Source organism: Salvelinus alpinus, chromosome 2 (genome assembly GCF_045679555.1).
Source record: "Salvelinus alpinus chromosome 2, SLU_Salpinus.1, whole genome shotgun sequence".
NCBI classification, from domain to species: domain Eukaryota; kingdom Metazoa; phylum Chordata; class Actinopteri; order Salmoniformes; family Salmonidae; genus Salvelinus; species Salvelinus alpinus.
This window is the reverse complement of record NC_092087.1, coordinates 77,894,255-77,949,631: the sequence shown is the minus strand read 5'-3', so window position 1 is coordinate 77,949,631 and position 55,377 is coordinate 77,894,255. Positions and strand designations below refer to the sequence as shown.

Here is a 55,377-nt window from a genome sequence, read left to right as displayed (position 1 = left end):
GAGAGAAAAATATAGAAATGGAGACAGTCCTGGTTGTTTCTGTGATTACATCATCACACCTGTGGTACTGCACTGCATGGTGGCCAATACTATCATCTCAGTAATTTTCCTCAAGACCCTGCTTCCTCTCTCTCTCTTTCTCTCTCTCAAGGTCAATTCCTCTTTTTTTATTGTCTCCGTCATTTCCTACCCAGACAGTCTGAAAGACAAACATTGCAAAGGCCCCAGAGAATGATGACCATTCGGGACCTGTGATGGCATAGGCTAAGTATCACTGTAGGTTTACATATTAAACCAATCATCATGAGTTTAGCTCCTATGAGTTTAGCTCCTATGAGTATATCTCCTATGAGTTTAGCTACTATGGGTTTAGCTCGTATGAGTATATCTCCTATGAGTTTAGCTACTATGGGTATAGCTCCTATGAGTTTAGCTACTATGAGTTTAGCTACTATGAGTATATCTCCTATGAGTATATCTCCTATGAGTTTAGCTACTATGGGTTTAGCTCCTATGAGTATATCTCCTATGAGTATATCTCCTATGAGTTTAGCTCCTATGAGTTTAGCTACTATGAGTTTAGCTACTATGGGTATAGCTCCTATGAGTTTAGCTACTATGAGTTTAGCTACTATGAGTATATCTCCTATGAGTATATCTCCTATGAGTTTAGCTCCTATGAGTTTAGCTACTATGAGTTTAGCTACTATGGGTATAGCTCCTATGAGTTTATCTACTATGAGTTTAGCTACTATGGGTATAGCTCCTATGAGTTTATCTACTATGGGCATAGCTCCTATGAGTTTAGCTACTATGAGTTTAGCTCCTATGAGTTTAGCTACTATGAGTATATCTCCTATGAGTTTAGCTACTATGAGTTTAGCTACTATGAGTTTAGCTCCTATGAGTTTAGCTACTATGAGTTTAGCTACTATGAGTTTAGCTCCTATGAGTTTAGCTACTATGAGTTTAGCTACTATGAGTTTAGCTACTATGAGTATATCTCCTATGAGTTTAGCTACTATGAATTTAGCTACTATGAGTTTAGCTCCTAGGAGTTTAGCTCCTATGAGTTTAGCTACTATGAGTTTAGCTACTATGAGTTTAGCTACTATGAGATTAGCTACTATGAGTTTAGCTACTATGGGTATAGCTACTATGAGTTTAGCTACTATGAGTTTAGCTACTATGAGTTTAGCTACTATGAGTTTAGCTCCTATGAGTTTAGCTACTATGAGTTTAGCTACTATGAGTTTAGCTACTATGAGTTTAGTTACTATGAGTTTAGCTACTATGAGTTTAGCTCCTATGAGTTTAGCTACTATGAGTTTAGCTCCTATGAGTTTAGCTACTATGAGTTTAGCTCCTATGAGTTTAGCTACTATGGGTATAGCTACTATGAGTTTAGCTACTATGAGTTTAGCTACTATGAGTTTAGCTCCTATGAGTTTAGCTCCTATGAGTATATCTCCTATGAGTTTAGCTACTATGAGCTTAGCTCCTATGAGTTTAGCTACTATGAGTTTAGCTACTATGAGATTAGCTACTATGGGCATAGCTCCTATGAGTTTAGCTACTATGAGTTTAGCTACTATGAGATTAGCTACTATGGGCATAGCTCCTATGAGCTTAGCTCCTATGAGTTTAGCTACTATGAGTTTAGCTACTATGAGCTTAGCTACTATGAGTTTAGCTCCTATGGGTATAGCTACTATGGGTATAGCTCCTATGAGTTTAGCTACTATGGGTTTAGCTACTATGGGTTTAGCTACTATGGGCATAGCTCCTATGAGATTAGCTACTATGGGCATAGCTCCTATGAGATTAGCTACTATGGGCATAGCTCCTATGAGTTTAGCTACTATGAGTTTAGCTACTATGGGTTTAGCTACTATGGGCATAGCTCCTATGAGATTAGCTACTATGGGCATAGCTCCTATGAGATTAGCTACTATGGGCATAGCTCCTATGAGATTAGCTACTATGGGCATAGCTCCTATGAGATTAGCTACTATGAGTTTAGCTACTATGAGATTAGCTACTATGAGTATATCTCCTATGAGTTTAGCTACTATGAGTTTAGCTCCTATGAGTTTAGATACTATGGGTATAGCTCCTATGAGTTAAGCACCTGCAGTTTCAGTTGAAAGCACTCAAATAATTATAACTACAACTAATATTGTAGCAAGGCTGTATCTATCTGGGTGGATTTGCGTGTAACGTATAAAAAGCAACATGCGGTCTGAAGACAATTCCCCCGAGTCGGGCTTTTTGCCTGCTACCAGATATATATTCTGTTCCATGACCCGTGAGTCCCCAGGCAATAACTTAACCTTGTGCTTCTGCATTCAATTGGTAGAAATATACTTAGATGAAGTATTAAACAAAATGTACATTACACATATAGTACAATATACATGTAAGAGAGCGTGAGCTGAAGGTAGACCCTTCAGAGCAGAGGAAAGTGTTTAACAAACTTCATGACAAATACATGTACATATGATCATTTATATTGCTCTGACTGTTAAGTCTTTATCCGTTCTAAAAGCTTGCACGGCAGCCCAGTCCAGTTGAACACAAAACATCCCCAGTCAGATTGGGCCTGCCCCTTCAAAGACTGACCTCAAAGTTCACAGACAATCAACTCCTTTATGCTCTCTCACCCGTGACAAAAAGAGAGAAGAAACTAGACAAATTGTTGACATTTTCATTTGGGCTCCTGCGGTACTGTGTGAAACCCAAACTGTAGATCAGGAATAATAATAGCAACAAAACCCTAACAGACCACTTCCGCGTCACCCCTGACTGAGGAAGAAAGCAGAGAGGATTGTTTTAATGTTAGACCGACAACGTTCTCTCATGCAAAACACTAAACAATCAGCTCAATAAAAATGTCCTGAGGAAGAAATCAGAGTTGTTTCGGCGTAGTTTTAATGTTAGATTGTTTTAATGTCAGAGCGACAACGTTCTCTCACGTTCTCTCAACGTTCTTCTTTATAAAAATGTCCTGAGACATTGTGAGGAGCCTTTATAGTGTAATTACAGCTCCGGTCGATAGGGAAGATTTGCAGGTAACTGGTGTGTGTGTGTGTGTGTGTGTGTGTGTGTGTGTGTGTGTGTGTGTGTGTGTGTGTGTGTGTGTGTGTGTGTGTGTGTGTGTGTGTGTGTGTGTGTGTGTGTGTGTGTGTGTGTGTGTGTGTGTGTGTGTGTGTGTGTGTGTGTGTATGCATGTGTTTGTTTGTGCGTGTGCAGTGGTGTAAAGTTTTTTTTAAAGTCATCCCTGATCATCCCTATTGCCTCTGATCTGACAGACTCACTAAACACAAATGCTTTGTTTGTAAATGATGTCTGAGTGTTGAACTGTGGTTCTGGCTATCCATAAATTAAACAAACAAGAAAATTGTGCCGTCTGGTTTTCTTAATATAAGGATTTTAAAATGATTTATATGTTTACTTTTGATACGTAAGTATATTTGAGCAATTACATTTACTTTTAATACAAATAGCATTTTACTTTCATTTTCTATTAAGGTGTCTTTACTTTTACTAAAGTATGACAATTGGATACTTTTTCCACCACTGTGTGTGTGTGTGTCACTGTAACAATATTGATCACAGCTGGTTTGTACAACATGTCCTAACGATGAGTGAAGAGCAAGGTGAAATGGAAAAAGTCATCACTGTACAGGACCACCAAAGTCATCACTGTACAGGACCACCAAAGTCATCACTGTACAGGATCACCAAAGTCATCACTGTACAGGACCACCAAAGTCATCACTGTACAGGACCACCAAAGTAATCACTGTACAGGACCACCAAAGTCATCACTGTACAGGACCACCAAAGTAATCACTGTACAGGACCACCAAAGTCATCACTGTACAGGACCACCAAAGTAATCACTGTACAGGACCACCAAAGTCATCACTGTACAGGACCACCAAAGTAATCACTGTACAGGACCACCAAAGTCATCACTGTACAGGACCACCAAAGTCATCACTGTACAGGACCACCAAAGTAATCACTGTACAGGACCACCAAAGTCATCACTGTACAGGACCACCAAAGTCATCACTGTACAGGACCACCAAAGTAATCACTGTACAGGACCACCAAAGTCATCACTGTACAGGACCACCAAAGTCATCACTGTACAGGACCACCAAAGTAATCACTGTACAGGACCACCAAAGTCATCACTGTACAGGACCACCAAAGTAATCACTGTACAGGACCACCAAAGTCATCACTGTACAGGATCACCACAGTCATCACTGTACAGGACCACCAAAGTCATCACTGTACAGGACCACCAAAGTAATCACTGTACAGGACCACCAAAGTCATCACTGTACAGGACCACCAAAGTAATCACTGTACAGGACCACCAAAGTAATCACTGTACAGGACCACCAAAGTCATCACTGTACAGGATCACCACAGTCATCACTGTACAGGACCACCAAAGTCATCACTGTACAGGATCACCAAAGTCATCACTGTACAGGACCACCAAAGTCATCACTGTACAGGATCACCACAGTCATCACTGTACAGGATCACCAAAGTCATCACTGTACAGGACCACCAAAGTCATCACTGTACAGGACCACCAAAGTCATCACTGTACAGGACCACCACAGTCATCACTGTACAGGATCACCAAATACCAATGACAGAGTACTCATGATGTACAGATATTCATCTATATGTCTGTACATCTTAACTCCATTAAGTCCACATCATTTAACAAATGACTACATGCTTCATAACATATACACACACACACACACACATGAGCACCCAAGCACACACACACACATAAGCATTCATGCGCACACACAGATGGGCTCCATGGCCACGTTTCCTCAGCCTCATGTAAACACTATTGTGTGTCTGGTGATAGGAATCAGTACGGCCTAATTGTTTGAGGCAATACTCGCAGTACTATAGATGGGGAAAGTGACAAACAATACAGTGCAGCGTGTGTGTGTGTGTGTGTGTGTGTGTGTGTGTGTGTGTGTGTGTGTGTGTGTGTGTGTGTGTGTGTGTGTGTGTGTGTGTGTGTGTGTGTGTGTGTGTGTGTGTGTGTGTGTGTGTGTGTGTGTGTGTGTGTGAGAGAGAGAGGGAGAGACGGCCAGTGGGACAGACGACAGACACGTCTAAGCTCATAACCACAGATGCATTTGGGTGTTATTTTTCCTGGTTGTCTCGGAGTCTGGCTGTTCTTCTTCAAACAGAACAAAATGCAGTAGTTATGATGGGGTGAACTCCCATTAGGTGAGAGTCCATTTAGCACTGGAATAGGCCAATATATAGAAAGACTAAGGCAATTTGAGAGCTGGGTGAATGTGCCAAATGCTATGATTTTGAGTAGATAGGACTTTTATAGGAGATGGAGCCCAGAACAATTACTCATACAGGTAGACTGTAGTGTTAATCATTGTATTTCTATCTGCTTCCTGTAATCGTCAGGGAGAATCTAAACGAACATTGCACTTACTAAATGTTGGTTAGCATTATCAATAGAATTGCAGTATAGGGAAATATGTCAAGCTACACAATTATGTCTCTCCACTCAGTCATAATAGTGATTTGGCTGGGCTGTAACGACGCCATAGAAGAGCTGAACGTCAGTCGATGTCTCCACTCAGTCATAATAGTGATTTGGCTGGGTTCTAACGACGCCATAGAAGAGCTGAACGTCAGTCGATGTCTCCACTCAGTCATAATAGTGATTTGGCTGGGCTGTAACGACGCCATAGAAGAGCTGAACGTCAGTCGATGTCGACGGTCACACATGACTTCTTTCCCAGGATGCACCTGGCCGGAAGGGGGTCGAACGGACGCAGGGGACAGCTGTTTCCTGTGCACACTTCCTGGCAGCAGAGGGGAGATGGTGTGTGTGTGTGTGTGTGTGTGTGGGGGGGTCGTAAGGGCATTGGTGAGGCCTTCGGTCCTTTCCAAACAGGATATATCTGCCACAGCCACAGGTGTGAAAGCAGCGGACCACCAACGCCCATCACTCACACACACCACGCATGCAGCGGAATCTCACTGCACTGAGAACCCATGTTTCTGACTGGCTGGGAAGGGCAGCGGGGGAGGGGGGAGAGTTAGAGAGGGTAAAGTACTATAGCAACTCAGTTATGGACAGAGGCTTGACCCGTTGGGAAAGAGTGGGAGAATGGCTGTTGGAATGATACAAGATGATCGCTTCCTTTAACAGCAGATACCACGGTTAACACAAAGTTCAAGTTCACAGCCACAAAGCAAAAGCGGTAACTTCCATTTCTGGATATTTTAAATCTGTCCCCACAGTTAAAGCATTAACTACTGTGTAATGCATTATCAACCCACCAATTGGTAAGTGGTACATGGGACCTATCCTCACAGCCACGGTCTCTGCTACAATCAACTTCCCTATATGACCCTTGACCCCCGGCAAGTCCTCATCCTCATTCTATCACGTGCTCATCCCACTTCCCCTTTTGGCAAAGCCACCACAGATACTTCCAAAAGGAGAAACTAGAATGGCTGAGTGGGTTAGGGGTTGTGTGTGTGTGTGCGTACATGCGTCCGTGCTTGTCAGTGTGTGAATGTGTGTGTGTGTCTGTATTCTTGCGAGCAAGTTTTCCGTCTGCTTATCTGCGTGCACGCGTGTTAGTGTGTGTGCAAGCCCGTCTGTGTGTGTGCGCGTACATGTGTGTGTGTATGTATCCGTGTGAGTGTGTAATCCCCCAGGGTCATGATGACACTGTGTACTACAACAGAGTATCTTCTTCCTCTCTCCACTCATATTCCCCATCAACAGCACGGACACCGTCCAGATTCCACCCGAAATGGGTTCCGGCGTTCCGGGTTCATTCAGTGTGACCGACGATGAAGCCGCGGGCGGTGAGCCATGTTTGTCGAAACCTCTGTCCGTCCTGCAAAATAGGAAATACCGCCACATCACTTTTCCACTTTCACTCACACAATTTTCCCAAATAACTTGTTCCCATGTGATGGTTAACCTACACTACTCAACTCGTGTTCAGTCTCTGTACACGTCCCGAATACAACCTCTAGGTGGAGACAAAGGCCTGCGGTAGCCTACAGACAAAGCTGGCACCACTACAGTTCAAGTCCTCCTGGAAATTCCCTGTGCAGTTCTCCAAGTTCACCACATGGTGGTGCTGTTCTGGTATTCCCCCAGCCTCTGCTCTGCCTCTCTGCTGGTGGGCTGCTGGCTCAGTTCTATAGTGCTGTGAGAGAGTGGGTGGTCCAGGCCAGGTGGAAGAGAGAAGGATTATCACCATGCCTGCCTGCACTCACAAAAAGAGAGGGAGGGAGGGAAAAGAGAGAGAGAGAGAGAGAGAGAGAGAGAGAGAGAGAGAGAGAGAGAGAGAGAGAGAGAGAGAGAGAGAGAGAGAGAGAGAGAGAGAGAGAGAGAGAGAGAGAGAGAGAGAGAGAGCAACAGAGGGAGGAATGAAGGAGGGAGAGAGAACTAATATGTTCTGCCTGAGATAGACATCTGCCATCCAGATGTGAACTTCATGGAATGAAATGAAAAGTAAAAAGGATGAGAGAGAGAGAGAGTGGGGTGGGGGGGTGTTGGCCATGATGTTGAAGAACTGGAGTTCAGTCTTTCTCTCTCTCTCTCTCTCTCTCTCTCTCGCCTTCCCTTCTTCCACCCACCTCCCAAGGGTTCATAGATCTACTTGAATGTGATGAATAAGGAAGACCACCTGTCTAAACATGGAGATGGTGATGACAAGGGAGAATGTACAGTATGTACCATGGGGATAGATGTGATGGTGATGAAGAGGGAGAATGTACAGTATGTACCATGGGGATAGATGTGATGGTGATGAAGAGGGAGAATGTACAGTATGTACCATGGGGATAGATGTGATGTGATGAAGAGGGAGAATGTACAGTATGTACCATGGGGATAGACATGATGGTGATGAAGAGGGAGAATGTACAGTATGTACCATGGGGATAGATGTGATGGTGATGAAGAGGGGGAATGTACAGTATGTACCATGGGGATAGATGTGATGGTGATGAAGAGGGAGAATGTACAGTATGTACCATGGGGATAGATGTGATGGTGATGAAGAGGGAGAATGTACAGTATGTACCATGGGGATAGATGTGATGGTGATGAAGAGGGAGAATGTACAGTATGTACCATGGGGATAGATGTGATGGTGATGAAGAGGGAGAATGTACAGTATGTACCATGGGGATAGATGTGATGGTGATGACGAGGGAGAATGTATGTACCATGGGGATAGACATGATGGTGATGATGAGGGGGAATGTACAGTATGTACCATGGGGATAGACATGATGGTGATGAAGAGGGAGAATGTACAGTATGTACCATGGGGATAGACATGATGGTGATGAAGAGGGAGAATGTACAGTATGTACCATGGGGATAGACATGATGGTGATGAAGAGGGAGAATGTACAGTATGTACCATGGGGATAGACATGATGGTGATGAAGAGGGAGAATGTACAGTATGTACCATGGGGATAGATGTGATGGTGATGAAGAGGGAGAATGTACAGTATGTACCATGGGGATAGATGTGATGGTGATGAAGAGGGAGAATGTACAGTATGTACCATGGGGATAGATGTGATGGTGATGAAGAGGGGGAATGTACAGTATGTACCATGGGGATAGATGTGATGGTGATGAAGAGGGAGAATGTACAGTATGTACCATGGGGATAGATGTGATGGTGATGACGAGGGAGAATGTACAGTATGTACCATGGGGATAGATGTGATGGTGATGAAGAGGGAGAATGTACAGTATGTACCATGGGGATCGATGTGATGGTGATGAAGAGGGAGAATGTACAGTATGTACCATGGGGATAGACATGATGGTGATGGTGAGGGAGAATGTACAGTATGTACCATGGGGATAGACGTGATGGTGATGAAGAGGGGGAATGTATGTACCATGGGGATAGACGTGATGGTGATGAAGAGGGGGAATGTATGTACCATGGGGATAGATGTGATGGTGATGAAGAAGGGGTATGTATGTACCATGGGGATAGATGTGATGGTGATGAAGAGGGGGAATGTATGTACAATGGGGATAGATGTCATACACTGTAGAAGAACAGGGCTATCGATACTGTAATCATCAAGGTCGACCACAATTTTCACTCTGTCCTGCCCAGTCTCCACACATACCCATGTGTCTGCATTCTGCTGTCTAGCTGTTGACGTATCTTACAGTGGGTGAGCCCTGTGTTTAACATGCTCTACATGGGTGGTTCAGGGCTCTTAGCCTTGTAAACCCAGGATGAAAGCTGCAGCCAAATTAATCAAATAAAGCCTAACAGGGAAAAGAAGTGGCCTGTAACACAGCATTAGATTGTAATTGCACTTTTCAATGATAAAAAACAATCTCTGTTTTGGTGGTCCTGGCTATCGTGCAATTTATAAAACAAATCGGTCAGTGTGTGTGTGTATGTGCAGGGCAGCAGCCCATACAAGGCTCTGGCATGCATTGAGACAAAGGTTAATAACTTTATTTATAAAACATTTTTGATTTCCACATGTTTCTCATAGTTGGCTGAAACGACCCAATAAATAACTTGTACTCATAATGAGAGATTTAGTTCAACCTGTATGCAGAGAAAATAAAACATCCTGGATTACCCTCTAACCCCATACACTATCCCTATTCATATCTCTACATGTACACACACACACACACACACACACACACACACACACACACACACACACACACACACACACACACACACACACACACACACACACACACACACACACACACACACACACACACACACACACACACACACACACACACACACACGCGCACACACACAGCCAGGAAGGTGTGTGTGTTACCTGTAACTATTAAAGGTTATATGTGGTAACGTTCTTGGTTATAGGGTGTTATTAGTTTTATTCACGTTGGCCTCGTAATGGGGTGTTGTTTTTGCTCCGGCTGTATAAAAGGGCTGTAAAACAACACCTTTCCATCCCCTTTTTGAGTGATTAACCAGGGAAGAGAACAGACCTCCACAAAGCAGAGTTGAATGCGTTAGATGAATGGTGGCTAGGAAATACTAGGGACTTTTTCATAGCCACCGTGCTTCTACATCTGCATTGCTTGCTGATTGGGGTTTAAGGCTGGGTTTCTGTATAGCACTTTGTGACATCTGCTGATGTAAAAAGGGCTTTATAAATACATTTGATTGTTAAAAAGCCCATGTTCAGTTGTTATTAACTTTTGTAGTTGTCTAATTACAAGTCATTCACTCATTGACTCAGTTTGGCTTAAAGCCATATTCCATTATTAACCTTGTATTTTTGCAATTTCATTGACTTGATCTCACTTCAACGTGGCAGGATCTTTTCATCAGTATGAAATACCAGAGAAAGTCACAATCAGATACAAATAAAACGTATGGAGTCTGTGATACATTATATAAATGACAGCCCACTTCATAAACGATTGAATATGAGTCTTGAGTCATCTGTACAGGCTCAATACAGGCCTCTGAGCCTTAGTCCTGCCCTGCTTTACTCAAGCACAGCAAAAACTCAGCTAAGTAGACCACTGTCAGTCAGCAACCAGACAGAGCTGGGATGCACTTCACACACTAGGAAATACAAGAAAAGGGGGAAACCAGAGAGAGAGAAAAGCCTGACTCTTTCACAAAACACAAAACATGAGCCGAGTTGAAAGACATAAGAGCCTGAATGGATTTGTATTGAATGACCATATGGAGACCAGACTTGTAGCAGGGTTATAATCACATGAGTCAAATTACAATGTGGTGCAAGTGGTTTCATTTCAGGGTTGTGTGTGTGTGTGTGTGTGAGTGTGTAAGATTCCTAGTCATGACTTTTGATTGACAGATGGATTGGCGGTGCGTGGGGCAGTTCTGCGTGACTTATAATGTAGCAACACTTCCTATAATGTAGCAACCATTAAAATGCAGCAACCCTTCTTATAATGTAGCAACACTTCTTATAATGTAGCAACACTTCTTATAATGTAGTAACACTTCTCATAATGTAACAACACTTCTTATAATGTAACAACACTTCTTATAATGTAACAACCCTTCTTATAATGTAGCAACCCTTATAATGTAGCAACACTTCTTATAATGTAGCAACCCTTCTTATACTGTAGCAACCCTTCTTATAATGTAGCAACACTTCTTATAATGTAGCAACCCTTCTTATAATGTAGCAACCCTTCTTATAATGTAGTAACACTTCTTATAATGGAGCAACCCTTCTTATAATGTAGCAACCCTTCTTATAATGTAGCAACACTTCTTATAATGTAGTAACACTTCTTATAATGTAGCAACCCTTCTTATAATGTAGCAACCCTTCTTATAATGTAGCAACCCTTCTTATAATGTAGTAACACTTCTTATAATGGAGCAACACTTCTTATAATGTAGCAACCCTTCTTATAATGTAGCAACACTTCTTACAATGTAGCAACACTTCTAATAATGTAGCAACACTTCTTATAATGTAGCAACCCTTCTTATGATGTAGCAACACTTCTTATAATGTAGCAACCCTTCTTATAATGTAGCAACACTTCTTATAATGTAGCAACACTTCTTATAATGTAGCAACACTTCTTATAATGTAGCAACCCTTCTTATAATGTAGCAACCCTTCTTACAATGTAGCAACCCTTCAAAGAATGTAGCAACCCTTCTTATAATGTAGCAACACTTCTTATAATGTAGCAACACTTCTTATAATGTAGCAACCCTTCTTATAATGTAGCAACCCTTCTTATACTGTAGCAACCCTTCTTATAATGTAGCAACCCTTCTTACAATGTAGCAACACTTCCTATAATGTAGCAACACTTCTTATACTGTAGCAACCCTTCTTATTATGTAGCAACCCTTCTTATTATGTAGCAACCCTTCTTATAATGTAGCAACCCTTCTTATAATGTAGCAACCCTTCTTACAATGTAGCAACACTTCCTATAATGTAACAACACTTCTTATACTTCTTATAATGTAGCAACACTTCTTATAATGTAGCAACACTTCTTATAATGTAGCAACACTTCTTATAATGTAGCAACCCTTCTTATAATGTAGCAACCCTTCTTATGATGTAGCAACACTTCTTATACTGTAGCAACCCTTCTTATAATGTAGCAACCCTTCTTATAATGGAGCAACACTTCTTATAATGTAGCAACACTTCTTAAAATGTAGCAACCCTTCTTATAATGTAGCAACCCTTCTTATGATGTAGCAACACTTCTTATACTGTAGCAACCCTTCTTATAATGTAGCAACCCTTCTTATAATGGAGCAACACTTCTTATAATGTAGCAACACTTCTTAAAATGTAGCAACACTTCTTATAATCTGAGGCCCATCTGTCAACTCTCATGTTTTAAATATCTGCCCTTTATGACAACTTTGTGTTTGTTGAAATGTGCTGCAAAGTTGCTTTATGGTCTAAGTTACACACATGCTGTACATACAGGTCCATTAAATTACCACGCTGTACATACAGGTCCAGTTTATTACCACACTGTACATACTGGTCCAGTATATTACCACGCTGTACATACAGGTCCAGTATACTACCACGCTGTACATACAGGTTCAGTATATTACCACGCTGTACATACAGGTTCAGTATATTACCACACTGTACATACAGGTCCAGTATATTACCACGCTGTACATACAGGTCCAGTATATTACCACGCTGTACATACAGGTCCAGTTTATTACCACGCTGTACATACAGGTCCAGTATATTACCACGCTGTACATACAGGTCCAGTTTATTACCACGCTGTACATACAGGTTCAGTATATTACCACGCTATACATACAGGTCCAGTTTATTACCACACTATACATACAGGTTCAGTATATTACCACACTGTACATACAGGTTCAGTATATTACCACACTGTACATACAGGTCCAGTATATTACCACGCTGTACATGCAGGTCCAGTTTATTACCACGCTGTACATACAGGTCCAGTATATTACCACGCTGTACATACAGGTCAAGTATATTACCACACTGTACATACAGGTCCAGTTTATTACCACGCTATACATACAGGTTCAGTATATTACCACACTGTACATACAGGTCCAGTTTATTACCACGCTATACATACAGGTTCAGTATATTACCACGCTGTACATACAGGTTCAGTATATTACCACACTGTACACACAGGTCCAGTATATTACCACGCTGTACACACAGGTCCAGTTTATTACCACGCTGTACACACAGGTCCAGTATATTACCACGCTGTACATCCAGGTCCAGTTTATTACCACGCTGTACATACAGGTCCAGTTTATTACCACGCTGTACATACAGGTTCAGTATATTACCACGCTATACATACAGGTCCAGTTTATTACCACACTATACATACAGGTTCAGTATATTACCACACTGTACATACAGGTCCAGTATATTACCACGCTGTACATACAGGTTCAGTATATTACCACGCTGTACATACAGGTCAAGTATATTACCACACTGTACATACAGGTCCAGTTTATTACCACGCTGTATATGCAGGTCCAGTTTATTACCACACTATACATACAGGTTCAGTATATTACCACACTGTACATACAGGTTCAGTATATTACCACACTGTACATACAGGTCCAGTATATTACCACGCTGTACATGCAGGTCCAGTTTATTACCACGCTGTACACACAGGTCCAGTATATTACCACACTGTACATACAGGTCCAGTATATTACCACGCTGTACATGCAGGTCCAGTTTATTACCACGCTGTATATGCAGGTCCAGTTTATTACCACGCTGTACATACAGGTCCATTATATTACCACTGTGAAGGGACTGTGAAGCAACAGAAACATAGGCACAGACACATGTATACACACACATGATAACATACGCACTATACACATGGATTTAGTACTGTAGATATGTGGTAGTGGTGGAACAGGGGTCTTAGGGTACACAGTGTGTTGTGAAATCTCTGAATGTATTGTAATGTTTTTAAAATTGTATAAACTGCCTTAATTTTGCTGGACCCCAGGAAGAGTAATGGGGATCCATAATAAATACAAATTGTCACGCCTGCCCCCGATCTCCCTCCCTGGCACTCGAAGGCGCCAGGCTCCCCAGCATTACGCACTCCTGCCACCATCATTACCCACACCTGCCTTCCCCCCGTCACTCGCATCAGCGATTATTGGACTCACCTGGACTCAATCACCTCTGTCATTACCTCCCCTATATCTGTCTGGTTCCCCGCTCGGTTCCCTACTTCAACATGAATTGTCGTTGTTTACCCGTGTGCTGACGCTGTTCCTGTTTTATTACGTGTCTGTACCTGAGTAAATGTTGACTCCCCGTACCTGCTTCTCATCTCCAGCGTCGGCCCTTACAGAATACTGAAGCCATCATACAAAGCATCGGGGAGTGCTGGCGTTCCGGTTGGTGGTGACGTCGGGTCCGGGGCCCGCCACCGATGGAACCGGGGGTGCCTAAGCCAGCTCTTCAGGCTGTCACGCCCTAGCTGGCTCGAGAGGTTCTTCCCCCGGTTGGCTCAGAAGGTGCCCATCCCACGTCGGGCCTCAGCTGGATCATCAGGTTTTTACGCCCAGTTGGCTTGCCAGGCTGCTATGCCTCCCCAGCATTACGGGGGGATTGCAGGAGTGCCGTCTATCACGCCCTAGCCGGATCGTCGGGCTCTTATGCCTCAGCCGCCTCGCCAGGCTCCCAGTCCAGCGCCCGTGCCTTGGCCGGCCCGTCAGGCTCGCCCGGGGGAGTACTGTCACGCCTGCTCCTGCTCCCCCTCCCTGGCGCTCGAAGGCGCCATGCTCCCCAGCATTACGCACTCCTGCCACCATCATTACACACACCTGCCTTCCCCCCCATCACGCGCATCAGCGATTATTGAACTCACCTGGACTCAATCACCTCTATCATTACCTGTCTGGTTACCCACTCTGTTCTCTACTTCAGCATTAATCGTCGTTGTTTACCCGTGTGCTGACGCTGTTCCTGTTTTGTTACGTGTCTGTTCCTGAATAAATGTTGACTCCCCGTACCTGCTTCTCATCTCCAGCGTCGGTCATTACACAAATACAAATTCCAGCAATGCATCCTGTATTCCAAAAATGATGCTACTAATTAGGCCTACTGTAGCTAATGATGCTAGGCCTACTGTAGCTAATGATGCTAGGCCTACTGTAGCTAATGATGCTAGGCCTACTGTAGCTAATGATGCTAGGCCTACTGTAGCTAATGATGCTCGGCCTACTGTAGCTAATGATGCTAGGCCTACTGTAGCTAATGATGCTAGGCCTACTGTAGCTAATGATGCTCGGCCTACTGTAGCTAATGATGCTAGGCCTACTGTAGCTAATGATGCTAGGCCTACTGTAGCTAATGATGCTCGGCCTACTGTAGCTAATGATGCTAGGCCTACTGTAGCTAATGATGCTAGGCCTACTGTAGCTAAATGAGTGGTGTGACAGCTGTGAAACCAGGCGAACTATCAGTGAATAAAATATGAACATTGGAAAGGAGAGAGAGAGAGAATCTCTTCATGCACGTTTACTAGACCAAATAATAATTCCACCAGGGTGGTCCGGCAGTGCGGTATGTGGGATCGTCAATACGACCCCGGAAAACATCCTAGCAATCCCCCCGCTCCCATCTGTGTAACTGGCTGGACCCACAAGGCTGGGGAAGGGGGGAAGGAGGAGAGGGTGGGAGTAACAAGTCCTCCTCTAAAATAACAAAGCTACCATTGACACTGTCATTCCCTCCCCCACTGGTCTGGCTGACTCGCCCTTTCTCCCCCTACCTCTCCCCCTCTCTGGGTTGAGGAAATGTGGTTCAGGTATTGAGGCATGTTGGCTTCAGGTCTAAGTTTCCCTGTGCTGTAAATGCTAGTCTTAGGTCAGTCTAGTCTTAGGTCAGGTTAGGACTTGGGGAGTGAAGCTGATTCTAGATCTGTAGCACTGTGTTGCCCTGTCTGAACGCACCCTCCACTGTAGCGTCTACAATTAAGACACTGTAAAAGCACTCCTTCTCCTTCTCTCTCTCCCTCCCTCAGTCCTGCTTTGGGTCTCCAGCACCTGTCAGCTCTGGTTTTATGAGCACTGGAGGCAGAGCTGGACACAGAGCAGGGAGAGGAGAAAGAGAGAGGTAGTGATGGCAGGGGTATATTTATGATTTTATGGGCTGTAGGACGGCACACAGCACAGCGCAGTCTGTCCAGCCCCCAAACGCTCCGGAACATACTGTGAGAAACTCTTTATTTAGATTTTCATCCTCCCCTCTCTCTCTCTCTCTCTCTCTCCCTCCCTCGTTCTAACCCATAACCCTAGGCATAGGAGACCACCACTAGCCTGCTTCAATCTCGGTAACACTTTATTTGGATAGTCCATCTGTAGATGCTCTACAAACTATCAGTTACATTTCAACTATCTATCTATCTACTAACCCTAAGCCTAGCTCTAACCTTAACCCTTATCCTAACCCTAAACTTAATCCTTATTCTAAACCTAACCTTAGCAAGCAGTTGCTTATCAATGGATAGTTTGTTGATAGTATGACAATCTCTAGAGCATCTACAGAGGGACTATCTGAACTATCCAAATAAAGTGTGGACTCAATCTCATACTTCAACAGGTTCCACCCAGACAGATCACAACAACCCTAAGTGTCTGAGAACCTAATGAATTGTTCTGTACTATTCCAGATCTGGAGCGAGAGTCCTTCAGGCCACGAAGGAAGAAAAGACAACTGGAGATCCAGCAGCTTTTTCTAATTAAAAGCCTGGCTATGCTGCCCTAGCCAAAAGCCACAAATAACAACCCTCCAGCAGCAGAGAATTAGGAACCATTTTGTGTTTGCTATATAAAAAAAAAGGAACAGGAGAGGAGGAGGATGCAGCCTACACCAGGGACCACCAACACAGTGAGCTAGCTAGCGCTGGGCTGGATGAACAGCATATTCACTACACAGCCGGCTGGGTGGCATGGACCTATAATACAGATATGAACTACAGCAGAGGGCAGACTGGCAGAGGGGAGAGGGAGAGGGAGAGGGAGAGGGAGAGGGAGAGAGAGAGAGAGAGTGGGGGCTGAGCAAAGACAAGGAGGTGAGAGTTTGGATAGAAAGATAAGCAAGAGAGAAGAGAGAAGAAGGAAGTGAGGAGCAGTAGGAAAGAGAAGCAGAGACACAACACACACATACACACTAGTCCACCCTGCCTCGTACACCAAGGTGGCACAAGGAGAGCAGCATAGTTGTGTGTGTGTGTTTCTAACATCAAGGTCAACAGTTTTTTCCATCAAAAGAGGCTGATCCGAACCAAATACCCCTCCATCTACAAATCACACAAGACCTGGGTAGTATCTGGGTAGTATCTGGGTAGAATCAAACCCCATAGTACGTGGTCCGATATGCAGAGCTACTTTTCTTTCCGACAGTTCTGTCAATCTGTCTTTCCTCTAAGAAGTAAATGGCTGGTGCTGTTTGTTGACCTGGAAACTGGGGTTTGTGACTGATGTGTGGTAGAGATGGGTATGTGCGCGCACACACATGTAACCGATGTGAAATGGCTAGCTAGTTAGCGGTGGTGCGCGCTAATAGCGTTTCAATCGGTGACGTCACTCGCTTTGAGTTACACACACTGTCACACACACACACACACACACACACTGTATACACACACATAGATTGATGTGTTGGATCGGTTAAGGGGTGAGTGAGGGTGAAGTCATGACATCTGGCTGTCTTCTGTGACATCACGTAGCGAGGCTAAACATAGCAGAGCAAATAGGGCTATTTGGACTTTAATTTTTTCCTGCTTTTGTTGTGGTCCTATTTCTAGCTATGAGATAATTGGAAACATTCGGTGCAACACATCTCTAAAAGTAATAGAAGAGAATCTGGGACCATATTCGTAAAATGTCTCTGAGTGCTGATGTAGGATCAGTTTTGCCGTTGCAACACACATTTTATATCATAATGAATAAGATTATATGGACAAGGGGGACCTGATCCTAGATCAGCACTTCTATTCTGAGATACTTTTTGAATACAGGTCCTGGGTAAGAACATTGCGGTCAAAGTTATTTCAACAGAATAGGATGGAAGGATTTTACTTGACAGTCCCTATTTACACTTATGTGGTAAGAATGGAATTTTTGCACTTACTTCAAAGAGTTCTAAACTACCTGGTACTTAACGGCACATAGGAGTGGTTGTTTCAGCAAAACACAAAGATCCAAATGTAATTATAGGTAATTATGATGTAATTTCTCAATAACCGGGTAAATACCTGACTGTAAAATCAAAGCCACTCTTTGTCACCACCATCACCATTGTTAAACTCTCTTTCTCTCGGTTACTCTTCAGATGTTCCCTTTTTCAAACACATCTCCCTGTCCTCTACTAAACTCCTTTCTGGCACCATCATCTGTGTCCTTGTTCTCCTGAAACTCTGAAGCTCCACACAAACACTTGTGCCCGTGCACCCATGTGCACACACACTTTCTCTCTCTCTCTCTCCATCTATCCCTTCCTCCCTTCATCTCTCTGGTTCTCTGTGGATGCATGGCTGAAGTGTGAGCTCATAGGCCTTCTGGGTGGCACTCCTGCTATATGTCACTGTCATCTGCTGCCACGAGGGGGGTCCCCTTTTCCAAATACACACTCCTTCATATCGCCCGCCATGCGCACACAGGGGCCTTTAAAACACAGTGCAGAGTTGAGTTTTAATGGGGCGCAAGGGACGTGCACACACACACACACAGAGGCAGGGGAACGGGGGAAGGAGAAAAAGGTATAATTGATTAAAAGCCCAATATGATGGTGTGTGCCAGGAAAAGCAAACAGCTCAATGAGATGACCAATGATGGAAAGTGGAGAGGTTTTGTGTGTTCCGATGCTCAGCAATCCAATAACACTAGGATTTATAACAGGAGATCAAATGCTCCGAAACACATGCCCATCCATCCACAAATGTATGTATTAATAGTATCCCCATGCTGTATCCACTGATGGTTTCAACTGAAGTGAGTAATATGAGTGTGTTAAAGCTGTGTAGTAATGCTGACATGGGTCTTTCTGCAACGGAGAGGCAGGCATATGGTAAACACTACAGCCCAAGTCCAAGACAAAACGAACTATGCAGCACACAGAATCTATAGACACAGACAAATATAGGCTACATTGAAGTAAACAATTGCACATTACACTCAATATAGCAATGTGATGTTTAATGTAGGCTGGATCTCTCTAGATGCGTCTGATTAATCGTGTAACAACATTACAGAACAAGCAGATGTTTCATAACTTATTTAGCGTGCCGGATTTGGAACTGTAGGCCTTTATAATACGAAGGCGTTCGTTTTGACAGTGGAATGCCTTCTTTCTAACACATGTAGGGGTGCAGGCCACGCACAGATTCACACACACACACGCATACAGAGAAACTCGAGCGAGAGATGAAGAATGGGCAGATGTGTGTGTGCACTGTGAGATCTTGCATATATATTACAGCTTTAAAAAAAAAAAAAATTGCTGTGGAAATCAATCACACGTTGACACGAATAATAAAATAAAATAAACTCAATGTCGTCACATTTAAACGGTTTCCACTCGCGTGCCCAAGCAGGTGAAGCTCGTATTTTCTGCCACGCAGGCATGGCCAAATATAGCAGAAAGTAAGCTACTGAATGAAACATTTTCAAATGGTAATTTGTAAAATTAAAACGCCAGTCAATCAAACCAAATATTGTCAATTTAAACAAAAATAAGACCAGCACCTTTCAAAATAAAAGGCTATTGAAAACTTGTGTTTTTATGTTTCAGGGCTCCACATAGTTTGCGCTCCAAATATTTGGTGTGTTATTGATTGTAGTGTAGGAAAACACACTTCGCCTTAAAGATAGATAAGGCAAAATATAACATTTTCAAAGTATAGAGATTAAATTTGCCACTGGCAAGATTGGCGTATATGCTAGATTAGGCTAATTCTGAGAGGTTCTGCGTCAGTGAATCAAGACGAGTTGCATAATAAATCTGACATGTTCAATTACAAAATGTTTTTTGCCATGATTTGATTTTTTAAATTCAGTTGTTTTCAACATTGCAATTAATGATAAGTTGCCAAATGTCGTTATAAATCAAATGAAAACATATCATTATAAAGTGCTTATTTACACAAAATATAGGCCTCAAACATTTATATTGCAAAACATTTTTGGGGTTGGCCACTAACATTGTTAGAAATTTTGACTCAATTGACACCTTCAAAACATATATATTTTTTCATTTGAAGCATTTATTAAATTGAATAGATACAAATCTATGAAAGTTGGTTTTCCCTGATGAATCCACGTCAATACAGAAAACACTATTGATTAAGCTATTTGTCACCAAGTTGCTGCAAGAGTTCATTTGCTATACGGCTGGAGTTGGGGAGAGAGCGCAGTTTGTGGTACTCGGGATGAAAGCTCCAGAGATGCGGAGCGCCCATCGAATGGAGCGAGGCCGGGGACAGGAATGAAGATCCGGGGACCAATGCTTGGGCCACTGTGGAGGCTGAGTGGTGCGTCGTTTCGAAATTCTCAAAGCTAAGAGACGGAGGTGTAAGAAACGTCTTTTGGACAATGTTCGAATTCCTTGATAAAAGTGAGGAGAGCGCGGGCAAGATGCTGCTCACTGGTGGGATGCTTTGGTTAGAAACAGAATGATGTTCGATGCCCAAGTGATGGTACAATTCCAAACCGGGTACCTGAAAATGACACGGCCCTATTCCGTTCGCCCCGTAGAAGGAAAATCCAGGGAGCACGCTGCTGCGCGCGAGGGGGCACCGGGTGTCCATCATCCCAAATCGGTAATTCTGCCGTTTGAAACGTTTCCTCCGCCGTAGGAAGCTCCCGTTCTCGAACATATGAGACGACATAGGGTCTAACGTCCAGTAGTTCCCCTTCCCGGGGTTACCGGGCTCCCTGGGCATTTTGACGAAGCAGTCGTTGAGGGACAAGTTGTGACGGATGGAGTTCTGCCACGCGGGGAACTTCTCCCGGTAATACGTGAAGCGCTGGCTGATGAAGTCACATATCTCCGAGAGAGTCAGTCTTTTCTTCGGGCTCTGGAGGATTGCCATGGTGATAAGAGCGATGTAGGAGTACGGAGGTTTCACTGAGGCAGCGATTCTCTCTGTGCACTTTGGCGTAAAGTCACCCTCATCCTCCGTATCCTTCGCTGGCTGTTTTGGAGACAGGGACGCAGCGCGTTGCTGCTCCAAATCGGCCCCGTCTTCTTTGGTCAAAGATACATACCCCTGGTTCCGTGTAGCTTTGTTCCCTTTTCCCTCCACGTCGATATCTGCCCTCTCCATGAGCTCGAGCTCTCCTTCCAGGGTCATAATCCTCTCGCGGGTCCGGTGCCACCTGCATGCGCCAACAGGCGAGATGAGAAGCTTCGGGTCGGACACCAGCCAGAGCCGACACACGCGACGGGCCTGCCTCCTGCCTTTTCGCTTTTCATTAACAAAAAAAAACAAAAAAAAACAGCTGCACCAAAATACTTTTCACCCCCCTCCTCCTGCTGCTCTTTCTCTTCAGTCCTGAAAATAATTACGACAAAGACTTACTAAAGTAAACATCCATCACAAGCAGTCACAACAATCATTAGGCCTACAAACGTGTTTTTGATCTTGGGGAGAACTAACGTATGGAATAAAGCAGAGGCCATTAGACAACTTTATGTCCAACACACAATGGCACATTAGGACATAGGCTACACTTAGTCTGAGGCTTGTTGTCATCCACTCAATAAAAATGCACTTTGTTGTACTCAAATCAGAAGCCTGATTGTAAATCATTTGATGGGGGAACTATTGTCAGTTTTCTTCGATGCATTTAACAGATAACAGGACTCTAGAATATATCCCGTTTTCCCATTTGTAAAACCATTATTGAATACCTACAGCCCTTTATTTTAATAGAATCTGTCTCCCACAACAAATGCCAATCCTACCCAGTTCTCGATCCATAGCATCCTTTTATGATGGCTTTTATTTCACTCGAGAGTCAAATATGGTTCAAAATGTATTGTTTTCTAAAAAGGAAAAATGAATGAAGCTGGAGAGCTAGGACAAAATTACTTCGGTGCCAGTGCTGCGCTTTTACGTGTGGTCTCTTTGCAGTAATGCATAAACATTGTAAGGGCGTTAAAGACACTAGCTAACTCGATATCGTATAATCAATTAAAATGCATCATGTATTAGCCATTCTTTCCATTTTGTTTATGGCCAGCTATAACGAATAATATATTATTTAACTAAATGTTATGATTAGGATAGGCTACTTATCTACTATACATGTGAAAGACAAGCTAGCAGTCGCCAGATTTTAATTTAAAACTGGTCTACACTAAATACTTAATGAGAATTCCAATATTTCCAGCAGATCCCCAAATCAGCAGATAACGCAAGTGGGTGGCCAAGCACATGGCAAATACTGTGTGGTTATTATTTCTGAATGGATTATGTACTTATCTGATTTGAAAAAAAGACCTCGGCAAAAGAAAAGAGCCGTTTCACTACAGGCACAAAATAATGCACAGGCCAGGTCACGTATTCAATCCTGCTGCAGCAGTTTCTGATATTAAACTTGCCTCTTTCTTATTTTGATACATTTTAAAGTCCCACTAATTGCATTTAATTTAAGCATAGAAACATCCCTGAAGTAATTCTCACAAATCAGTTTGAATATGGTTCCGCATCAATTCATATTCCTCATTCTAGACCAAGTCGTAGGCACACACATTCAGAGGGTTGAGAGATAAAATGAAAACAAACCGGAAAAGATATGTTAACAAGAATTTTATGCACACCAAACCCAAAAGTGCACACCAAACACACACGTTTATTTTGTTTACAGGAAACAGTCAAGATAAGGAATTGCTTCATCTCTAATCCAGCCAGTTAATGCTAAGGGCTGTCCAGAAACAACCAAATAGAAAAACAAATTTAAAAAACAAATCAACTAAACAAGAACAAAAGATAATATATCACTCAACTTAATTGAACTTAATGTAACATACAAACTGGATAGCACCAAGGTCAGGCCTGGTAAACAAGGGGAGTAAACAGTCCTAAATGGCTACCTACTCCCAGTAAAGCAGGGCACTGTCTTTGGCCAGAGCCATGGGTCCTTTGGCCAGAGCCATGGGTCCTTTGGCCAGAGCCATGGGTCCTTTGGCCAGAGCCATGGGTCCTTAGTCCCTATAGTGCACTACCTTTGGCCAGAGACTCCCAATTTCCTGTATAGTGCACTACTTTTGTCAGAGTCGTTTCAGACACAGACAGTCTATTGTCAACAGACGCAGCCTCCAAGCAGGAGACTGTTCTTCTATTGAACTCTTTCTTCCTGAAGTGACTAGCACACGCTACAGTGCTAAAAGCAGCCAGACCCGTCAGACTGACTCACCACGGCTCAGCCAACACCGTGACCCGCCATGACAGTATGTGATGTAATAAATGATCAAATAACTCCAAGAGTCAAAGTCAGGAGGTGTGGCCAATTACCATGTACCTGGAGGGGGACTGTCTGTGGTATCAGTGTCTAGGACCTCATGCCAAGGCCTAAGTGTGTTCCCTTCCCCTACAAGGCAGAGTGCTTGCGGTGGGACGTAGCCAGCCGTGATGAGTTTCCACATTTGAAGCAGCGCGAGTTGGAGTTGCCCTCCTTCCTAGGGATGTGCCAACACTGCAGACAGCGCACCTTGTACTTCTTATACCTGAGGAGTAAGTAGACATGGAGGAGAATAACAGGGGATATACATTTGAAGTCGGAAGTTTACATACACCTAAGCCAAATACATTTAAACTCAGTTTCACAATTACTGACATTTAATCCTAGTAAAAATTCCCTGTCTTAGGTCAGTTAGGATCACCACTTTATTTTAAGAATGTGAAATGTCAGAATAATAGTAGAGAGAATGATTTATTTCAGCTTCTATTTCTTTCATCACATTCCCAGTGGGTCAGAAGTTTACATACACTCAATTCGTATTTGCGAGCATTGCGTTTCAATTGTTTAACTTGTGTCAAACATTTCGGGTAGCCTTCCACAAGCTTCCCACAATAAGTTGGGTGAATGTTGGCCCATTCCTCCTGACAGAGCTGGTGTAACCGAGTCAGATTGGTATGCCTCCTTGCTCACACACACTTTTTCAGTTCTGCCCACACATTTTCTATAGGATTGAGGTCAGGGCTCTGTGATGGCCACTCCAATACCTTGACTTTGTTGTCCTTAAGCCATTTTGCCACAACTTTGGAAGTATGCTTGGGGTCATTGTCCATTTGGAAGACCCATTTGCGACCAAGCTTTAACTTACGACTGATGTCTTGAGATGTTGCTTCAATATATCCACATAATTTCCCTTCCTCATGATGACATCTATTTTGTGAAGTGCACCAGTCCCTCCTGCAGCAAAGCACCCCCACAACATGATGCTGCCACCCCCATGCTTCACGGATGGGATGGTGTTCTTCAGCCTCCCCCTTTATCCTCCAAACATAACGATGGTCATTATGACCAAACAGTTCTATTTTTGTTTCATCAGACCAGAGGACATTTCTCCAAAAAGTACAATCTTTGTCCCCATGTGCAGTTGCAAACTGTAGTCTGGATTTTTTTATGGCAGTTTTGGAGCAGTGGCTCTTCCTTGCTGAGCGGCCTTTCAGGTTATGTCGATATAGGATTCGTTTTACTGTGGATATAGATACTTTTGTACCGGTTTCCTCCAGCATCTTCACAAGGTCCTTTGCTGTTGTTCTGGGATTGATTTGCAGTTCTCGCACCAAAGTACGTTAATCTCTAGGAGACAGAACGCGTCTCCTTCCTGAGCGGTATGACGGCTGTGTGGTCCCATGGTGTTTATACTTGTGTACTATCGTTTGTACAGATGAATGTTGTACCTTCAGATGAATGTTGTACCTTCCGGAAGTATCTATAGATACTTCCGGGTTGGAGCGAGCGGTCGCATTTGCGCTTTGGTCCGCAGGTAGTATAACTTTTCATTACATTTCATTACATTCAATTATAGTACAACGGTTTGATTTGTCTAATCTTAGCAATTTCTTCTTAGCTAGCTACATAGCCGTCTTTGTATCAAAAATAATTGCGTAATTATCGTATTACGTCGTCCTAACGCAGTCTACACTGCTATCTGCCCAGCAGCTAGCCAGCTAGCAAACGTCCACCGTCTACCGAATAGCAGCACTGTAGCAACTATTACACTCAACTGAACGACTTGATTAGTGTAGTGTTAGCTAGCTACATAGTTGTCTTTGCTGTCTTCGTATCCAAGATAATTGTGTAGTTTAGAGTGTGTAGTTTTAGAGTGATTATCTTAATTTACCGAGGTTAGCTAGCCAGCTATTTGTCGTCCTTAACATAGGAGACACTGCTAGCTAGCCAACAGCTAGCCAACGTCTACCGAATAGAACTTCCGCACTCAACAACCCGGTCGCATTCCGCTTCGCTCCACAGGTAGTATCACATTTTCATTTCATTTCATTACAGTACAACGGTTGGATTTGTTTGATCGTAGCTAGCTACACAGCTAGCTACATAGCCGTCTTTGTATCAAAGATAATTGTGTAGTCTAGAGCGATTTTCTAGGTTAGCTAGCCAGCTACTGTCGTTCTTTTAACGCAACTTAACGTAATCAACACTGCTAGCTAGCCAGCTAGCCCCCGAATAGCAGCACTGTAGAAACTATTACACTCAACGGAACGACTTGATTAGTGTAGTGTCAACAACGCAGCCACTGCCAGCTAGCCTACAAAGTCAACAACGCAGCCACTGCCAGCTAGCCTACTTCAGCAGTACTGTATCATCTTAATCATCTTAATCATTCTTAATCATTCTAGTCAATAAGATTCTTGCTACGTAAGCTTAACTTTCTGAACATTCGAGACGCGTAGTCCACTTGTCATTCCAATCTCCTTTGCATTAGCTTAGTCTCTTCTGTAGCCTGTCAACTATGTGTCTGTCTATCCCTGTTCTCTCCTCTCTGCACAGACCATACAAACGCTCCACACCGCGTGGCCGCGGCCACCCTAATCTGGTGGTCCCAGCACGCACGACCCACGTGGAGTTCCAGGTCTCCGGTAGCCTCTGGAACTGCCGATCTGCGGCCAACAAGGCAGAGTTCATCTCAGCCTATGCCTCCCTCCAGTCCCTCGACTTCTTGGCACTGACGGAAACATGGATCACCACAGATAACACTGCTACTCCTACTGCTCTCTCTTCGTCCGCCCACGTGTTCTCGCACACCCCGAGAGCTTCTGGTCAGCGGGGTGGTGGCACCGGGATCCTCATCTCTCCCAAGTGGTCATTCTCTCTTTCTCCCCTTACCCATCTGTCTATCGCCTCCTTTGAATTCCATGCTGTCACAGTTACCAGCCCTTTCAAGCTTAACATCCTTATCATTTATCGCCCTCCAGGTTCCCTCGGAGAGTTCATCAATGAGCTTGATGCCTTGATAAGCTCCTTTCCTGAGGACGGCTCACCTCTCACAGTTCTGGGCGACTTTAACCTCCCCACGTCTACCTTTGACTCATTCCTCTCTGCCTCTTTCTTTCCACTCCTCTCCTCTTTTGACCTCACCCTCTCACCTTCCCCCCCTACTCACAAGGCAGGCAATACGCTCGACCTCATCTTTACTAGATGCTGTTCTTCCACTAACCTCATTGCAACTCCCCTCCAAGTCTCCGACCACTACCTTGTATCCTTTTCCCTCTCGCTCTCATCCAACACTTCCCACACTGCCCCTACTCGGATGGTATCGCGCCGTCCCAACCTTCGCTCTCTCTCCCCCGCTACCCTCTCCTCTTCCATCCTATCATCTCTTCCCTCTGCTCAAACCTTCTCCAACCTATCTCCTGATTCTGCCTCCTCAACCCTCCTCTCCTCCCTTTCTGCATCCTTTGATTCTCTATGTCCCCTATCCTCCAGGCCGGCTCGGTCCTCCCCTCCCGCTCCGTGGCTCGACGACTCATTGCGAGCTCACAGAACAGGGCTCCGGGCAGCCGAGCGGAAATGGAGGAAAACTCGCCTCCCTGCGGACTTGGCATCCTTTCACTCCCTCCTCTCTACATTTTCCTCTTCTGTCTCTGCTGCTAAAGCCACTTTCTACCACTCTAAATTCCAAGCATCTGCCTCTAACCCTAGGAAGCTCTTTGCCACCTTCTCCTCCCTCCTGAATCCTCCTCCCCCTCCCCCCCCCTCCTCCCTCTCTGCAGATGACTTCGTCAACCATTTTGAAAAGAAGGTCGACGACATCCGATCCTCGTTTGCTAAGTCAAACGACACCGCTGGTTCTGCTCACACTGCCCTACCCTGTGCTCTGACCTCTTTCTCCCCTCTCTCTCCAGATGAAATCTCGCGTCTTGTGACGGCCGGCCGCCCAACAACCTGCCCGCTTGACCCTATCCCCTCCTCTCTTCTCCAGACCATTTCCGGAGACCTTCTCCCTTACCTCACCTCGCTCATCAACTCATCCCTGACCGCTGGCTACGTCCCTTCCGTCTTCAAGAGAGCGAGAGTTGCACCCCTTCTGAAAAAACCTACACTCGATCCCTCCGATGTCAACAACTACAGACCAGTATCCCTTCTTTCTTTTCTCTCCAAAACTCTTGAACGTGCCGTCCTTGGCCAGCTCTCCCGCTATCTCTCTCAGAATGACCTTCTTGATCCAAATCAGTCAGGTTTCAAGACTAGTCATTCAACTGAGACTGCTCTTCTCTGTATCACGGAGGCGCTCCGCACTGCTAAAGCTAACTCTCTCTCCTCTGCTCTCATCCTTCTAGACCTATCGGCTGCCTTCGATACTGTGAACCATCAGATCCTCCTCTCCACCCTCTCCGAGTTGGGCATCTCCGGCGCGGCCCACGCTTGGATTGCGTCCTACCTGACAGGTCGCTCCTACCAGGTGGCGTGGCGAGAATCTGTCTCCTCACCACGTGCTCTCACCACTGGTGTCCCCCAGGGCTCTGTTCTAGGCCCTCTCCTATTCTCGCTATACACCAAGTCACTTGGCTCTGTCATAACCTCACATGGTCTCTCCTATCATTGCTATGCAGACGACACACAACTAATCTTCTCCTTTCCCCCTTCTGATGACCAGGTGGCGAATCGCATCTCTGCATGTCTGGCAGACATATCAGTGTGGATGACGGATCACCACCTCAAGCTGAACCTCGGCAAGACGGAGCTGCTCTTCCTCCCGGGGAAGGACTGCCCGTTCCATGATCTCGCCATCACGGTTGACAACTCCATTGTGTCCTCCTCCCAGAGCGCTAAGAACCTTGGCGTGATCCTGGACAACACCCTGTCGTTCTCAACTAACATCAAGGCGGTGGCCCGTTCCTGTAGGTTCATGCTCTACAACATCCGCAGAGTACGACCCTGCCTCACACAGGAAGCGGCGCAGGTCCTAATCCAGGCACTTGTCATCTCCCGTCTGGATTACTGCAACTCGCTGTTGGCTGGGCTCCCTGCCTGTGCCATTAAACCCCTACAACTCATCCAGAACGCCGCAGCCCGTCTGGTGTTCAACCTTCCCTAGTTCTCTCACGTCACCCCGCTCCTCCGCTCTCTCCACTGGCTTCCAGTTGAAGCTCGCATCCGCTACAAGACCATGGTGCTTGCCTACGGAGCTGTGAGGGGAACGGCACCTCAGTACCTCCAGGCTCTGATCAGGCCCTACACCCAAACAAGGGCACTGCGTTCATCCACCTCTGGCCTGCTCGCCTCCCTACCACTGAGGAAGTACAGTTCCCGCTCAGCCCAGTCAAAACTGTTCGCTGCTCTGGCCCCCCAATGGTGGAACAAACTCCCTCACGACGCCAGGACAGCGGAGTCAATCACCACCTTCCGGAGACACCTGAAACCCCACCTCTTTAAGGAATACCTAGGATAGGATAAAGTAATCCTTCTCACCCCCCCCCCCCCCCCCCCTTAAAAGATTTAGATGCACTATTGTAAAGTGGCTGTTCCACTGGATGTCATAAGGTGTAATTTGTAAGTCGCTCTGGATAAGAGCGTCTGCTAAATGACTTAAATGTAAATGTAAATGTTTGGAAATTGCTCTCAAGGATGAACCAGACTTGGAGCTCGACAATTTTTTTCTGAGGTCTTGGCTGATTTCTTTTGATTTTCCCATGATGTCAAGCAAAGAGGCACTGAGTTTGAAGGTAGGCCTTGAAATACATCCACAGGTACACCTCCAATTGACTCAAATGATGTCAATGAGCCTATCAGAAGCTTCTAAAGCCATGACATAATTTTCTGGAATTTTCCAATCTTTTAAAAGGCACAGTCAACTAAGTGTTTGTAAACTTCTGACCCACTGGAATTGTGATACAGTGAAATAATCTGTCTGTAAACAATTGTTGAAAAAATTACTTGTGTCATGCACAAAGTAGATGTCCTAACCGACTTGCCAAACTATAGTTTGTTAACAAGACATTTGTGGAGTGGTTGAAAAACGAGTTTTAATGACCCCAACCTAAGTGTATGTAAACTTCCGACTTCAACTGTAGGTCACACTGATTGATGGCCTTACGTGTCCTTCAAGTCCTAATTCTGCTCACATATAGGGTTATGCGATATTGTGGTCATCAAACCATCTACGTCACTGTCACCATTTACTATAACCACAGGGTCAGAGTTCATGGCCACGTGACCTGACCAGGAGAAACTCTGGGCCGTGACGATGTGCTTGATAATGCACTGTATTTAATGCGACTCACCTTATTCCACAGGCGTTACACAGCGGGGTGCCGTCCTCAGCATCTCGCCACAGAGGAGTCTTCGAGGTGCAGCACGAGGCACAGATCTTATTCTCTGATGGGGAGAAAGGAGTGGCTATCAGTACAAACAAATAGGCCTTGTGCCATAATCCTGCTAAATATGTTGTAGAATAATGAAATGACGTGTTTCAATGACTCAGTATGCGGCTTCTCTTTCATTCTGTTTTCTTTCTAGGTGCACGGTGAGTGGGAGTGCCAAAGCACAACCTGATCCTGCAACCCTGCCCTCAACACTGTACCCTACGTTACTCATTAAAGTCTTAGGATGTTTACACAGCAGTTTCCCAAAATACCTCCATTAAAACTCCCGCTCATCAAATGTATTCCACCTGTCTATGGTTCTAGTTAAAGTGTTTGGATTTGTGTTGTAATGGTACCCCCTCCTGGATTACTGGAGTAGAAATAGTTCTACACAGAACATCCAGTCGCAGCAAATAACCTCTCATGAACCCTTTTTTCTCAGAGTGTAGTGTTCTGCCTATTTCTACAGCGCTGGTATTGTTTTGTGCAGTAGTGGCGCCCCCTCCTGGTGAAAGGTGGTAGAGATTGGTAGTCACTGGAGGAGGGGTCGCTCTCTTCAGAGCTGCTGGTCCTCATGGAACTCTGGGATGAACGGGACCTGCCTGCTCTCAGTGACCTCCTGGTCAGACCACTAGAGAGCTCTTCACTCGGACACCTTTATAAAGCAGTTTGTTTGTAGAGAACATATTTTACAACAATATACTGCATAGGGAAATTTGTGACATACAAATTGAATTTCATATAATACTTTTTATTACCTAAGGCAGCTCTAAAACAATATAATAGGTGTATTTGAGTTATGGGGAGAAAGAGCAAAGCATACTCTGACATCACCCATACCTGTACTTCTTGGAGGTGATGAGAAGGCGACACTGCTCTCTGCTGTCGTCCAGCTCCGTCTGCATCCGGAACGTCACTCCCTGGAAGTCTGGGTCTCCAACATCCACACTCCGGCTGGGATGGAGCTGCTTCCTGGGGGCCTTGGTGGACCTGCACATGGGGTTAGATGGAGAGGGACACTTCGGGGCTGCGGGGATAGTGGCCATGTCATCCTCCATGTCCATACACCTTTGGGTGAGGTCCATTGGAGAGTCTGTAATAACACTGGTATCTTGTACTGTGTCTGTGTTCTCTTCCATGGAGTTTTCGTGGAGCTCTGCTTTGACGCCTGGAAAACGGGCATCTTGTACTGACTTTGCGTTCACAATCACAGACCCTGCTTCACTGTTCAATATGAGCAACATAGTATTATGAGGGGAGTTCGGGGCTGGTGGCATGTCTTCCTTGGGGTCAAAGGTGAAACATATGTTTGAGTTGAAGTCCAGGGTCATGTTAAGGTTCAGCTGTTCTGGGCCTGGATGTATGCATGTCATGGTGTCTATGGAGGGAGGTGACAGACTTGCCGCATCCTTAATTGTAGCTACCTTGTGGACAAGCTGTTGCCCAAACAGGTTTATATATGACACAGACGGATGTTTAACTGACAGCCCGTCTTTTGCCTCAGGACGGGCCTCCTTCACTGTGTTGTCTTCTTGGACTAAGGCACAGGGGACCTTTCTGCTTTCTTCACTCACAGACAATCCATCACCGTTAAGACAAAACGTGACTCCTGTTTCTTTGTTCGTCGCAACTTCAGAGTCTGAAGCTCCCACACCAGGTTTAGTTTTGTAGCTGCCATTGACACCCGGTGATGTCTGAGAACTGGTACGTGGACTTGTGGGTGAGCAATAACCACCTCCACCCAACTCACCCATCTCTCCCCTGGACCTGACATGAGGATGGGGAGAATCCACTCTGGTACTGACTAGAGTGGGGCAGACAGGGACAGTGTTCTTACTGCACCCCACACCTTCAGGAGGATGATCGTCAGAGTCTATAGGAACCAACAGAGCACTAGCTGAGGTTCCCTCCTCTTGGTCGTCTGACTGGAGGAGTCTCTCACACTGCATGTTGATCAGGCTCATCAACTCCCACGGACTGCTGCTACTATGACGACTGGGCAGGACTGAGTTTGTATGTCTCCTACATTGTTCTAAGTCATCTTTTGGCTGGTTATGAAGGCTCGTGAGAGAGGAATTGTGCTGAGGAGGATAAGGTCTATGATCAGACACTTGATCCTTTTTAGACCTTTCATTTGATACAGGTGAAGTCTTAGGCTTTGAGTCTATGGAGCGGTTGTGGACAGGGGTGGGAGTTGCTAGCTTGGTGGTTTCTTGGATGAGGTAGAGGATGGTGGACTGTGTCACCTGAAGAAGAATAAAAGAAAGAAGACTCAACCACACACTGAGATAATATTGACCCACCTCACGCACAGCACACACACCTGCAGGCCCTCCTGGGTGTCCGGATCTTCCATGGTCCCTTGGTTGCCTGGTCTGTAGGTGGCTCCTGTGCTCATGTCGTTGTGCCCATCTTGTGGAAAGGAAACAATTGAAAAGTGTTTACTATACTATTAAATGACAATATAGGTTTGAATGTAAATACAGTATGTTTTATTGTTAAAGTTATCAGCTGAATACAGTACCAGTCAAAGTACCCAGAGTTACCGCTGCTGCAGAGGATAAGTTCATTAGTTAACTGCACCTCAGATTGCAGCCCAAATAAATGCTTCACAGCGTTCAAGTAACAGACACATCTCAACATCAACTGTTCAGAGGAGACTGCGTGAATCAGGTCTTCGTGGTCGATTTCCTGCCAAGAAACCACTACTAAAGGACACCAATAAGAAGAAGAGACTTGCTTGGGCCAAGAAACACGAGCAATGGACATTAGACCAGTGGAAATCTGTCCTTTGGTCTGATGGAACCAAAAAACTCAAATTTGGACTCAACTGCCGTGTCTTTGTGAGACGCAGAGTAGGTGAATGGATGATCTCCGCTTGTGTGGTTCCCACCGTGAAGCATAGGGGGTCTATCGTTTGTTTAACAGAACAATGACCCAAAACCCACCACCAGGGTGTTTAAGGGCTATTTGACCAAGAAGGAGAGTGATGGAGTGCTGCATCACCCGACCTCAACCAAATTGAGACGGTTTGGGATGAGTCGGACCGCAGAGTGAAGGAAAAGCAGCCAACAAGTGCTCAGCAAATATGGTTACTCCTTCAAGACTGTTGGAAAAGCATTCCAGGTGAAGCTGGTTGAGAGAATGCCAAGAGTGTGCAAAGCTGTCATCAAGGGAAAGAGTGGCTATTTGAAGAATCTCAAATATAAAATATATTTTGATTTGTGTAACACTTTTTGGGTTACTACATGATTCCATGTGTCATTTCATAGTTGATGTCTTCACTTTATTCTACAATGTAGAAAATAGTAAAACATAAAGAATAACACCTGAATGAGTAAATGTTTAAAACTTTTGACCGGAGAGAGAGATATACACACATACATACATACACACTTCCTAAATAAAAATAAATACTTACCAATTACAATCAATTATTACACATGATAGTTGATTTCATTATACTATAATAATTCAAGATTGTAAAGTAGCCTATTAGTAGCCTACTACTGTCAAATTAGTAGCCTACTACAGTCTGAATTAGCTGTCAAAATCAAATTAGCTTCGTGAGCAGAGCTAGAATTAATGGCCCAACAAACCTTTGAAAGTCTTTAGCAAATAATGAGTAAGCCTACAATGACATTCTATACACACTTACTTGGTCAAATTGTATTAATTTCTCCTCAAAACGTAACCATCTGCATTCTACTATTTGATAGACGTTCTGAATGAGGATGACACGTCTTGCTCGAGCTCACTGCTCAGTCTGAGGGCACGCTGAGGCCGTGCGTTTGAATAAGAACTTTTCTGCCACACAATATCTCCACATCCTACCTTAGAAAATATCAAGTATTTAAATAAAAAAATCGAATTATATGAGATCCCTTTGATCGATCGGATTAAATAGTTATTGAAACTATCGAGTTCAATCGCTTGATTGTGTAATGCCCTGATCACGTTGGTGATCACGGTACAGTCTCTTACCAAGGCGATCAGGGCCAACATGCAGACTCACCCTTGGTTTTCTCACTGAATCTGTCTTGAGAGAGATGACAATAGTTATCTCCCCCAATTTGATCACTAGCTTCAGGAAATTGATAGTCACGTTGCCGCAATGCACTTGTTGTTAGGCCTACAGGATGCCACAGATGTCTGTGATCGAAGTTGATTGGCCTGCATAAACACATAAAAGTGTGGGTTGAGTGACTTGCGTTCTGGATTTTCCCGAATTGTCGGCCTTGTGGCGCCTCGGTTTCTTCTGTATATATAAAACGTTTTTATATACAGGTAGATAGGCTACTAATGCTTTGTAAGAATAGTCATCCATTACAAAACACGTGAAGTGAGGTTCTTGGTACAAATTGTAGGCCTACTGTTGAGTTTGACTTACGATGTTTTATCTTGAACCATTTAAAATGATCTCCCTCACAAAACAAATACAATGTATCAGTATTTAGCAGTGACACATTGGCTGTTTAGACAGGCAGCTCAATTCTGATGATTCTTCACTAATTGGTGTTTTGACCCATCAGATCAGCTAGGGGAAAGATCTGTGATGGGTCAAAAGACCAATATCTGAATCGGGCTGCCTAAACGCAGCCATTTTAGCAGTGGTATTCAAAGTCAGTCCTCAAACCGCCAGTGGTGGTTTTCTTGACCCTTGTATGATATTGCTAATTGGTCGATTATGCAATTGGTTTCCATTTCCTGGGTTTTGAGGATTTAAACTGCTCTCAAGGACTGGTGTTGAATACTGCACTTGTGGTGTTCAATTGCCTTCAGTGTGGTTTTTTAAAAGCATAGGGCTTAAGACAGACTAGTACAAACTTTTGGTATTTTTATTGCACAAATCTAAAATAGACTTGCAAATTTGAGATATACCATATATACATAATACACCTACATGTTTTGTGCGTATGATAGACAAATTAAATACAGTACAAGTGAAAGCATTCCAGGTTCGTAAAGGAGCCAACTAATACTGGATACAGGTGTTTTTTGATGGACAGTTATGAGACTACTAATGGTGAAATGACAAGGCAAATCATTACTTGGTATGGATGGACAGAAACAGAAATGACTTGGGAATTGGACAAAATGCACCTGTCAGTGTAAAATGGTTTAGGCTGCATTTTGACCAATCAGATCAGCTTTGATGTGCAAAGATCTGTGATTGGAAAAAAATACCAAAATGATGCTGTCTGTGTGAATGCAGGCCAAGTATCTTCTTGGCGTCATCAGATATCTAACAGATTCAACCCTTTCCATTCCAATCGATCTCAAGCTGCCCTCTGCTTACAAAACATACTGCAAAAGTGCTGCATCAGAGACGGTTAATGATTCCTGACAGGCTTGATGCAGGGAAAGGGCTTTCAGTGTTGTGGAGGGGCTTGTTAAGGTCTTGACTAGTCACCACACACCCACAACAGTAAAATTCCTAGAAACTGGCCCTAAGTAGATATAATGGTGAAAGCTATGTATACGTACACATAACATACTGTTAATTAGCTGTATGTGAGTGCTGTTATTGTAGAGACTGATGCCTATTTGGAAGCTCCACCTGAGAGGTGTGTATGTTGACCTTCGTAAATGAGTTGTAACATGGAATGTTCTATTCAAGGACACAAAGTTGTCCTTTGCGTAGCAATGATGACAGGCCTTTCTGAAATGCTGAATCAGGTTACTATGAAACACAGAACTGTTTGTGACATTGAATGGTTTGATAGACATCTCAATCTTGGCCTGAGAACTCTTCTATACACATGACATATTTATACATGAATGCTGAAAACCATCTAACTCTTCCACAATCAGCATTACTTTCAGTGTGAGCCAAATACAACACACTTCAGAGGCTGCGTTTACACAGGCAGCCCAATTCGGATATTTTTTCCACTAATTGGTCTTTTGACCAATCCCATCAGGGGCGCTGTCTAAATGCAGCCAGTGACTGGTATATAGCTTTTGTCTTCGTCACACAGATGTGGATATGTAAGAGCATTCTTGACTTGTGGGGGATCCTTCAAGCCTCCTCTATCCCAGCTCACCTCTTTATATCTGCCGACAGTTCAAAGAATGCAACTCTCTCTCTTACGACTCAGTCCTGAGGGGCCGTGTTCCAACATCCATACTAGCATACTACTTAGAATGCATGCCCAATACATTGATTCACACTAAGTAGGGTGCTAGTGTGGAGTGTAAACATCCATGCCCAATACATTGCTTCACACTAAGTAGGGTGCTAGTGTGGAGTGTAGTGTCCTCAGTGTGGTTTGGGAACATGGCCGTCCACGTAGAAGTTCCTGGTGACCTTAGGCAGGGTCAGCTCGATGCCCTCCAGCTCCTGGGTGAGGATGATCTGACAGCCAAGTCTGGAGTTCTCCTGTAGCGCTGGGGCCATGTCCAGCATGTCATCCTCTCTGGGATGAGAAGAATCAAATTGAAGCCATTGATTTGCATTGCATTATAAGAGTCAATCTTGTTGACAATGAAGAAAATTGTGGTTTTTATTGTATGTGTTTATTTGACAGGGGCAATGTACAACCATAAGATGTGCAATGACATGAGCTCTCATGGACTATGGCATATCTTATAATAAAACAATCTCATACCTTTCGTCAGGCTCTGGTAGCTTGTCGACATGGGCTCTGTTAACATACACGTGGCACGTTGAGCAAGCTAGTGACGCCTCGCAAGCTCCTTAAAATCACGCATGGACAGGGAGAAAGAAACAAGATGTAAGTGTGGCTCCCGGGTGGCGCAGCGGTCTAAGGCAGTACGTCTCAGTGCTAGAAGCGTCACTACAGACACCCTGGTTTGAATCCAGGCTGTATCACAACTGGCCGTGATTGGGAGTCCCATAGAGCGGTGCACAATTGGCCCAGCGCTGTCCGGGTTTGGCCGGTGTAGGCCGTCATTGTAAAATAAGAATTTGACTTGCCTAGTTAAATAAAGGTAAAAAATAAAATAAAGTGTTCATGAATACAATCATGGAGAAATCAATCACCAACGTTTGACCTGAATTCTCTCAGGACGTCATCACAAACCCTATTAGCACTCACCTTCCAGTTCAATGTTGTGCCTATGGGCCAGGTACATTGCATTGTCTCCCACTTTAGCCTTCACTGGAATCCTCTTTCCTGATCTATCGATGTACACCACATTCACCCTAAGAGCAGACCAAAAACAACAATATTAAAAACTCATAGTTCACAAATGACAATGCAAGTGATAAATGCATGATGCACTCAAATGACATTAAGGCAAATCAGTAACAAAGTATGTATATATCCCCTTGAGTTTGTCTGCATAAGGGTTAGGGTTACTAACCTGACCATTTATGTACTGTAATGGAGTCAAAATGGCAAAGACATAAATAGCTAACAATCAATTAGCTAGCTAAATGATGCACTGGCAAAGTAGTTACTTACACATCTTCTTGGGGGTCTTCTGCACTTGCACCCACTTCACTTTGGTACAGACCTTCACAAAAAAAATAAAGACAGTTGACATTCAGTTCCATATCCTCTTACGGATTGTCTGACTTACTGTACGACTTTGAGACCAACTTAGTGACAGAGAGTTAGCAGCTTTGGAGATAAGTTGCACAACTTATCAAACATTCTTAGCAACAGATGCCATGATTGTCTTGCTATGTTATTCACAATGTGGGTGCAATTTTATGTAACCTTTATTTAACTAGGCAAGTAAGTTAAAAACAACTGATTATTTACAATGACGGCCTACACCTGCCAAAATCAGACGACCCTGGGCCAATTGTTCACCGCCCTATGGGACTCCCAAATCCCAATCTCGGGCCGGTTGTGATACAGCCTGGAATCGAACCAGGGTGCAACCGAAATGCAGTGCCTTAGACCGCTGCGCCACTCGGGATCCTTACTAATAGTACCTAGTTACGATGTTCTTAGACATAGCTAACTAACTTGTTAGCAGCTGTCTAGCACTAAATTTATATACATTAATTGGTGTGATGGAAGCTGAACAATTAGCTAACGTTAGATAGCAATCCAAGTGTTAGCAACCGACCAACTCACTTTTGGATGTCTGCAAGTGTCGGTTCAACGTCCGAAAACGATCAACATTCGACGAACTAGCTATACCACTCAAATAACTATTCAACCTGTTGAAAGGACATGTGCTACAATCTGGTATAACTCTAGAAAGTCTCAAAGTCAGCCCCACGCTCGACCGGACTCCAGCGGAGGCCGCCATGATTATGTTTTGATCACGTGAATGAAAGCAGCCAATAAAAAAGTAGCAATGACGTACGCATGTTTTGACTGTCTTCGGTTATTTGAGCGGCGGCAGAGAGCGCTGTTGCAACACAGATTTATCGAACTATAACCATTTTTAGTCTGACTTGTAAATGCCTTTATTATAAATTCTAAAGAGAACGTGATTCTGGTGCTTGCATATATATATTAATGTTTTTTTATCTCAGTCTTTGTGTACCAACAATTCTCGTCTGCAATGTCTGTATATCTGTAATGTCTGTAAATAGTTAAATAAAGGTTAAATACATTAAAAAAATATCAAAGAACAACTAGGTTACTTTATCCTATGTGGATGTACCCCCATGTTGTGGCACTAACAAGGAGTGCGCGTACTGATACCTTCATACAATTGGCTCATTCATCCCCCTCCTCTCCCCTGTAACTATTCCCCAGGTCGTTGCTGCAAATGAGAACGTGTTCTCAGTCAACTTACCTGGTAAAATAACGGTAAAATAAAATAAATAAATAAAAAATTAATGTTCTACGAATGAAATATGAAATACTGCAAGCGTCAAATTCGAGTTCTATTGTTTTATGTAGTTGGGGTTTTACGGGTACAAACAACATTATCCTTTGTCTTTTCAGTTCAGGTTGAATAAAAAAAGCCATGCGTGTGTAGGGGTGGTCAGAGACACATATTAGAGACACATTTTTCCCTCAGATAACACAGATCCACAAAGAATTCGAAAACAAACCAAATTTTGATAAACTCCCATATCTACCGGGTGAAACACCACAGTGTGCCATCACAGCAGCAAGATTTGTGACCTGTTACCACAAGAAAAGGGCAACCAGTGAAGAACAAACACCATTGTAAATACAACCCAGATGTATGCTCATTTATTTTCCCTTTTGTACTTTAACTATTTGCACTACGTTACAACACTGTATATACAACAACTACTGTGATTATTATTATTTGACCATGCTGGTCATTTATGAACATTTGAACATCATGGTCATGTTCTGTTATAATCTCCACCCGGCAGAGCCAGAAGAGGACTGGCCACCCCTCATAGCCTGGTTCCTCTCTAGGTTTCTTCCTAGGTTTTGGCCTTTCTAGGGAGTTTTTCCTAGCCACTGTGCTTCTACACCTGCATTGCTTGCTGTTTGGGGTTTTAGGCTGGGTTTCTGTACAGCACTTTGAGATATCAGCTGATGTAAGAAGGGCTATATAAATACATTTGATTTGATTTGATTTACAGTATATACACATAATATGACATTTGAAATGTCTTTATTCTTTTGGAACTTCTGTGAGTGTAATGTTAACTGTACATTTTATTGTTTATTTCACTTTTGTTTATTATATATTTCACTTGCTCTGGCAATGTTAACATATGCTTCCCATGCCAATAAAGCCCTTGAATTTAATTGATACTTTTAAGGAGATGGGAAACTCAATTGGAATCGTATTAACCGACTATTGTGTACGGTGCTCATACATCGTCAATGGCCTGCCTGGTGCATTCTGGGCAATTCTAGGACAAGAAAATCAAATCAAATCAAATTTTCTTTGTCACATACACATGGTTAGCAGATGTTAATGCGAGTGTAGCGAAATGCTTGTGCTTCTAGTTCCGACCATGCAGTAATATCTAACAAGTAATCTAACCTAACAATTTCACAACAACTACCTTACACACACAAGTGTAAAGGAATGAATACGAATATGTACATAAAAATATATGAATGAGTGATGGCCGAACGGCATAGGCAAGATGCAGTAGATGGTATAGAGTACAGTATATACATATGAGATGAGTAATGTACGGTATGTAAACATTATATAAAGTGTCTAGTGATACATTAATTACATCAAGATGGCAAGATGCAGTAGATGGTATAGAGTACAGTATATACATATGAGATGAGTAATGTACGGTATGTAAACATGATATAAAGTGGCATTGTTTAAAGTGGCTAGTGATACATTTATTACATTCATTTTTCCATTATTAAAGTGGCTAGGGTTGAGTCAGTATGTTGGCAGCAGCCACTCAATGTTAGTGATGGCTGTTTAACAGTCTGATGGCCTTGAGATAGAAGCTGTTTTTCAGTCTCTCGGTCCCCGCTTTGATGCACCTGTACTGACCTCGCCTTCTGGATGATAGCGGTGTGAACAAGCAGTGGCTCAGGTGGTTGTTGTCCTTGATGATCTTTTTGGCCTTCCTGTGACATCGGGCGGTGTAGGTGTCCTGGAGGGCAGGTAGTTTGCCCCCAGTGATGCGTTGTGCAGACCTCACTACCCTCTGGAGAACCTTACGGTTATGGGCGGAGCAGTTGCCGTACCAGGCGGTGATACAGCCCGACAGGATGCTCTCGATTGTGCATCTGTAAAAGTTTGAGCGTTTTTGGTGACAAGCCAAATTTCTTCAGCCTCCTGAGGTTGGGTGGACCATTTCAGTTTGTCCGTGATGTGTACGCCGAGGAATTTAAAACTTTCCACCCTCTCCACTACTGTCCCTTCAATGTGGATAGGGGGCTGCTCCCTCTGCTGTTTCCTGAAGTCCACGATCATCTCCTTTGTTTTGTTGACATTGAGTGTGAGGTTATTTTCCTGACACCACACTCCGAGGGCCCTCTCCGAGTGTTGAGGGTCAGCGGGGTGGAGATGTTGTTACCTACCCTCACCACCTGGGGGCGGCCCGTCAGGAAGTCCAGGACCCATTTGCACAGGGCGGGGTTGAGACCCAGGGTCTCGAGCTTAATGACGAGTTTGGAGGGTACTATGGTGTTAAATGCTGAGCTGTAGTCAATGAACAGCATTCTTACATAGGTATTCCTCTTGTCCAGATGGGTTAGGACAGTGTGCAGTGTGATTGCAATTGTGTCGTCTGTGGACCTATTGGGGCGGTAAGCAAATTGGAGTGGGTCTAGGGTAGGGTGCAGGTGATATGGTCCTTGACTAGTCTCTCAAAGCACTTCATGATGACGGAAGTGAGTGCTACGGGGCGGTAGTCATTTAGCTCAGTTACCTTAGCTTTCTTGGGAATAGGAGCAATGGTGGCCCTCTGGAAGCATGTGGGAACAGCAGACTGGGATAAGGCTGGATTGAATATGTCCGTAAACACACCAGCCAGCTGGTCTGCGCATGCTCTGAGGACGCAGCTGGGGATGCCGTCTGGGCCTGCAGCCTTGCGAGGGTTAACACATTTGAATGTTTTACTCACGTTGGCTGCAGTGAAGGAGAGCCCGCAGGTTTTGGTAGCGGGCTGTGTCAGTGGCACTGTATTGTCCTCAAAGCGAGCAAAGAAGTTGTTTAGTCTGACTGGGAGTAAGACATCGTGGTCCGCGACGGGGCTGGTTTTTCTTTTGTAGTCCGTGATTGACGTAGACCCTGCCACATACCTCTCGTGTCTGAGCCGCTGAATTGCAACTCTACTTTGTCTCTATACTAACGCTTAGGTTGTCTGATTGCCTTGCGGAGGGAATAGCTACACTGTTTGTATTCGGTCATGTTTCCCGTCACCTTGCCCTGATTAAAAGCAGTGGTTCGTGCTTTCAGATTTGCGCAAATGCTGCCATCAATCCACGGTTTCTGGTTGGGGAATGTTTTAATAGATGCTGTGGGTACAACATCACCGATGCACTTGCTAATAAACTCGCTCACCGAATCAGCGTATTCATCAATGTTGTTGTTCGACACTATGCAGAACATATCCCAGTCCACGTGATCGAAGCAATCTTGAAGCATGGAATCCGATTGGTCGGACCAGCGTTGAACAGACCTGAGCGCGGGTGCTTCCTGTTTTAGTTTCTGTCTATAGGCTGGGAGCAACAAAATGGAGTCATGGTCAGCTTTTCCCGAAAGAAGAGCGGGGGAGGGCCTTATATGCGTTGCGGAAGTTAGATTAACAATGATTCAAGGTTTTACCAGCCCGGGTTGCGCAATCGATATGCTGATAGAATTTAGGAAGCCTTGTTTTCAGATTAGCCTTGTTAAAATCCCCAGCTACAATAAATGCGGCCTCAGGATATGTGGTTTCCAGTTTACATAGAGTCGAATGAAGTTCTTTCAGGGCCGTCGATGTGTCTGCTTGGGGGGGAATATACACGACTGTGATTATGATCGAAGAGAATTCTCTTGGTAGATAATGCGGTCGGCATTTGATTGTGAGGAATTCTAAGTCAGGTGAACAAAAGGACTTGAGTTCCTGTATGTTGTTATGATCACACCACGTCTCGTTAATGATAAGGCATACACCCCCGCCCTTCTTCTTACCAAAGAGATGCTTGTTTCTGTCGGCGCGATGCGTGAAGAAACCAGGTGGCTGTACCGACTCCGATAGCGTGTCTCGGGTGAGCCATGTTTCCATGAAACAAAGAACGTTACAGTCTCTGATGTCTCTCTGGAAGGCAACCCTTGCTCTGAATTCGTCTACCTTGTTGTCAAGAGACTGGACATTGGCGAGTAGTATGCTCCGTCTGCCCCTTCTACGGCGCCATTGTTTCGGGTTGCCGGCTGGGATCCGATCCATTGTCCTCGGTGGTGGGCCAAACAGAGGATCCGCTTCGGGAAAGTCGTATTCCTGGTCGTAATGTTGGTGAGTTGACGTTGCTCTTATATCCAATAGTTCCTCCCGACTGTATGTAATTAAACCTAAGATTTCCTGTGGTAACAATGTAAGAAATAACACATAAAGAAAACAAAATACTGCATAGTTTCCTAGGAACGCGAAGCGAGGTGGCCATCTCTGTCGGCACCGGAAGTTTGGAGACCTCTCCTTCAAGGAGTGAGTAGGAGGCTGTCAACCGGCGACTGAAACTCGGTGGTGAAGTTGGATTGTTTGCTAAAATGGATGACGAGGAGGAGACCTGTCTGACCACTGTGGCACGTTTTGGGAGCATGGAGAGGCCAGAGATGGAACAGAAGGAAAAGGCCATCAGTGGGTGTTCTGCAAGCAGTACAGCAGATGAAGGCGCGGCATGAGCGTGGTGAACAGATAGACGTGGTTTTTGACAGAGAGGAAGAAGGAGAAGAGCCGAGTGCAGTGGGAAGATGTGTGTTGAGGAAGAATGGCGCCAAGTACAAACCCTATTCTGCTGTCTGTGATAGCTCTGATGGCTCAGAAATTGAACCTGATGATTTCCCAGCTAGCACAGTGGATCTGGGCCGATTTCGTCTGAGAGTCAGACTCGGCCAACGTCTGGGCCGCCTTTGACAGTACTACTTATGGCTAGGATGCGGGAATTGAGCTCAGACCGATTCTGGTGAGAGTTATCTGGCCCAAATGTATTACTTGGGGCTCAGGCCGATTGGGGCTCCTCTCTCTCTCTTTATTTATTTTTCCATATTTTGTATATTGTTTCTGTGATCCAAAAATACAATTAACATTTAAATACAATTCTTTAAGAGTCCTGTTTAAGTAGTATTTTAGTATTTTGATACTTTGTGTAAGGCAATTGATAAGCATTAAAACTTTGTGGATGAAACCTCCTGAGTGGAGCAGTTGTCTAAGACACTGCATCGCAGTGGTGGTTCAATGCCCGTGCCGGTCGCAACCCGAGAGACCCATGAGGAGACGCACAATTGGCCCAGCATCATCCGAGTAAGGGGAGGGTTTGGCCGGCCGGGATAACCTTGTCCCATTGAGCTGTAGCGACTCCTGTGGCGGGCTAGGCGCTTTCATGGTCACAAGGTGTACAGCGTTTCCTCTTTCCTCTCATTTTTTGGGGGGTGGATGGGTAATAATTTGTATGTATAATAGTAATATTTAAAATTACTACATTTGGTAATTTTGTATACATTTATTTAAATTTGCATCGGGCCGCTTCTGGGGGATTCTGGTAAGATGCTGGCAAAGTCGGCTGAATTCCGGTAGATGGAAACGGACCGATGTACTTGGGCCAATTCTGGGCAGTCATTCATTTTGATTCCGTGCCGAGTCTGACACCCGATTCCGGGCCGATTCAATCAGTTCCGGCCCCCGGAAGAGGGCCGCTTCCTCATTGCTAGCTAGGTTGGGCCCAGTGGGAGTGACGCTTCTGGAGAAATTGGATCCCTGCCTTTTGGCTGATCCATATGTAGTCTCATGCTGGGTAGAAATTAAGTTGGGTACTGTTAAATCGGTGAAGGTAGCACAAAGTGGACTTGTGAGGATTTTCATGGTTTTTCCGTTCCAGAGGGAGCGTGCTTAGGGACAAGACCTATGACCTTTGCTCTCCGGAACAGGGTGCCTTTGACCAGAGTGATTACTGGGGTGGCTTTAAGTGTTGAGGTGTAGCAACTGAAATAGAAGATTCCTTGTCTGTGACTCCCACTGTTTGGTGCCAATTTAGCTGGGGATCAGAAGTGCCCAGTGTGAGACAGGTTGAGGTTGCCAGGATCAGAGTAGAACAGAAGGTGTCGTAGGCTGAGGCAGTGAAGAGAATAGAGGATGATGGGTCAAGGGTGAGTAGTAGGCCGAGGCCTATAGAGAGTTATACGAATTTGTGCTTCAGTAAGGTTGGCTTCTTAGCATGCATTACCATGGTTATCAACTGTACCGCAGAAATGGAACGTAAATCACAGACAACAGATGGTGGCAGCTGCAGAGAAGTACTTGGATGTACGGGGGTTTACAAGGTGTGTTGAACGAAAGAGTCCCGTCCTAACTGATCCTGGTGTAGGATCAGTTAGGGTCAAAGTAGTGGCATGGGGTGGTGATTTAATTTCTTTATGACATATTGGTATATAGTTGGAAGGTTAGTTGGTGGTATGTAATAGTGGTATATACAGTGGCAAGAAAAAGTATGCGAACCCTTTGGAATTATCTGGATTTCTGCATAAATGGCTCATAAAATTTGATCTGATCTTCATCTAAATCACAACAACAGACAAACACACAGTGTGCTTAAACTAATAAAACACAAAGTACTGTATTTTTCTTGTCTATATTGAATACATAATTTAAACATTCACAGTGTAGGTTGGGAAAAGTATGCAAACCCCTAGGCTAATGACTTCTCCGAAACCTAATTGGAGTCAGGAGTCGGCTAATGTGGAGTCCAATCAATGAGACGAGATTGGAGATGTTGGTTAGAGCTGCCCTGCCCTTTAAAAACACTAACAAAATGTGAGTTTGCTATTCACAAGAAGCATTGGCTGATGTGAACCATGCCTTGAACAAAAGAGATCTCGGAAGACCTAAGATTAAGAAATGTTGACTTGCATAAAGCTGGAAAGGGTTACAAAAGTATCTCTAAAAGCCTTGATCAGTCCACCGTAAGACAAATTGTCTATAAATGGAGAAAGCTCAGCACTGTTGCTACTCTCCCTAGGAGTGGCGTCCTGCGAAGATGACTGCAAGAGCACAGAGCAGAATGCTCAATGAGGTTAAGAAGAATGGAACATGCAAACATCTCTGTTGACGAGTCTGTGATACGTTAAACAATAAACAAGAATGGTGTTCATGGGAGGACACCACGGAAGAAGCCACTGCTGTCCAAAAAAACATTGCTGCACATCTGAAGTTTGCAAAAGAGCATCTGGATGTTCCACAGTGCTACTGACAAAATATTATGTTGACAGATTAAACTAAAGTTGAGTTGTTTGGAAAGAACACACAACACTATGTGTGGAGAAAAAAAGGCACAGCACACCAACATCAAAACCTCATCCCAACTGTAAAGTAAGGTGAAGGGAGTATCATGGTTTGGAGCTGCTTTGCTGCCTCAGGGCCTGGACAGCTGACTATAATCAATGGAAAAATGAATTCCCAAGTTTATCAAGACATTTTGCAGGAGAATGTAAGGCTATCTCTCCGCCAATTGAAGCTCAACAGAACAACGACCCAAAACACAGAAGTAAATCAACAACAGAATGGCTTCAACAGAAGAAAATAAGCCTTCTGGAGTGGCCCAGTCTTAATCCTGACCTCAACCCGATTGAGATGCTGTGGCATGACCTCAAGAGATCAGTTCACACCAGACATCCCAAGAATATTGCTGAACTGAAACAGTTTTGTAAAGAGGAATGGTCCAAAATTCCTCCTGACCATTGTGCAGGTCTGATCCGCAATTACAGAAAACGTTTGGTTGAGGATATTACCGCCAAAGGAGGGTCAACCAGTTATTAAATCCAAGGGTTCACATACTTTTCCCACCCTGCACTGTGAATGTTTACACGGTGTGTTCAATAAAGACATGAACATGTATCATTGTTTGTGGGTTATTAGTTTAAGCACATTGTGTTTGTCTATTGTTGTGATTTAGATGAAGATCAGATCTAATGTTATGACCAATTTATGCAGAAGTACAGGTAATTCCAAAGGGTTCACATACTTTTTCTTGCCACTGTAGATGTTAGTTGGTGGTGCATTTTTTATTTTTGTATCACAAAATGTAGGCTACGTGATCGACCACACACTACCGCACAGTAGGTGGCGGCATGCACAAACAAAATGTGCAAACGCCATGATACAAAAGAAGAAGAAAAGTGACTGGGAGTCAATTGGGCGCTAGCTCATAAACACAACATTAGCATGACTTTTGTGAACAAGAAGATGTGAAATAATTAACTTGTTCTATGTAATATCGTATAGCTTTGGAATCGTAATATTATGTACTTTCAAGGAAAATAGACCCATACCCTGACTTTGAGAAGGGATTGCATGATGATTAGCTTACCAACTGCGTGACGCAGCATGACAACGTGAACATGATTGGTCGACAGTCTGCAGGGTGGGGCGTTGTACGTCTCTCCATTCATTTCCCAATGGGATTCCTATCTCCTACTTTCTCTAATATCTCGGGCTAGGGCCTATCTGATCCAGGCAGGCAGTGAGGGAGACTGTGTTTGACTGAGGTCACTGGACGATGAAGAGACAAAGATGATGTTTTGACTGGAGTCTAGAGGTGGGGTCCTAAACTCCTCTTCTGCACCCTGGGTCGCAATGCAGCACACACGCACGCACGCACGCACGCACACACACACACACACACACACACACACACACACACACACACACACACACACACACACACACACACACACACACACACACACACACACACACTCCTCTTCTGCCCCCTGGGCCAATTCAACAGTCTCAGGGGTACACATCCTCAGCCTTGAAATGTCCATTTGAGACATGACTAACAAAAAGTACTAAAGCTTTCATAGCAGTAAAAACTCCACAGTTGGGCATTCTTGTTGACATGTGAGATGTGATATACATCCCCATAAAACGACTGAAGTAATTCCTCTAGTGTAAGAAATCTGGTGCCTTATCATGATCTGTCCATATGCCCCATGTCAGTCTTAAACCTAGGGTAATATACAGTACAGATCCCAAGTGAGTCTTAAACCTAGAGTAATATACAGTACCGTCCCCAAGTCAGTCTTAAACCTAGGGTAATATACAGTACAGACCCCAAGTCAGTCTTAAACCTAGGCTAATATACAGTACAGGCCCCAAGTCAGTCTTAAACCTAGGATAATATACAGTACTAGCCCCAAGTCAGTCTTAAACCTAGGGTAATATACAGTACCAGCCCCAAGTCAGTCTTAAACCTAGAGTAATATAGAGTACACACCCCATGTCAGTCTTAAACCTAGGGTAATATACAGTACAGGCCCCAAGTCAGTCTTAAACCTAGGGTAATATACAGTACCAGCCCCAAGTCAGTCTTAAACCTAGAGTAATATACAGTACAGTCCCCAAGTCAGTCTTAAACCTAGGGTAATATACAGTACCAGCCCCAAGTCAGTCTTAAACCTAGGGTAATATACAGTACCAGCCCCAAGTCAGTCTTAAACCTAGGGTAATATACAGTACCAGCCCCAATATGGCTTTATAGAGTTCCTCTACTGTGAGTCTGTCGGGTCACTATAAAATATCATAGAGGTAATTCTTTCTTCTTCTATGAGTCTTCAGGGAAGGTCTTTAGTCAGTGAAGGCCGCCGGGGCCTAAGTAAGGGTGGGCGACTTCAGCTCTGATGGCTAGCTTGGTTCCTCTTCCTGTTCATTCATCCTTCAACCACATAGACCAGGCCCAAAAGTAGAGGCCCAAAAAATGGTCAAAGACTCCAGTCACCCAAGTAATAGACTGTTCTCTCTGCTACCGCACGGCAAGCGGTACTGGAGCGCCAAGTCTTGGACCAAAAGGCTCCTTAACAGCTTCCACCCCCAAGCCATAAGACTGCAATGAATCAAATGGCCATCCGGACTATTTACATTGAACCCCCCCCCCCCCCCCCCCCCCTCTGTTTTTACACCGCTGCTACTCGCTGTTTATTATCTACACTTTACACACTTTACAAATTACCTTGTGTAACCGATGTGAAATGGCTAGCTAGTTAGCGGTGGTGCACACTAATAGTGTTTCAATCGGTGACGTCACTCACTCTGAGACCTTGAAGTAGTTGTTCCCCTTGCGGCTTTTGTGGAGCGATGGGTAACGATGCTTTGTGGGAGGCTGTTGTTGATGTGTGCAGAGGGTCCCTGGTTCGAGCCCAGGTAGGGGTGAGGAGAGGGACGGAAGCTATACTGTTACACTTGACTAACCTGTACCCCCGCACATTAACTCGGTACTGGTACCCCCTGTGTATTTGTTAAGTCATTTTCTTGTGTTCCTTTTTGATTTGATTAGATTTTTTTTTACTTTAGTAAACTCTATTTCTTGAACTGCATTGTTGGTTAAGGGCTTGTAAGTAAGCATTTCACCTGTTGTATTTGGTGCATGTGACAAATACAATTTGATTTGATTAGGATCAGACCTGGGTTCAAATAATATTTGAAATCTTTCAAATACTTTTAGCACTGGCTTGAGCCTGTCTGGAGTTTCCAGATCATAGATGGGCAGAGTTTTCCCTTTAGGGACTTTTCCATTGCTTCCATTCCTCCAGCCAGGCTAGCTCAATCATGTGCAGCTAAAGTATTTGAAATACTATATACCCAGGTCTGATCCTAGCTGAAGTGTGTGTGTGTGTGTGTGGTGTGTGTGGTGTGTGTGTGTGTGTGTGTGTGTGTGTGTGTGTGTGTGTGTGTGTGTGTGTGTGTGTGTGTGTGTGTGTGTGTGTGTGTGTGTGTGTGTGTGTGTGCCTAAAGTCCTCACAAGAATAGTAAACCATAAAAAATTAGGGGGATGAACATGAACTGTTTCTCAGGTAATGTTAGGATCCAGGGAGTCTTCACCTGTGTGCCTGTGGATTCCATTAGGGACCAGGAAGTGTCCCATCCCGGTGCATCCTGGAGCCCTCGGGTCGTCAGCTGCGGCTCTGTAAGGGTGTGGTGGGTGGAGGACTGTTAAACTGTTACACACATGACCTGCAGATGAAATGGCCTCTAGCTGCGAGCCTGTCCCCTCTTGCCATTCTTGTGGTGACTTGAGTGTGTGTGTGAGCGCATAAGTGTGTCAATATTATCTCAGCTCTCCCTTGGTTTCTCAGCATTGGGTTGAATGTCCTCCGATGGGAAAGCCATGCTTGTCTTACTTCAAGCTCAAACACACAGGCTCACACACAGACACACTCGCGCACACGTTCACACACCAGTGTACATTCTCCCCCTCTCTCTCCCCAGAGGCAGGCCTGGGTTTACCTTTCCTCCTCAGCGGTGGCCTGGGCATGTTAGGTTAGTGGAGTCGTCATGGTCCACTGCAACTCCCCTCTCAGAAGTCTCCAGTTCTGCCTGGGGCTGTGTTCTGATACTCTGATATTCCCAGGTCTTTCCACCCAGGACAGGCCGTCGGGGACAGAGTTACATGTCAGCAGACTCTTCCTATGGGTTTCTCTACACATGACCAATACAACTTGAAACGTGAAACTCTATACACTCGATCATGGTTGGTGTGTGTGTGTGAGTGCACGTGCGCGCCTGTGTGCATGTGTTATCAAAGACGTTTGATATTCAAATATCTACTGGTGATATTATGGTCATCCACACCACTTTGCATCATCCTGTCATCCTGGGATATTTGATGGCCTCTACAAGAGAGTGTGTTGGCAAAAGGGCAAGTCAGAACACGTCTTCTGAACACAACATTTCATGTCGTCTCATCATCTCATTTTTATCTCATGTTTGCAGCTGCTCTGTGTATGCCTGAGTGAATGTAGACTTGTGCAAGACAAGCAGTATTGGGACTCCTTTCTCTTTTAGATCCTTCAGATGACACACAAACCTCAACCTGTCCAAGCTACGTAACTAATAAAGAACAGTTTACTATGTGCCCCTATGCCCTGAAAGCCTCTGTCTGCATGGGAACGCAATAATATCTGTGAAATTAAACTGAAAAATATAAACAGAGGATTTTGGTGAGTAGCCTATCGGTTAAGAGCATTGGCCCAGTAACCGAAAGGTCGCTGGTTTGAATCCCCGAGCCGACTAGGTGAAACATCTGTTGATGTGCCCTTGAGCAAGGCACTTAACCCTAATTGCTCCTGTATGTCACTCTGGATAAGAGCATCTGCAAAATGACTCAAATGTAAAATGTAAACTACAACTGAATAAAGGTTTGGATTGTTTGATAAGTTTGACTAACTGTTTCTTGATTTGTTTGATAGCTTGAGGATTTGATGATGTGTGATGTCACTGATTGTGACATTTTGATGGTGTGTGTGAATCGTGCCTGTGCTTTCTGCAGATTTTGATTGTTACGCAATTAAAACATTTCTGATCTCTGTGGCATTGTGACACTGATGTGATGATTCAGAGATATCTTTACTGTATGGTTTGTGCTATACTTTCCATGCCTTATGTGTGGAATGACGTGAAAAGCTGTCACAATCATTGAGCCCATTCACTCTCCCAAAACTCTACAGTTTATAGCCACATTCTTACCAACTGAGGCACATGGACCACAGCTCTGCTAACCCACAGACTTCAGTAGTAAAGGTTATGCTTGGTTTGTCTGTGGTTTGTTTGTTGTTTGTGAGTCGTTGGTGTGCTACCAGTGTCTGGCCAAGTAATAGACAGTATTGACTCATGACTGTTGACCTTTTGAAACTGTTAACCTTTGACCTTTCAACCTGAGATAGAGAAACAGAGGGGTGACAGGGTTGTATAACAAATAATTTCAAAGACCACAACACATCAAGGAAGCCATCGCTCAGTCCTGATGGTGTTTGTTTTCTTTAATCTTTGGAGAAACACATTTAAAAACATATTAATCAGTGGTCTAGAGCACTGCACCGCAGTGCTATGCTGCGCCACCAGAGTCTGGGTTCGCGCCCGGGCTCTGTCGCAGCCGGCCGCGACCGGGAGGTCCGTGGGGCGACGCACAATTGGCTTAGCGTCGTCCGGGTTAGGGAGGGTTTGGCCGGTAGGGATATCCTTGTCTCATCGCGCTCCAGCGACTCCTGTGGCGGGCCGGGCGCAGTGCGTGCTAACCAAGGGGGCGGGTGCACGGTGTTTCCTCCGACACATTGGTGCGGCTGGCTTCCGGGTTGGAGGCGCGCTGTGTTAAGAAGCAGTGCGGCTAGGTTGGGTTGTGCTTCGGAGGACGCATGACTTTCGACCTTCGTCTCTCCCGAGCCCGTACGGGAGTTGTAGCGATGAGACAAGATAGTAATTACTAGCGATTGGATACCACGAAAATTGGGGAGAAAAGGGGATAAAAATTTAAAAAATAAAAATAAAAACATATTAATCAATTTGATGAATTAATCAATTAGTCAATGAATTAATCAAGTTGATGAACCTTTTTGTTTCACGTTGTTGGATTTAATTGAACTACTTCTATCTTTGCCTGAGACGGTTGTAATCATTAAACAGGATTTTAAATGAACCCTAATTAACATACCTAAATCAATAGATGCATTCATTGAACAATCCTACTACAGTATATTCCAACGTGTCAATCACAGAAAGCCACAGCATTCCAAGTTGCCATGGTAGACTGACCTGTCAATCACTTTACCCAGTTTGACACACAGAACACCCTGGGAGTATCAGCCAGCCCAGGGCCCTCCCCTGTTGTCATGACAGCAGGATGATTGATGGTCTCTCTGGGGAGTGGAGAGGAACGGCTTGGGGATGGGATATCTTCGTAGTGTTGAAAGGTAGGGGGGGATGATAACTTAGTGGAGTTGGAGGGGTGATGAGTTGGGGTTTTGGGGGTGGATAGGGAGTGGGGGTCCGGTCTCGATCTGTTTCAGGGACGTTTGGTGACCCCAGGTGAGCTGGTGAGTTTAAGGTGGGAGGGGGGGGGGGTTATATTTTGATCTGTCTCAGGGACTTTCCCGTGACCCCTAGTTGAGGTGGTGAGTTTGGGGGAGTTTTGGGGAGTGGGGGGGTTATGTCTTGATCTGTTTTCAGGGACGTTTGGTGACCCCAGTTAACCTAGTCTGACTAGTCAAGGTTCAGACTGGAGCCCTGTGAGACATTGGATAGAAAGTTCCATAGGGATTACAAAGTGTTAACACCATGATGAACTGGGTCCTGTTTCACTTCACATGTGGCTGTACTCTACCAATATATGGGTTCATAATGGTACTATGGGTTCCTGTAATACCATTGACTGTTTTAAGACTCAAGTTTTTAAGCAACCTCTAAAAAGCTGCATAGGTAACTGATTTATAAGTTGTCACACATTGATGAGGGGGAGTCATGAAAGGAGAAAAACAGGCTGTAAATCGTCTCTCATTTCTGAAAACTGGTTGACCCAATGAAGTGTTCGCCCCAGCAAGTGCGAACTAGAACAATTCCTCCCAACTACAGTACAATTTTTCAGCTGACCACCAACATTTTCCTAACCACCAGACCAGACCCCATATTGCATTCAGAAGAGAGAGAGGGGAGGATATCCAACATTGACACACACAGCTAAACCAACACACACTGCCTGGACTGGACCCGGTTGCATGAGCACACTCGCCAACTTGGCAATAGTCTCCCATCTTCACATAACAACAAACTCACTCGCTCCTTGGTGTTACGTTAGTGCGTGTGCGGTCCGCTCTGTCTGTCTCTCGTTGCTCTTTTTTTCTGACATTGTTTTATCTGCGTGCCCAACTCACTATGGATTATGGGTTTCATCCCAAATGGCGCCCTATTCCATATATAGTGCACTTCTTTTAACGGGGCTCTGGTCAAAATAAGTGCACTATGTAGGGAATAGGGTGCCATTTGGTAGAGATCTATGGTTTCTTCCTCCAAACCACAGCTATGTTCCTTACTGCCGTCTCCAACAACGGGCAGTCATGCTAGACAGAGGAACAAAAGAATAATACTATTTCAATGGTAGGAACCAGCAGTAGGGAAACTATTGGTAAAGGCTGGACACTGACAGGCTAAAGAAAAGCATATTCACTTCCTACCTTTCAATTGGGTCTTCTGCTTTCCTGACAGTCATAGATGTGGAGTTTAAAGGCACAACAATGAAAGGAGCATTTCACTGCTACTTCTTCACTTTATGCATTGTCCACCATTTCACTTTTATCTATTAAATATTTATTTAACCAGGAAGTCCTGGCCAATAAGTGACTTTGACATATATTGTCCATTATGTTAAATTGGAAGACAACTTTGCTACAAAGATCTAACAAATACCAAGAAACTCCATTTATGGTAGCAATGTGGTTGTTTTCTTTACAGCTCTTCGGTCATTATGACTTTCTAATGTGAAGCCTCTTGTACTTATCTCTGTTTCTAACATCTTTGACCTGAACAAGGGGTAAGAGGAGCGTCTCAACGGGCCTGGAACTGAGGTCAGTTGTTGACCGAGTCCAAGTCAATATATCACTAGTGCTTATACTGGCAGAAAACTCCCTCTCATTCACTTCTCCATCTCTCCTTTTCTGTCTCTTTCACTCCCACTCACTCGCTTCTCATCCAACCCCCAAATGAATCGGAAAACAAACGTGTCTTTAATCAATTGGAGACATACGTCTTTGCCGACTGGGCTCTGATAATACCACGTTTCTGAGAAAATGGACAGAGAAACTTCAGGCAAAACAATACTAGAAGCACTGCTTTTTGATTTAGATGGTGCCTGCTTGATCGGTTCCATTGCAACAGGCTCAAACACAGCTATTTCAAGTATTCTTTTAAAGAAACCAATACTATTGGAACCTAGGTCTATCCATAATGCTACTACTGTTGTGTCTGACTCCCTGGGAGTGGAACGTGTGGATGGTAACATCCGTACCTGAGCAGCAGAGTTATTGTCTGAGCATCAGGGTCTTATCATCCCACCGACAGAGATGATAAGAGAGAGGGATCTTTGGCATGCCTTCCTGCCTGCCTGTGATGTGTCTGTCTACAGCAGGCAGGGTCCAGGCTGCATTTGGATTATAGATAGAGACAGAGTCCATGGTTTACCGCAACAGTGCCTTTGTGCCCTTAGATCCCAATCTAAAGGCTTACCATTGATTCCTAGGCAGATATACAGTACCAGTCAAAAGTTTGGACACACCTACTCATTCCAGGGTTTTTCTTTTTACTATTTATTTTCTACATTGCAGAATAATAGTGAAGACATCAAAACTATGAAATAACACACATGGAATCATGTAGTAACCAAAAAAGGGTAAACAAATCAAAATATATTTTATATTTGAGATTCTTCAAAGTAACCCGGAAGCTTATAAGAAATCCCGCTATGCCCTCCGATGAACCATCAAACAGGCAAAGCGTCAATACAGGACTAAGATCAAATCGTGCTACACCGGCTCTGACGCTCGTCGGATGTGGCAGGGCTTGGAAACCATTACAGACCACAAAGGGAAGCAGAGCCGAGAGCTGCCCAGTGACACAAGCCTACCAGACGAGCTAAATAACTTCTATGCTCGCTTCGAGGCAAGTAACACTGAAACTTGCATGAGAGCATCAGCTGTTCCGGACGACTGTGTGATCACGCTCTCCACAGCCAATGTGAGTAAGACCTTTAAACAGGTCAACATTTACAAGGCCGCAGGGCCAGACGGATTACCAGGACGTGTACTCCGAGCATGTTTTGACCAACTGGCAAGGGTCTTCACTGACATTTTCAACCTCTCCTTGTCTGAGTCTGTAATACCAACATGTTCCAAGCAGACCACCATAGTCCCTGTGCCCAAGAACACTGAGTTAACCTGCCTAAATGACTACAGACCCGTAGCACTCACGTTTGTAGCCATGAAACGCTTGAAAGGCTGGTCATGGCTCACATCAACACTATTATCCCAGAAACCCTAGACCCACTCCAA

General features: G+C 44.3%; 3 protein-coding genes across 5 annotated transcripts; all 3 read right to left on the bottom strand.

The window, feature by feature from the left end:
• Positions 1-19,316: 19,316 nt before the first annotated feature.
• LOC139567811 (forkhead box protein D2-like) lies at positions 19,317-21,745 on the bottom strand. Its single transcript, XM_071389347.1, has one exon. The coding sequence runs from the start codon at positions 21,487-21,489 to the stop codon at positions 20,485-20,487; it is 1,005 nt and encodes a 334-aa protein (XP_071245448.1). The 5' UTR covers positions 21,490-21,745; the 3' UTR covers positions 19,317-20,484.
• Positions 21,746-22,935: 1,190 nt separating this feature from the next.
• Positions 22,936-34,608, bottom strand: zglp1 (zinc finger GATA like protein 1). Of its 3 annotated transcripts, none has more exons than XM_071389344.1 (6): positions 34,364-34,608; positions 32,297-32,385; positions 30,814-32,219; positions 30,510-30,628; positions 29,893-29,986; positions 22,936-23,867 (listed from the first exon to the last, which is right to left on the bottom strand). In XM_071389344.1, the coding sequence occupies exons 2-6, from the start codon at positions 32,369-32,371 to the stop codon at positions 23,732-23,734; spliced, it is 1,830 nt and encodes a 609-aa protein (XP_071245445.1). In that variant the 5' UTR covers positions 32,372-32,385; positions 34,364-34,608; the 3' UTR covers positions 22,936-23,731. The 3 variants fall into 3 exon arrangements, with proteins under 3 accessions (XP_071245445.1, XP_071245443.1, XP_071245444.1); XM_071389342.1 differs by lacking the exon at positions 34,364-34,608 and adding an exon at positions 33,989-34,260; XM_071389343.1 differs by lacking the exon at positions 34,364-34,608 and adding an exon at positions 33,632-33,766.
• A 189-nt stretch (positions 34,609-34,797) lies between these two features.
• On the bottom strand, positions 34,798-38,236 carry fdx2 (ferredoxin 2). The gene is made up of 5 exons (XM_071389345.1): positions 38,028-38,236; positions 37,404-37,455; positions 37,035-37,141; positions 36,585-36,672; positions 34,798-36,392 (listed from the first exon to the last, which is right to left on the bottom strand). The coding sequence occupies exons 1-5, from the start codon at positions 38,203-38,205 to the stop codon at positions 36,236-36,238; spliced, it is 582 nt and encodes a 193-aa protein (XP_071245446.1). The 5' UTR covers positions 38,206-38,236; the 3' UTR covers positions 34,798-36,235.
• Between the last annotated feature and the right edge of the window lie 17,141 nt (positions 38,237-55,377).

Coding starts and splice junctions, on each gene's coding strand:
- LOC139567811 (XM_071389347.1), bottom strand. CDS start 21,489: ATGACCCTGGAAGGAGAGCTCGAGCTCATGGAGAGGGCAGATATCGAC.
- zglp1 (XM_071389342.1), bottom strand. CDS start 34,160: ATGTGTTTATGCAGGCCAATCAACTTCGATCACAGACATCTGTGGCAT. Junction 29,987..30,509: donor AGAGAGCGACCCCTCCTCCA/GTGACTACCAAT, acceptor TCTCCCCATCAG/AGAATAAGATCTGTGCCTCG. Junction 23,868..29,892: donor TGTAACGCCTGTGGAATAAG/GTGAGTCGCATT, acceptor CTTACTCCTCAG/GTATAAGAAGTACAAGGTGC.
- fdx2 (XM_071389345.1), bottom strand. CDS start 38,205: ATGGCGGCCTCCGCTGGAGTCCGGTCGAGCGTGGGGCTGACTTTGAGA. Junction 37,456..38,027: donor ACACTTGCAGACATCCAAAA/GTGAGTTGGTCG, acceptor TTTTTTGTGAAG/GTCTGTACCAAAGTGAAGTG. Junction 36,393..36,584: donor CTACCAGAGCCTGACGAAAG/GTATGAGATTGT, acceptor TTCTCATCCCAG/AGAGGATGACATGCTGGACA.